Source organism: Coregonus lavaretus, assembly GCF_964263955.1.
Source record: "Coregonus lavaretus genome assembly, chromosome: 14".
NCBI classification, from domain to species: domain Eukaryota; kingdom Metazoa; phylum Chordata; class Actinopteri; order Salmoniformes; family Salmonidae; genus Coregonus; species Coregonus lavaretus.
Genome location: NC_140001.1, coordinates 24,887,061 through 24,959,149, shown reverse-complemented (window position 1 = coordinate 24,959,149; position 72,089 = coordinate 24,887,061). Strand labels below are relative to the sequence as shown.

At 42.7% G+C, this 72,089-nt stretch overlaps 1 protein-coding gene across 1 annotated transcript; it reads right to left on the bottom strand.

Annotated features, from left to right (window-relative positions):
• Positions 1-15,527: 15,527 nt before the first annotated feature.
• On the bottom strand, positions 15,528-59,593 carry LOC311141820 (fibroblast growth factor receptor 1-A-like; the record flags this gene model as incomplete). Its single annotated transcript, XM_084177296.1, has 18 exons — positions 58,979-59,593; positions 45,634-45,814; positions 29,789-30,040; positions 29,567-29,656; positions 28,752-28,924; positions 25,109-25,232; positions 23,877-24,067; positions 22,785-22,935; positions 19,836-20,026; positions 19,255-19,415; positions 19,000-19,121; positions 18,418-18,528; positions 17,216-17,442; positions 17,018-17,140; positions 16,824-16,894; positions 16,564-16,701; positions 15,917-16,022; positions 15,528-15,704 (listed from the first exon to the last, which is right to left on the bottom strand). Exons 2-18 carry the CDS (start codon positions 45,785-45,787, stop codon positions 15,528-15,530), a joined length of 2,562 nt encoding a protein of 853 aa, XP_084033422.1. The 5' UTR covers positions 45,788-45,814; positions 58,979-59,593.
• Positions 59,594-72,089: the final 12,496 nt, after the last annotated feature.

Sequence of the window (72,089 nt, the reverse complement as noted above, 5' to 3'; positions counted from 1 at the left end):
TATCTCTCACTGTTCAAATAAATCTACCATTAAAATTATAGACTGATCATGTCTATAATTGTGGTCCTCTGTAGCTCAGCTGGTAGAGCACGGTGCTTGTAACGCCAAGGTAGTGGGTTCGATCCCCGGGACCACCCATACACAAAAATGTATGCACGCATGACTGTAAGTCGCTTTGGATAAAAGCGTCTGCTAAATGGCTTATTATTATTATGTCTTTGTCAGTGGGCAAACGTACAAAATCAGCAGGGGATCACTTTTTACTTTTTTCCCTCACTGTAAGTGCCTTTGAACGAGGTATGATAGTAGGTGCCAGGCGCACCGGTTTGTGTCAACAACTGCAACACTGCTGGGTTTTTCACACTCAACAGTTCCCTGTGTGTATCAAGAGTGGTCCACCACCCAAAGGACATCCAGCCAACTTGACACAACTGTGGGAAGCATTGGCGTCAACATAGGCCAGCATCCCTGTGGAGCACTTTCGACACCTGGAGGGGGTGTAACACAGTTTATGCCTCCCGAGTGGCGCAGCAGTCTAAGGCACTGCATCGCAGTGCTAGAGGCGTCACTACAGATCCGGGTACGATCCCAGGTTGTGTTGCAGCCGACCGCGACTGGGAGACCCATGAGGCGGCACACAATTGTCCCAGCGTCGTCCGGGTTAGGGGAGGATTTGGCCGGCCGGGATGTCCTTGTCCCATCGCGCTCTAGCTTACTCCTGTGGCGGGCCGGGCTCATGCACGCTGACACGGTCGCCAGTTGTAAGGGGTTTCCTCCGACACATTGGTGCAGCTGGCTACTGGGTTAAGCGAGCAGTGTGGCTTGGCAGGGTCGAGTTTCAGAGGACGCATGGCTCTCGACCTTCGCCTCTGAGTCCGTACGGGAGTTGCAGCGATGGGACAAGACTGGAACTACCAATTGGCTATCACGAAATTGGGGAGAAAAATATAATACAAAATAAAATAACAGTTTATGCTGTCTAAAGCCCTGTTTATACCTGGTGCTAACATGCATCATTTGTCCTGATCTTGTCCACATTCTGATTGTGCCAACATTTTTAGACAGGTGTAGACGATTAAAAAATGCATTGTGATCTGATCTTCCTGACCACCTCAGGATGTAATCAGGTACACATTGTGTCTGGATATCTTAAGTGTAGACGGATGTGGACAGTAAAACCATTTCCATTATCATTTTCCTGCCTTCTAAAATCATTGACAGGTGGCAACATGGATTTAAGGCATCAAAATATGTGTACAAAAAATATACATTTTGAAATAATTTGTCAAATAATTTGCTTACAGGGAAATCTGGTCACAATGCAGACAGTGGATGGATAAAATACATTTTAATACCATGTGTAGACGCATGTCTGAAAAAGTGGCCACAATCAGAATGTAGACAAGATCAGGACAAAGGACCCATGTTAGCGCCAGGTATAAACGAAGCTTAAAAGAAATAACAATGAGAACATTCTAACATTTGAGTGTAAAGAGTGCAAAACTTTAGTGCAGAACAGGCTGCCTGCTATAGAGCACAGCAGCAGACATGAGGAGAAAACTTTGAGATTAGACGTGTTCCTACAAGCACAGCAGCTTTCTCTGTCCAGTCAGCACATCTCATACAGGTATAGCATAAACAGCTGTGCTTTTGGAGGGGACTTCAACATTTCGGCTTTCCTGCAATTGAGATCCAAATCTAAAAACTTTGGATTAGAAGCAGTTGACATTGTAAAGTCTGGCAAGTTTACAGTTCAGAAATACAGAGCCCTCTTTTCTCCTCTACCAGACTGTGCTCCTCCCCCCACCATTCCTCCACCTGTGTGGCACGTGTATTCTGAATTAAAGCTATTCACCACTCTGTTGAAGCCTTTTCAGTGACCTCATTGCCCCGGCCTGTTACCGGTGGGGATCGGACATGTTTGGATAACTGCTACTGTGCGTCACTGGCATGACTCAGTGTTTAACATTGACTTTTTAAAATTCATATTCTAACCCACATCCGGAGCCAGGGCCAAGCAGCCTGAAGAGGGCTCTCTGTCCTTGCTGCCATATGTCTGGCTTTCACTGCCTCCCTCTGGCTACATACGAAGTAAGATGCTTCCCGTTTCACCTCAGTTACTACTGTGCTCTTGGAAAATCCCATTTCCCCCAGGTAATGCATTTGCACAGGTGGTCTCACTCAGCTGTGTTCAGACTCCACTTAGACATATGCACACAGGTGTCACTAGCTATGCTATGGAGAAACTTCTCAAAGTAATACCAGCAACATAGTAATTCCAGTACAGTAAGTCTACTGTACGCCCAAATTAAACTAGTCTGGGTGGAAGCGGTGACCCGATCCTGCAGGTTCATGCTCTACAACATTCGCAGAGTACGACCCTACCTTACACAGAAAGCGACACAGGTCCTAATCCAGGCACTTGTCATCTCCCGTCTGGATTACTGCAACTCGCTGTTGGCTGGGCTCCCTGCCTGTGCCATTAAACCCCTACAACATATCCAGAACGCTGCAGCCCGTCTGGTGTTCAATCTATCCAAATTCTCTCATGTCACCCCACTCCTCCGCACACTCCTCTGTAGCTCAATTGGTAGAGCATGGCGCTTGTAACACCAGGGTAGTGGGTTCGATCCCCGGGACCACCCATACTAAGTCGCTTTGGATAAAAGCGTCTGCTAAATGGCATATTATATTATTATTATTATATTATACTCCACTGGCTTCCAGTTGAGGCTCACATCTACTACACAACCATGGTGCTTGCCTACGGAGCTGTGAGGGGAACGGCACCTCCTTACCTTCAGGCTCTGATCAGACCCTACACCCAAACGAGGGCACTACGTTCATCCACCTCTGGCCTGCTAGCTCCCCTACCTCTACGGAAGCAGTTCCCACTCAGCCCAGTCAAAGCTATTCGCTGCTCTGGCACCCCAATGGTGGAACAAGCTCCCCCACGACGTCAGGACAGCGAAGTCACTGACCACCTTCCGGAGACACTTGAAACCCTACCTCTTTAAGGAATACCTGGAATAGTATAAAGTAATCCTTCTTCCCCCACCCCCCATAAAAATAAAAATGGTGGTTGTCCCACTGGCTATCATAAGTTGAATGCACCAATTTGTAAGTCACTCTGGATAAGAGCGTCTGCTAAATGATGTAAATGTTTCCCAAAGTGGATATAAAAAGAGTGGTGCCAGCCAGCCACAAACCAACAGCCAGGGAGTTTATGTCTCCCAGCCATAAAATGAGTCCTTACCTTATAGTAACATGCTAATAGAGCCGAAAGAGACATCAAAGTCCTGAAGGAGCCTGCAGCATCCCCAATAAATCGGGTGCAAATGCATCCAACCACATTAAACCAGGTGACCAAGAACTCCAATAAGGTAAGTGTTTGTAACAGGTCCCGTTGGCATTGAAGAACATAATTGGTTAAGGAAAACTGTGATAAATAAAAAAGTATATCAGTTTCATTTAAGGACCAAAGGATTGACAGCTGTCCCATATAGATTGCAAAATAGTTGGGAAGAGATTTTTGACGTACCGATCCCATGGCATAGTGTTTATGAACTGATACGCAAAACGACACCGATTCAAAACTTAGAATCTTTCAATTTAAATTATATAAAATTCTTGCTACCAATATAATGTTATTTATATGGGGGATACAATCTTCCCAGCTCTGCAGATTTTGCTGCGAAGAGACAGAATCATTAGATCATTTGTTTTGGTACTGTCCATTTGTAGCTAGTTTTTGGACACAGGTCCAGGAATGGCTAAAGGGTTGCAATATTTACCTGGAGCTAACCTTGCAGATAGCATTACTGGGTGATCTGAAAAGTCAGTCAATCGATCAATAATATAATAATACTTTCAGCAAAAATGTTTATTTTCAATTCACAATCTGTAGAAACAATGAGAATAGAAAGGTTCAGAACTTTTTTAAGACATCACAGTACAGTTTAAATATATATGGCAAATAGCGTCGTCCAGGGTAGGGGAGGGAATGGCCGGCAGGGATGTAGCTCAGTTGATAGAGCATGGCGTTTGCAACGCCAGGGTTGTGTGTTCGATTCCCACGGGGGGCCAGTATAAAAAAAATATGTATTCACTAACTGTAAGTCGCTCTGGATAAGAGCGTCTGCTAAATGACTAAAATGTAAATGTAGAAATCCTATATGGATGGTGTTAAGAGATAGATGGGAGATGTTGAATGGAATTGAAGGATGGGACTAATAACAACTAACAACAAATAATAACTACACTGCTCAAAAAAATAAAGGGAACACTAAAAGAACACATCCTAGATCTGAATGAATGAAATAATCTTATTAAATACTTTTTTCTTTACATAGTTGAATGTGCTGACAACAAAATCACACAAAAATGATCAATGGAAATCAAATGTATCAACCCATGGAGGTCTGGATTTGGAGTCACCCTCAAAATTAAAGTGGAAAACCACACTACAGGCTGATCCAACTTTGATGTAATGTCCTTAAAACAAGTCAAAATGAGGCTCAGTAGTGTGTGTGGCCTCCACGTGCCTGTATGACCTCCCTACAACGCCGGGGCATGCTCCTGATGAGGTGGCGGATGGTCTCCTGGACAGTTTGTGGTGCAACGTGGCGTTGGTGGATGGAGCGAGACATGATGTCCCAGATGTGCTCAATTGGATTCAGGTCTGGGGAACGGGCGGGCCAATCCATAGCATCAATGCCTTCCTCTTGCAGGAACTGCTGACACACTCCAGCCACATGAGGTCTAGCATTGTCTTGCATTAGGAGGAACCCAGGGCCAACCGCACCAGCATATGGTCTCACAAGGGGTCTGAGGATATCATCTCGGTACCTAATGGCAGTCAGGCTACCTCTGGAGAGCACATGGAGGGCTGTGCGGCCCCCCAAAGAAATGCCACCCCACACCATGACTGACCCACCGCCAAACTGGTCATGCTGGAGGATGTTGCAGGCAGCAGAACGTTCTCCAAGGCGTCTCCAGACTCTGTCACGTCTGTCACATGTGCTCAGTGTGAACCTGCTTTCATCTGTGAAGAGCACAGGGCGCCAGTGGCGAATTTGCCAATCTTGGTGTTCTCTGGCAAATGCCAAACGTCCTGCACGGTGTTGGGCTGTAAGCACAACCCCCACCTGTGGACGTCGGGCCCTCATACCACCCTCATGGAGTCTGTTTCTGACCGTTTGAGCAGACACATGCACATTTGTGGCCTGCTGGAGGTCATTTTGCAGGGCTCTGGCAGTGCTCCTCCTGCTCCTCCTTGCACAAAGGCGGAGGTAGCAGTCCTGCTGCTGGGTTGTTGCCCTCCTACGGCCTCCTCCACGTCTCCTGGTAGCGCCTCCATGCTCTGGACACTACGCTGACAGACACAGCAAACCTTCTTGCCACAGCTCGCATAGATGTGCCATCCTGGATGAGCTGCACTACCTGAGCCACTTGTGTGGGTTGTAGACTCCGTCTCATGCTACCACTAGAGTGAAAGCACCGCCAGCATTCAAAAGTGACCAAAACATCAGCCAGGAGGCATAGGAACTGAGAAGTGGTCTGTGGTCACCACCTGCAAAACCAGTCCTTTATTGGGGGTGTCTTGCTAATTGCCTATAATTTCCACCTGTTGTCTATTCCATTTGCACAACAGCATGTGAAATGTATTGTCAATCAGTGTAGCTTCCTAGGTGGACAGTTTGATTTCACAGAAGTGTGATTGACTTGGAGTTACATTGTGTTGTTTAAGTGTTCCCTTTATTTTTTTGAGCAGTGTAATAATGTAAGCATACTGTGTCCATAATAAGTATATAGGTTGGAGGTTGGGAGCTTTTGTGAAAGAGCACAGTTAGAAAGATATGGCATATAGAAGCAAACCGGATGGACATCATTAAAATGATCAGAGAGGTTGAGTAGAAGAAGTTCAGGAGAAAAAAACAAACAAAATATAATTACTGTAAAATTGACTGTGTCCATAAAATGTAGATAGTAAGTATAAGCTGGAAGTAGAGGCCTAGGCGTTGTTGTTCACTAGTTTACTCCAAGTAGGAAAAGGGTGGCAGGGTTGGAAAGTAATAAAGGGGTATATATATTCTTTAAAGGATATGTATGTATATATAAAAAAACATGGGGGATTGGAAGTGATGCAGACAATTACATTGATGGAAGTTGCAATATTAAGCTGATCTCCCCCCCCCCCCCCCCCCAAAAAAAAAAAAAAAAAAAAAAAAAAAAACAGGTCCCATCTGACAAATCTGTCACTTTTGATGACTATGTTTCAGGCAATTCAAATGTCAAACATACCAATAAAGCTTCAGATTATTTCATATTAGGCAATAAAGGTGAAAACTGAGGATAAAACCTTGTCACCTGCTTGCTGCAGAGCAGAATACATTTTAGGGGTTGCAATGCTCATGCTCTGAAGAAAGGGGATATGACCCTTTGTTTTGTGACAGAAGTCCTATAAAATAGAAAACCACCATAACAAAAACCTTTTTCAAACAGTAGTCTAATACTGTATGTTGTCTTGTTGGGGCTCAGAGATACACATAGGAAGGCATTTCAGTCAGGCACTCTCATCCCAGACTCAATTCAATTAAAGAGCTTACAAAGACATATGGCTCAGGGCAGGCCAAGTGATCTGATTAGTTCTGAGCACAACGACCCTGCTGTGATTCATTCCCTTCCCAATCTCGTCACTCACTCTGACTAGCAGAGGGAACACGCAAAATGCTTGCTGCAGCCGGTCGGGAAATAGAACCAAGTTGAGAAAAGCGCCCTGGGGTAGGCTAGAGTGTGTCCAGGAAACATGTGACACTATCCACCCCAATCTGTTACACCATCAATAACTGGTGTGTCAAATCGCTCAAAGAAACTGGGTAGGATGGGAGGTAACGCAATGGGCATGTCTGCCAACCTTTTATTGACTAGATTTGTATCTTCGGTTTTCGTAGGATTCAGACAGTGTAACAGATGAAAGATGGTGATGTAGATGGTTACACTAGGATGAACAGAAACGTTCATGTAAAACAGAAGCACATAGTAAATAAAGGGCAAACACCCAACCTGAAATACTCCAAACACTACAGCGTTACACAATTAGCAAATATAGGTGCACTTATACGCACATCAATCAAACAATATAAATCTACATAACAATACGAAGTAAATACCTTCGCCGCCACACACCACATTCATGCAATACTCAGTCAATAACGCATCTCCAATGGTCGGATTGGTTTAAAAAGGACTAATGACTGCAGGTGGGGTATTTAAAGGGTAGCCACGGTTCTTTCAGGTGGACGTGATTGTTCTTAATGAGCTTTGATGGCGGTGTGTGGCGACCAATGAGGGGAGGGCTCCCCCCCAGGTAGGAGGGGTTTTGTACATGGTGTCTTCATCTTTTACTGTATACATTACTGGGAAAACAGATGACTTTTATCATATACCACTGAAGTTCTAAGTAGACAACTTTTATCAATCTTGTGTTGGTCCAGATATCAATTTCCACCCCTTTTCCAAGATAGTGGGATAGGGCATTTCTGTTGAGCAGCATTTTGATGTTGATATTTTGAGACTGAATTACCAGGGGAGCTCAGAAATCCTCCAACAACCAAACATCATGTTTGTATTATAGCTTGCTGTCATGCAGTATTATGCAGAGCAACCATCTCCCCCCTTGAGCTGAGACGTCATAAAAGATAGGTGATATGCCTCTTGAGAGTTGGATGTGTTGGAGGAATGCATGTGCAGGTATCCGCCTGCCCGTGGGGACAGAGGAGAAAGGCTTGGCACACCAGTTGATCCTGTTTGATAAAGGGCCTGACAAGCCCAGATTACATGTCTTAGCCTGGAGGAGGTGTCTGACTCATTCCAACGCAGAAGAAAGTTGATCCGGTGAGAAAGAAGAGGGGCCATGCCTGCAGGCATCACTTTTGTGAGGAGGAGGCCAACACGCCTTGTCAACCAGACCCAGCCATCTGCTGGTAGCTTTACACCCACCTACACAAAACCACTGTCCTCCATCTTCTCTTCCCCAACCACACCCATACTACCAGACTCCATAAATGCTTGAATCAAGTAGCTTCTTGCCACAGAGTCCCCTCCAGTCCTCCTCTTTCACAGTCATAATCACTAATTTATGGAATGAATGAGTCACCAAATGTTTTTACAAAACATAAACTTGTACAAACATTTTAAAGTTTCAGAGTGGCTATGTTTTCAGAGTGGCTATTAATAGTTCAGAGTGGCTATGAATGTGGCGGGACGTCACTGCTTGCATTAGTCCCGTTCTCTGTCTCTCTGTGATGTGTGAATGCCAAGTTTATTCTTTCACTTTGAGCACAAGACCGCTTCCATGATGAGCATGGAGGGAGGAGCAGGGCAGGAGCTGAGAGACAATACTGTGACGGCCAGTGAGGGACAACCTAACTGACAGTTGGGGTTAGCGTAGAGCAAGGCCTTTCCGGAACAGGCCATGCCCTACGCTAACCCCGATTGTCAGTTCTGTCCCAGGGCATTGGGGACCTGTCACAGACACAGCCATCCCACAGACAGGGGCCCAGTCGTCAACAGAGACCCCAGAATCAACAGCCAAAGAGCATGTATACTCCCTGCCAACAGCTGTCATATATACCTCAGTATGCTGTTAGAGATTCTACGCTATACTGTTGAGACTGCTGCTTTCTTTATCCTTTTCTTTTGAAACATGTACATCATCATAAAAATATTACATATAATGTTCCACTGCAAACTATGTTGCAAGAAGTGAACTACACCCAAAAACCACAATGGCCACAGTAGGATAAAAACACAGACGATCATCAACTCCTAACCCTCAATAAAGAGGCTGGAGAAACAACCCACCAGTGAAAGTAAAATATACTTTTTCTGACGTCATTTTAGGATTCAAAACATTACTGAGTAATGTCTGCATTGTTTGTGCTTCAAAATTGTTATTTTGAGTTGTCTGTGTTGGTTACAGCTCATTATAGGTGACATGGTCTTAGTGGCTGTTGAAGAGCTCTAACAGCTCTGACAGCACAGTGCCCCCACACTCTGGGCACTGCCACTTCACTATGGGCACTGCCACTTCACTATGGGCAGTGCCCCCCTCACTCTGTGGGCCCTGCATGTGTAGACACTCTGCCTCTAAGACAGGAGACAGGCCTCGGTCTCCTCCACAACACATAGCAGATGGAAGCTGGCCGAATTGATATTCATGAGCCCCTGTATTGTCCCGCTCCCTTTTGTCCCCTTCTACCCCTCGTGCAATGACAACCCCCTTTTCTCCTCCCTTGTTCCCATAAATAATTGTCTCAATTGCAATGAGACAGCCAGAGGCGCACAACAACAAGCTGATGTCACCACTCCTTTCTCTGGTGGAGGCTTTAATAAGCAAGTTCCCCCCGCCACCTTCCCAAGCCCCACTCTCAATTGAAGCTGAGTAATGATGTCTGATTGACAATGCGTCACCTCCGTGGGGAGTCTGCAAGGTGAAGGGCAGGTCATCTGTCAGTCCTGACAGGCCACAAAGTGTGGACAATAATGGAGGATTTGTGTAGCTTGAAAAACGAGGAGACAAGAATCCCAAACTTCAATAAATCAAGACAACTTAAGTAAACAAGAAAATAAATCAATTTGTCTGAGTTGTCATGGTCAGGGGCAGTGTTAAAACACCAATAACTAAACAAGCACTCTGTGGAATCATTACGCATCTTAAATCAGGCATTTTCTTGAGGCTAAAGCAGTTCTTAAAAAAGAAATCCCAGACTTTAAATGAAGACTCGTTATTGACTGTTATTTCTTCACACTCTTGCTTGTATTCTGCATAGACCAGCATATGCTGGTGACCAGCCTTCGCTGTGTTTTGGACACTGGTGACCAGCATATGCTGATTAACAGCATACCTATGCTGGTCACCAGTAAAACCAGCTCCCGAGTGGCGCAGTGGTCTGAGGCACTGCATTTCAGTCACTAGAGACCCTGGTTCGATTCCAGGCTGTATCACAATCTGGCTGTGATTGGGAGTCCCATAGGGCGGTGCACAGTTGGCCCAGTGTCTTCTGGGGTAGGCTGTCATTGTAAATAAGAATTTGTTCTAAACTGATTTGCCTAGGTAAATAAAAAGTGCTTCATTATTTAAGACAATAGATTACATATATCATAAGGCCTTACTTTGAGGGCTTAGTTTTTCCCTAATACAATGGCCACATTAGGCCTGCAAGTGCAAAATTATGTTTAATTCCTATTGGAATCCAGCAAGAGTGGGGATATCCAACAATACAAACTTTTATTCACCCACAATCTGCATTCAGAATGAATGCCAGGGTTAGAAAGACAAATAAAAGAGAATACCTAAACCATCTAAACTGGAACAATCATTTCAGTAACGGGGTGCAATAAATCCAACTAACAGATTGGATTAGTTTAGAAAGATTTATGTTATTTATCTTTGTGTAGCATAAGATTAATTCATTAATCAATCAACACGCAAAAAGACAGATATTGAAACAAACAATTCTAAAGATCTAACTACAATAGAGCATTCTGGGAAATATGATAATGATGGGCTGAGTTTTGCCAGCTAGACCATGCTGGTCAGCCAGCATAACCAGCTAGACAATGCTGGTCGGCCAGCATAACCAGCTAGACCATGCTGTTCAGCAGGGTTGGGTAGGTTACTTTCTTAATGTAATTCGTTAGTTACTAGTTACCTGTCCAACGTTGTAATAAGTAACACAACTTTTGGATTACCCAAACTCAGTAACGTAATCGTATTACTTTCAGTTACTTTTAGATGACTTTCCCCTTAAAGGGCAATTCCGCCATTTTTCAACATCATATTCATTATCTCCAGCACAATTCCAGTGTCTACATGTGAAAAAGACAAGAAGGTCCTAAAACATGCTTCTCTGTGACATCACTGGGTAGGATTAAAAGTAAGAAAAACTGTGATTTTCAAAACCTGCAATGAGTTTCTAGCCAGAGGGAGGGTATTTTCTTGCTCCCCAATCATTTGAATCTCATAGTGTTAGAAAATAACAGTTTTTAAAATGAGGTTGAAAAGTGGTCAGAAGAAGACACAAATGAATATTACCAATTGAACTACATCTATTGCAGGATAAATTAATGTTAGAGTTAGCTGGCCATAAATGGATGTTGCATTTTAGTTTATAGGTTGGTTATGTAGGCTTCTTCTAACCCATTACCTTCTACTACAGATAATAATACGATTAGGTTATATCTTTACATTAAAAACCAAAGCCTGTCAGATTTCCCGTCATTACAATTAATTGAATACCCCTTGATCTTCAAAAATATGCCTTGGAAATATGTAAATATAGATTAGCCAAATTGTTTTACCTAAGCGTAACCCATAAACTAAGGACTTAATAGCCTATAACCTACTCTGCTGTTGATGATTTTGTTGTCATGGATGATTGGGCTCATTGCTTGGAGTTGAAAAATAAATGCTGCTCTCATGGAATGGCATGCTTTGAGCACTACCGAAAAGTGCTATTTGCATGTGAAAAATTTATTCCAAATGCTGCATTTGGTATAGCCCTTGGTGTAGCCTACACAAAAGCCTATTCCTGTTATTTTCCCACAATCCATCAAGCACATTTGGTGTGTTAGTGGTCTCTGACTTGTGGTCAGACTTGCTCATGCGGAACAAACTTAAATGTACACCTTTTTTCGATATGGATTTGAATCATTGAGAAAACAGAAAGGTGTCAAAGACTGCTTTCGCAAATATCCTTTCTGAATTTAAAAGGAATCCTAGAAGTAATCTAGTTTTTCAAAAGTATCTGTAATCTGATTACAATATTTTTTGCTTGTGATGTAACGGATTACAGTTAGTTTTTTTGTAATCCATTACATGTAAGAGATTAATCCGTTACTCCCCAATCCAGTTTGACCAGCATCAGATCAGCACTGACCAGCTTAAAATGTAGGCTGGTCTATGCTGGCTTTTTCAGCAGGGTTAATAGCACATCCTAATAACAACGATGAACAATAAGAGATGCTTGAAGACATCATCCAGTCTAGCCTGTTCCCAAAATAAACAGATATTAAACACATTTATGTGCTCATAAATCAGATGCACCCCAAGCAGGTACAGAACTATTAGTAGAACCCTGATCATCTCACTGTTGCTATACTGAACACTCACTAATGACATTTGCCCCACCCAACTCTTCCTGGACCTTCTGTGAGAAGTGATAATTCCATCCACTTAATTGCACCTGCCTTCTTAGCGATGCACCATTAGCCGGCTATAAACCCAGGTTCCTGGGGTCCATTCTATTTCTATATGGTGCCCTGGATGGTCACAGCACACAGACGTCCCTTTTATTGGTACCCGTTCCCAGGGATTAATACAATTCCACCCAAAAACAACATTCAAGTGACATCATTGTTCTCCGAATCCAGGAAGGGAACAGAGGTGGCTTCTCATTTCCTGGTGAAGGACAGATGAGAGGCAATGGAAAGGCCTTTTCTGAAAATATGGCCATTTGAAACTTTCACTTAATCCTCTCTCCAGCAACTAGTCCTTAGTTTACTTTACATTCATATTTGAAGTACACAGGCCTGAAGGATAAAATAGCTCACACATAAACCCAACTCGTTCTTGCATCCTTCCATGTTTCCCTTCAGCAATGATATACAGTGGGTACTAAAGGCTAGATCCATTGACCCCAGCAGTAAAAGCTAGCTCTTAACAGGGAACAGGAATTGTCCCTGTATGGTTGGTTTAAGCCTGTTGCGTGGAAACAGCAATCCAGGTGATGCATCAGTCCATGGCAGGAAGCCAGAGGCAGACGTGGATATCAGGGTCTGTGGGGGCTGATGGATGGAGCTGGAGAGCCAGACAAACCAAGCCATTCACACTGCAATAAATTATGTTTACGGCTGCCCACGGCTCTCTGCACTAGCAGACATTTCTTCAGGTGTCAGCAGGACATTATCATATTTAATCGCCCCCAGCAACCTGCGCTAAATGGGTAGGAGATTGAAGTGGCCATCGTTCTCTCTCTGTAAACACGATTTACATCACAAACAACAAATCAAGATATTTACGGACCCCTTTATTAAGTTATTTCAAACTGAAAGCTTTAATTAAGAGTTTTTTCGAAAGCATTTTATTTGACGTAACTCTTTTACGATGACATGTGCTCTGCAAAACTTGATCAGAAGATCCCTGAAAACAAATGGGCCTCCTGTTAAAGCATGGAGAGGATCAGTTCATTACATGGCAGGCATGCACAATGAAAGTGCATTGTGTTTTCTGAAGCATATCATATTATTTTTTTTAAAGCATGGTTAACAACTAGAAATATTTACAGTTGTGATCATACTTAAAATAAACGACCGATCATCAATGAGAAGAGGTACATAAAAGACTGACAACCCTCACCCACATGCACCCTTGCGCGCGCACACACACACACACACACACACACACACACACTACTACAGCATGGATTTCAGTGAAGGAACATTGCTGGTTTCTCTAATCGACACCAACTGCAGACATTGAGCTAAGAATAATGCTGTATTGCAGGTTGTCATGAAAAACATTTGTACCTGAAAAGATTGATAGAAAATACATAGAATGTTTCCACTAATGGATAAGCAGCCAATTGATTAAAGGGAAAAAGCAAAGCTGACAAATAATTGAGAGACAGCTAAAACTGGCCAAGTAATATTCAATACAATTTAAAGGTAATTTCATGTAGTAAACTCCCCCTATGGATTATACTCAAATGGATCAAACATTAGCATCCTTGTACAAAAACAAAACAAATATGGTAATAAAAATAAAAGAGTACAAAATATATATATATATATATATATATATATATATATTTATTCATTTTTATGTCTAACTGTATTTACAAGGAGATTGTAGTTTGAATGAAATAACTGACCACTGCGCCAACATACACTACATGATCAAAAGTATGTGGACACCTGCTCATCGAACATCTCATTCCAAAATCATGGTCATTAATATGGAGTTGGTCCCCCCTTTGCTGCTATAACAGTCTCCACTCTTCCAGGAAGGCGTTCCACTAGACGTTGGAACATCGCTGCGAGGACTTGCGTCCATTCAGCCACAAGAGCATTAGTAAGGTCGGGCACTGATGTTGGGCGATTAGGCCTGGCTCGCAATCGGCGTTCCAATTCATCCCAAAAGTGTTAGATTGGGTTGAGGTCAGGGCTCTGTGCAGGTCAGTCAAGTTCTTCCACACCGATCTCCACAAACCATTTCTGTATGGACCTCGCTTTGTGCATGGGGGAATTGTCATTCTGAAAAAGGAAAGGGCCTTCCCCAAACTGTTGCCACAAAGTTGGAAGCACAGTCATTGTATGCTAAGGGACCAAGCCCAACCATGAAAAACATCCCCAGACCATTATTCCTCCTCCAAACTTTACAGTTGGCACTATGCATTGGGGCAGGTAGCGTTCTTCAGGCATCCGCCAAACCCAGATTTGTCTGTCGGACTGCCAGATGGTGAATCGTGATTCATCACTCCAGAGAACGCGTTTCCACTGCTCCAGAGTCCAATATGGGAACTAGCTTTACACCACTCCAGCCGACGCTTGGCATTGCGCATGGTGATCTTAGGCTTGTGTGCGGCTGCTCGGCCATGGAAACCCATTTCATGAAGCTCCCGACGAACAGTTATTGTGCTGACGTTGCTTTCAGAGGCAGTTTGGAACTCTGTAGTGAGTGTTGCAACCGAGGACAGACGGTTTTTACGCGCTTCAGTACTCAGTGGTCCCGTTCTGTGAGCTTGTATGGCCTACCACTTTATGACTGAGCCGTTGTTGCTTCTAGACATTTCCACTTCACCATAACAGCACGTAGAGTTGACTGGGGCAGCTCCAGCAGGCCATACATTTGACAAACTGACTTGTTGGAAAGGTGGCATCCTAAGATGGTGCCACGTTGAAAGTCAGTGCTTGATTTTATACACCTGTCAGCAACGGCTGTGGCTGAAATGGCCGAATCCACTAATTTGAAAGCGTGTCCACATACTTTTGTATATATAGTGTATACAAGGTATGAATGTCCCTTGGTAATATATTCTCTGGAATTGGTCTTAAAAGCAAAATGCACATTGGAAAAATACAACAGACATAATCCTAACTCCGATCCATCCAATTCATAATCCTTTCAATTCAGTCCAGTCTGTTTCTCATGTTCCGTGGAATGACCAGAGTAGAGAAATTAGTGAGTCTTTCCTTCTCCTGCACTGTTTGACACAAACCGAAAGAAAATCCCAGCAATACAAAGTGCCCTGAAAACATATCCACCTCAACCACGAGCCAGCGAACTGCCTTGAGTCCTTGATGCCCAACCAGTCGGTTTAAACGTTTCAGAAGTAAGCCCCTGTCACAATCTCCACCAGTGTGTTACCTAATCTCTGGGAGGGTGGGAAGTGTCCATACCAGGCCAGCGGTGCAGAGGGGAGGACAAGAAGAGGAATGTTAGGGTGTTTGAGGGGAGTGAGGTATCAGCGCTTCTTGAGGGCCACCCCGTTGGAGTGGGGAGGGAACTTTGGCAGGCAGGGCTCCTCAGCCCCAGCATCGTGGGAGAAGACAGAGTCCTCGCCTGAGGAGCAGGTGGAGCTGCGAGTGTCGGGGTAGCTGGGGGAATACTGGTCCAGAGGCACAGACAGCTCCAAGTACTCCTGCAAACACACACATATGGCATTTATGAGAGAGGATTAGACACACTGGCCAGAACAGTCATATCTGGCTTTGGATATCATTACTTTTACACCACATACAGACAAATGGCTTAAATATGAAGTTAACACAATATTAACATTTTGCATTTAGTCCTGACAGTAACATGTCTGTGTGTGTGAACTGCTGAGGTGTGCTCAATGTGGGGACTCACCTGGTTGGACGTCATGGCCAGGGTGCGGTCCAGGTCTTCCACCAGCTGTTTGAACGTGGGCCGGTGAGAGGGAACAGCATGCCAGCAGTCCCTCATCATCATGTATCTTTGGGAGGGTGGAGGAGAAATGGAGAGAATTTAGAGGGAGAGAAGGAGTGCGGGAAAGGGAGAGTCATAATTCCGCTGCTGGCTTGTGTCTATTATCAGAGAACAATATATTTACTGCTGCATCCCTGAGCTCTGGTATAATATCTTTACTGCTACATCCCTGAGCTCTGGGACAATATCTTTACTGCTACATCCCTGAGCTCTGGGACAATATCTTTACTGCTGCATCCCTGAGCTCTGGGACAATATCTTTACTGCTACATCCCTGAGCTCTGGGATAATATCTTTACTGCTACATCCCTGAGCTCTGGGATAATATCTTTACTGCTGCATCCCTGAGCTCTGGGATAATATCTTTACTGCTACATCCCTGAGCTCTGGGATAATATCTTTACTGCTGCATCCCTGAGCTCTGGGATAATATCTTTACTGCTACATCCCTGAGCTCTGGGATAATATCTTTACTGCTGCATCCCTGAGCTCTGGAATAATCACATAGTAACCATTCTAATGATAGAACACAGAGGAAGGCGGCTTACAGTTGGTGAGTGCAGGTGGAGGGCTTGTCCATGCGGTGGCCCTCCTTCAGCAGCTTGAACAGCTCCTCTACAGGAACCCCCGGGTACGGCGAGCCCCCCAGGGTGAAGATCTCCCACAGCAGCACCCCGAAAGACCATCTGCAGAGACAGAGGGACAAACCCGTCAGTCAACACACAGGTCATATCATACAAGCCACATGAATCTGGCCAACTTCTGCCCATTCCAACAAATGGTAAAGGTGTATCTATTCCACACTCACACATCACTTTGGTGCGTGTATATCCGGTCAAATAGAGCTTCTGGGGCCATCCACTTGACTGGTAAACGACCCTGTGGGTTAAATGCTAGTGTAAATTGGCTTATTTACACAGGAGATAGAATAAGGTAAGGGGAAGCAATTCTCACATTAATTGGCATGGCTGAGGTAGGTACTGTAATTAGTAGCATACTCACATTGGTGGTCTTCTTATAGTAATCAATATGGTGGATATCTCTGGCCAACCCAAAGTCTGCGATCTTCATCACGTTGTCCTCTGTCACCAGCACGTTGCGGGCAGCCAGATCTCTGTGGATACACTGTACACAGACACATAAGAACTAGGTCTAGCTGGCCCAGCACATTCACTGCATCTTTACTGTACTATACTCAACTGTGCTGATGTACGTAGAGTCGGATCCTGATGTTACCTTCTTAGAGGACAGGTACTCCATGCCGCGGGCCACCTGGTAGGCACAGGAAACCAGGTCTTTGATAGACATGTTCTCTATGGGCACCTGGTCAGGGTTGTAGCAGTACTCCATGCCTGGTGGACGCCGAGCTCTCAGGTACTCCCGGAGGTTTCCCTTGGAGGCATACTCCACAATAACATAGAGAGGACCTGGGGAGGGAGAGGAAGACAATGGTCACTCACTATTCAACACCACTGGATGATGTGGCATTTAGAATACCTTTATGTGACACCTAACACAATAAGACAGACTAATAGGAGCAGAACAGCATTTCAAGCGGTGAGGATGGATTTCATTGAGGGGTGGAGGGGTCATAGTGAGAGTTAAGCTCTGAATTATAACCAACAGCTGTATCTTTCTCCTAACATGCCAATGAGAGAGAGAGAGAGAGAGAGAGAGAGAGAGAGAGAGAGAAGACTAATGGTGTATTCTGGACAGCCATTTTGTGGTCAGGGAAAAACACCATTAACAAAATCATGGAATTAAGACTCTACAAGTTGTAAATAAAGGACAAGAAAAATAATTAAAATGTCTGTTAACACGTGTACTCAGTGTTTAAAAAAATAAAATAATCGACATCACTATCTATAGTAAATGCATTGACTTGAAAACAGTTTGCCAAAAATGAGAGTTTGTATGTCAAACCAGTCTGGGGAATAATACATGGAATGCTACCAGATTCCTACAGTAACTTCTACTGGAACTTCTCAAGGGACCAGGTGGAACAAAAACCAGCCTTGTGTTCTGCTACATGGTGTTTAGGACAGAAAGCTCTGCAATGTTCACAGCAGGGTCAGAGGAGGCTCATGTTCTTCCCCAGCAGAACACAGTGCATGGTGCCAGGGCTTGTCAGTGAAGATTTGAAAGATATGGCAACCCTGGCAGCAGCTGTGGTCATCTCAAACTGAGAGCTCGGAAGTTGGTGTCAGAATCCCTTACTCATACCATTATACACATTTCTGCATACTGATCTGAACATGCTGTTAAACAACTGAACAATGCAAGGGTCTCAAAACATTTTCTCAAAACACCAACTTTTTCCTCTAAAATTAAACATGTTTTCAGCCTTTCTGAATGAAAGATCTGAAGGAAAGAAGGGGGGTCTGTGCCAGTGTGAGACCTACCATCCTGGGTACAGGCTCCCAGCAGGTTAATTATGTTCTTGTGCTTCCCAATGATCTTCATCATCTCCATCTCGGAGATCAAATCTGACAGGTCTTTCTCTGTAGCATCAGCTGAGGGGAGGAAAGAAATACATTTTTTGTTTTGTTTTACTCATAAAATTCACTCAATCCTGAAACCTCTATGATTTGCAAATAATAAAGAATTCTCATGTACAGTAAACATCCCAGTTTTGTACAAAGCAAAGTAGATTATGCTACACAAAATGATTTCAAAGTTAATTTACATAACTACTTAAAAATGTTACAAAGGCACCAAGAGCAAAAGGCTACAGACAGCTAACCAATTTTTACTCTGTTCTCCCATTTGCACAGTGGCCAGGAGCCCGTGGCAGATGCCTCTTATGTCGGTGCATCATGGCTCTAAGTAGAACTCTCCTCCCATCCTGTAATTGCGGTTGTGGCTTTCTGCTACCTTCTGTGCTCCTTGTATTTTAAATAACTTCCCAACATGCAGTACGGGAGTCCCAGCCATGTGCCCAAATCACTGGTTTGATATGGTTTATGAGAAAAGAAACAACTTACATTTGAGCATCTTGACGGCCACTTTGGTGACCCTGTTTGGCTTCTCTTTGTCCATCCCTACAGCCTCTCCCATCACCACCTGGCCAAAGCAGCCTTCTCCCAGGGGCTTCCCCAGCACCAGTCTGAATGGGTCAAAGGGAGAGGAAGAAACAAACAAATGTGAGAGGATTGTGACAGACAGGCAATGTTCCCAATCAAAGCTGTGTGATGTTGTTATGTCTGTATTTGATAGGTGTGTTCCAGTCATCTGCGTACCTGTCCCTGGGCAGCTCCCAGCGTGGGTCCTGGGGCAGCTCGTACTCAGACACCCCAGACAGCATAGGAGAGCCACTGGACGAGAGGCGGGAGGGGCGCACCAACATCACCCCGGAGTGGAGGGAGGAGCTAGAGTCCACTGACACCTGGAATACAGAAGCCTGCTGTTACTCTCTCGTAGTGGAGCCAGGAAAGGAACAACAGACAGAAAGATGTCCAGTGTGGACAGAAAATAACGTACAATTTGTTAAACCCTCAAAATGTTACTGAAATAAGTCTGTAGACACAATGTCACAACTAAAACTAATTTGATCCCAGTGGAAGCAGAGAGAAGGATGAGACGAACACCTGCCTTCTACTCATACCCACCTGACTCACCACATGGGCTCTTTGGAGAACCAGAAGCTCAAGGAATTACGTTTTTTTTATTTTCACAATATAATGAAACCTTCCATTTGATAAGAATAAGTTAAACAAATTTGAAGACGGAAAAAAGATTACACTAAATGGGATGAGAATACTAAAAAGAGATAGCAGGAAAAGGTATAAAGATTTCAAACCCCCTATCTACTTTCTGTTACCTGTCTGCGCAGGGGGATGCTTTTAGCCAGCTTGTGGACAGCCAGCTGACTGCTGAAGTCACTCTTCTTGGACGAGCTGCGCATCTTGAAGATGATGGCCAAGGCCACCATGACAGCAATGAGGAAGAAGCCCACACAGTAGATCAGCACTTCCAGGTAGGTTTGGTTGGGTGGTGGAGAAGGGGGGACTGCTGGATGAGGGCAACGCGATAGGATAGGGGGCAGGAGGTCAGCCACACTGGGTCAAATCACAACTACAGAGGTCCATGCATTCTCAAATACCAATCACACTTTCACAACACAACACAGCACACACAGGCATGTAACAAATACACACACAGAGACCCCTCAACCACACACAACCACCCTGATACATTCACTAAGACCACTCAGCTGACATGTACAGAAAAACAGAGCCCTTGACACCACTGGCACAGAGCACGGAGCACAAACTCTTATTGTGGCACCATAATCACTTCTTTCAGGCATAGGGTTTCACTCCAAATTCTTTCCCAGTTTGACCAGTAGCCATATTCTCTAGTGGCAGAGAACAGCCAAGTTCTCTTGAGTTGGGACAAACCCAAACATATTACACAGAGCCTTTTGCAAACTCATGAGCATTAAAATGGATGTACATTAAATATACTAACTTTAATGCATTTATTTTTGTGTGCAAAGGCTCTGTTTTTAAGGAGAACATATGATATCACAGGCAAAAAAATATGCTATTGAACACCAATACAAATATTTTAAACATGTTCAATAGTAAGTTTAGTTAATTATTTGTCTAAAGTAAATGTCCCATTCTGACTTCCTTAGGGCACATAAAATGGTGGTTCTGCATAAAAGCCCAGTTTTAAATGGCTTGTGTGGTGGTTGTTGGTACACACAATTGTCATTATGATTTCCTTGTAATTACAACATTTGACATTGTCTCTCACGATAAGGAGCAAACCACCGAGGTACTGAAGTAGACTAGAAACAAAATATAAAATATGTTTAATCAAAATCTACTTATCTCCAATAACTCAAATTCAGATCAGTGTTGTAATATTTTGCAATATAGATTCAAATTATCATATTGGATGTTTCTTTTTTACCTCGCTTTCCGAAAAACACCAGAATGATACCAACACCAGCAACACAAGTGAGCTGCCCTTGTGTCTAGAGGCTGAATGACAAGAAGCTTGATAATTGGACAAATTCCAACCCTGAGGAATGAGCCGTCCACTACAGTGGGCCAATTATCAAAGCTAGCCTTAAGAGCAGGCTTTGTCCTCACAGCAGGAAATGACATCAGGGATATATGTCATTTGCAGTGCTTGTCAGAAAACATTAGCCTTACACAGAATCAAATGTAAACACCATATTGAAACCAGAATGGGAGAGACATAGGTTTGAGTGAAACACCAACAGTACTGCCAAACAACCCCTTCTCAATGTAAAACTTGTAAAGCAATAAAGTAGAAGTGCATTGTAAAGTTAACCATTTGAAACAATGTGGAAAAAGGACAAATCATTTATGAAATTGGCCAAATAATGTTAATTGTAATTTATTTTTATTCTACTTTCCAATTTTGAGGGTATAAACACTTGAAATTTCCTATTCAGGGGTTAAGTCGGTTGAGGTAAGTTGAGGTACTTTCTATGGGTCAGATAGGGTGTTTGGCATTCTGTTATTCCATAAAACAGAAGACAGAGGGGAAACATTTCTCAGCATGGACCATACTGTCCCATCCAGAAAGGTTGGATGGGACTGGAACCATGCTTACAGGGTGAGGGTGAAGGTTAGTAACACAATTTGGCCTGGCTTCCACACACATTAACATTGTTCACTGAAGTAGGGTCTACAGAGACCATATTCAGAGAAATGTGGGAAGTGGATGGCCAGGCCAAAGGGGAGAGGAGGGAGGGGAAGGAGGAAGTAGAGATCAGAGGAGAGAACCATTGATACCTTTAACAACGATCAACCATGCAGAGTGATGAGAGAACCCGATAGAATTGCCCGCCAAGCAGGTATACTCCCCAGCGTCATCAAAAGACACATTCCTCAGTTGGAGGATTTCCATTTCCTTGTCCGTGGTGTTAAGGCCAGCAGTCTAGAAAAGAACAATGGAAGCAGACCCGACAAGAGGCCCAGAGGAAAAAGGGAGGCATGAGTAAAAGATTCTGAAAGGGAAAGACTTCTGGTAGTGGAGGGGACAGGACAGAGGGTGGGTGGGGTGTTCATCCCCCCCTCTCAGTCCAACACCACCCCCCCCCCCACAAGAGTAAAAACCACACCGCCATTAGAGGGTGCTGCCAGTATCGGCCCTCCAGTCAGTCAGTGGAGGAGCTAGTTAGGTAGAGACCGCACCGCAGCACTGAACCCCTTCACTGTACCATCACCATTTGAGGAGAAGCAGGGACAGACATCCCATACCCTATAGACTCATCTCTACATGCAAGAGATGAGCTACATGGAAAACCCCTCAGCAGAGCACACGCTCACTCTCAAGACCACACACACACTTCACCATACAACAAATCCACCAGACAAACAGAAGGAGCACATTGAAAGATGGAAAGGCTGAGTAAAACAGCTGAAAAGCAGTGGGGGGGAACAAGGCAGTAATAAGAGCAGAAGACTTTGAAGGTCGAGGGAGTGAAAGTAATAGTAGTGGATGGCAGGAGATGCCCTTATTAGGATGGCACGGGAGAGGCATGGGGCAGGAGAGAGAAAGCAGTCCAACATAAACCAAGACTAAACACATTCAACCGCTCTGCTGGGAATTTTCCATAGAGTCATTTACAGTCAGGAGCACCGAGGCGGGATAGAGGGAGGGAGCGAGGGAGGAAAGAAACAGCTGAGGTTGTCCTTAAATAAGTCCCTAGGTCTCCAGGTGGCCATAACAGCCCCTGTTTGAGGCTCTCTGTGTGCTCTGAGCTGCTGCTGCGTGGGGCGGTTACCTTGGGCCTCATGCCTGACGACGGTCAGCCAGGCTGACTGATTGGCCTCGCCTATATAATTGGACACTTTACATATATACTCCCCGCTCTCCTCCTCAGTGACATTGTAGAGGGTCAACACCTGAGTGTCCGAGCTATTGACCCCAGAGTGCTGGAAACAAAAACAAGTCACGTGCAACAAGTCAAGATGAGGTTGTAACAAACATTTAAATAATCAGATTGAGAGGGCAAAAAGCTGTTGTCTCTGTTGAATGAGATCACAATCATTTGTTAGCGTCGACTTTCCTCTGTCAAGCATAGAGTTTTACTCAACAGGGCACAGGAAACTACTTCTTACATAGAGGGATCATATCCTAGGAGAGGGATACTATTTGCCCTCCTTTGCCAGACAGCATTGAACGGATAGAATAGAGAAGACACAATGAAAATGATAAACTAGATTTCATTGAAATCTAATACTGTTTGGCTGTATTCCCCAAGTATTACATGGGGTGCCATCTCTTACTTAGGGTGCGTTCCTAAATTCACTCTGGAGTGCGCTCTGGGCATTCGTAAATTCAGAGCGTTGGCAGATTGTCTGTTTGTAAATACAGAGCGTTTTGGTCTCGGAGCGTTCAGAGTGCACACTGGACGCTCTGGCCAAGGTGTAGGGTTCATCCGAGCGTTCTGATCTTACAACAGCAGTCAAGCACCCAAGCTAACTTGCTAAAATTGGCTAGCTTGCTAGCTACTTCCAGACACAAATGAGAGAACACCACACTCTGACCATTTTACTTGCCCTAGCAGAGCTGATTAGGCTGTTGTCATGTTATCTATAGCTGTTGGTGACTGTACCTGTGCTGCTTGCAGACATTTACTGACACCGGTCATATTCAACGGGTGTTGCGTGTTCATAAATTCATCAGCTATTCTGCGTTCTGGCACACTCAGACGAGAGTGCTTTGAAATCAGGAGTAGATAGCCAGAGTGAATTTACGAACGCACCCTTAAATGTAGGTTATCACCTTTTGTTCCAGACTGAAAATAATACTTGCAGCTATGTGGTGTGTACAGTCTGGTGGTGGACCCAGTCAGTGCACTGCGAGCCCATACCTTGAGGATACGGACGTAGGGTAAGCCATCAGGGCCTACGCGGCTTCCATTGACCTCGATGTGCTTCAGCCACTGGATGTGAGGCTGGGGGTCACTGAACACCTTACACTCAAACTCCACATCACTGCCCAACACCGCAGTGTTATTGGCTGGCAGTCCGGCCTGCAGGATGGGTCTGTGGGGGGAACGCTCTGCGACACATACACACAGACACACATCAATCACATTGAAAGACACATGTCAACCACATACGAAGACATAGTCGTGGAGAATCCTAGTGGTCATTGCAACAGAAAGACCTTGGGGAAAAAACAGCAAATGATTAGGCTACGTTTCTAGTTCATTCCAGTAATGAATAGGCATTGAGGCATTGCTAAATTAGGAGAGTAACAGACAACAGGAAGAGGACACCTCTATCAGTAGAGCCTGATCTAGGCCAGGTTACAAGGTTACCCTGATCTCATGTCATTTCACTACTTACATACGGTAATTTTTACAGCCAGGGAAATAACAGTTCCCCCTACTACTCTGTCGCCTGTATAATTGCTGCCATTTGGCCCAAATGACTGGAAACACAAGCTTGCAGACAAGTTTTAAGCCGCTGCCCTGAGAGAGAAATGTTCTCTGGGCGCCCTTTTGATGACTGATAACTCCCCCAACCGTACTAATGAGCCCAGCATCTGGCAAGGAAACAAATTGTCAGGCTTCAGTTGCTTTCCTGATACAGAGATCAGTGTGGCGCTTTGCACACATTTTGTAGAATTACACTCCGTCTCCAAAATGATCTCACAGCTGATCAAGGTTGGGGAGTGAAGTCACGCCAACCCCGGCCCCAGCCGCAAATATCCCAGGAGACACCACTGTCTGTGGAGGTGGAGCTTTGATTTATAGAACCAATGCAGCGTGAGTAAGTCACAGGGCAGGTCCAGGAGGGAATAATAATTTCACGCTTTTACCCAACTTCATCAACAGAGCCACAAATTAAACAAGGTTAATAAAATAAAATAAATGCCTCATTTGAAAGACCATGTGACTCTCTCCTTGGAAAAAGGGACACCATTACTTCGATTACTAGGGCCTAGTGTTGTAAACCATTAGCTATACTGAACCAACAACACACTTAAGCTACATGAATATCCAATTGATGATTAAACCAGGGGAATGGATTAGGCTTCGGGATGCTTAGCAAGAAATGTCACCGATATAATGACCCAGAGAAGAGAGAGACTTACCAACAACATCCAGCTGGTAAGTGTGGTTGATGCTTCCATGTTGGTTTTCTACTACACAGGTGTAGTTCCCCTTGTCGGATGGCACTACAGACTCCATGATGATGGTCCACATGTGTTCTCGAACCTACAAATTGGAGAAGAGAAAGGTTAAATATTTAGTCAGAGGAGGAAGTATGGAAGGCACTTGAAGATGACAGCTGGTCCAACCAAAGCCCCATACTTTCACAAGACATCCTATCAATACTATAAAACGCGAGAGACTTGTTTAGATTATAAAAACGGTGGTAAAGCCAGCCTGATTCATAAGTTCATTTCTAGAATGATTATTTTCTCTGACATTGGGATTTACATAACCGTTCAAGAGCACATTTCATTTGTCGTGCTGCTAGTTAATATTGCCCCATTTCGTACAAATAACTAATGAGTTCAATGATGTGTAATGAAATGCAGATCAAAAGATAATATTTTCTTTCTATTTTAACATCCATGAGAAGGATGAGGAACTTTCTATCAGGAGACTATTTCCCATGTTGTATAAAACTATTGTGGTCCATTGCTTGAGGAACAGTACATGAATGCACTCTTGGAAGCATATTGAGGCAGGGAAACTGTTTCTTGGTGGTTACATGATGTGTATGTCACAACCTGTTTCGGGAAAAACTATGGTTGACTACAGTCAGGTTACAGCCCATGTACATCTAAGGCTAAATCCTGTTCTCTATATTCCAAGTTATAATTGTTCTTCCATAAATCTGCCAAGACCGGCAGTGTGTGATTAAACTCAAACAAACCTCTCAGACAATGGCAACATCAAACGTGCGTACATGCAGACCCTCCATTACGCTTTCCCTCATTTAGCTAAAATGTACTGGGGTTCTACAGCTGCTTCTGGCCAGATGTGTTGTGCTTGGGTTAATGCATGTGGTCTGCATTATTTCCTCCTGCCGTCTCCATACATTAAGAATATACATTAAGCCCCGTTCATAGACGACCCCAGCCTCCCATCTAGACCTCTGCACCTTGACTGAAAAAACAGCAGCCAGATGGTAAAGCTGGGCCGGGGGAGAGAAGGCAGGCAGCTGATAGAAAACTCCTTAATGTGTCCCGGCTGGGGGGGGGCTGCCGAGGACAAGGCTGGACAACACCTTGATGGGAAGAGCAGATGAACAGGATCCTGGCCCCCTACAACATCCCAGCACATCCTAAACCACGTGAGGCTGTCGCAAGCCAACACACAACCATCCACACTGCAGTGTGGATATGGTCAACTTTAGAAGCCAAGCCCACAGTATACAGATGCTATCTGCATCAGGGAAAAGATAAGTAAACGGACTCATCACCACCACGCCCATTACTGTGAACTGTATACACAGTCTCACTTCCTCTGTGACAGTGAGCTGTCCTGTTCTGCTCCCCAACACAGAGATGGAAGGAAAACTGCCTAATGTCAATTGAATCAGTCATGTTGTCAAAGGGCATCAAATTGGAGAGAAAAAAGCCCTTAATTGATGTGAAATGGATTTAACTGAAATCTGCAGTATTTATCCTGTCTCCTCCATGAAAAACAAATGAAATTGAGTTTCCTTTTTGAGAAGTTGGTTTTGCTATACGCAGATATATCTTGACGGAAAACAAACACATTAAACAGCTGCTACCTAGATGCATTAAATGAGGTACAGTGCCTTGCAAAATAATTCATCCCCCTTGGCTATTTTTCCTATTTTGTTGCATTACAACCTGTAATTTAAATTAGTTTTTATTTGGATTTCTTGTAATGGACATACACAAAATAGTGGTGAAGTGAAAGGAAAAAAATAACTTGTTTCCAAAAAGTATAAAAAATAAATAACGGAAAAGTGGTGCGTGCATATGTATTCACCCCCTTCACTATGAAGCCCCTAAATAAGATCTGGTGCAACCAATTACCTTCAGAAGTCACATAATTAGTTAAATAAAGTCCACCTGTGTGCAATCTAAATGTCACATGATCTGTCACATGATCTCAGTATATATACACCTGTTCTGAAAGGCCCCAGAGTCTGCAACACCACTAAGCAAGGGGCACCACCAAACAAGCGGCACCATGAAGACCAAGGAGCTCTCCAAACAGGTCAGGGACAAAGTTGTGGAGAAGTACAGATCAGGGTTGGGTTATAAAAAATATCAGAAACTTTGAACATCCCACGGAGCACCATTAAATCCATTATTAAAAAAATTGAAAGAATATGGCACCACAACAAACCTGCCAAGAGAGGGTTGCCAACCAAAACTCACGGACCAGGCAAGGATGGCATTAATCAGAGAGGCAACAAAGTGACCAAAGATAACCCTGAAGGAGCTGTAAAGCTCCACAGCAGAGATTGGAGTATCTGCCCATAGGACCACTTTAAGCCGCACACTCCACAGAGCTGGGCTTTACAGAAGAGTGGCCAGAAAAAAGCCATTGCTTAAAGAAAAATTAAACAAACACGTTTGGTGTTCGCCAAAAGCCATGTGGGAGACTCCCCAAACATATGGAAGAAGTTACTCTGGTCAGATCAGACTAAAATTGAGCTTTTTGGCTATCATGGAAAACGCTATGTCTGGCGCAAACCCAACACCTCTCATCACCCAGAGAACACCATCCCCACAGTGAAGCATGGTGGTGGCAGCATCATGCTGTGGGTATGTTTTTCATCGGCAGGGACTGGGAAACTGGTCAGAATTGAAGGAATGATGGATGGCGCTAAATACAGGGAAATTCTTGAGGGAAACCTGTTTCAGTCTTCCAGAGATTTGAGACTGGGACGGAGGTTCACCTTCCAGCAGGACAATGTCCCTAAGCATACTGCTAAAGCAACACTCGAGTGGTTTAAGGGGAAACATTTAAATGTATTGGAATGGCCTAGTCAAAGCCCAGACCTCAATCCAATTGAGAATCTGTGGTATGACTTAAAGATTGCTGTACACCAGCGGAACCCATCCAACTTGAAGGAGCTGGAGCAGTTTTGCCTTGAAGAATGGGCAAAAATCCCAGTGGCTAGATGTGCCAAGCTTATAGAGACATACCCCCAAGAGACTTGCAGCTGTAATGGCTAAAAGGTGGCTCTACAAAGTATTGACTTTGGGGGGGGGTGAATAGTTATGCACGCTCAAGTTCTGTTTTTTTGTCTTATTTCTTGTTTGTTTCACAATAAAAAATGTTTTGCATCTTCAAAGTGGTAGGCATGTTGTGTAAATCAAATGATTCAAACCCCCCCAAAAAATCCATTTTAATTCGAGGTTGTAAAGGCAACAAAATAGGAAAAATGCTAAGGGGGGTGAATACTTTCGCAAGCCACAGTAAGCCAGGCGTATCCTGCCTCTTAAAGGAGGGCTAAAATTGCTATCCTCAAGGAATTCTTTTTGTGGCACAATCATCCCTTTGTGGCATTGGATTTCACCTTGCATTGTTCCCCAGTTAGGTGTGAACCTAGCTCCTGCTTTCCTCTAGCTAACAGGCCTCTAATGCTGGGGGGTGGGGGTTGGTGATCTAAAAGTGATGATATCACCATCACATCTGCACTCATGGTCAAGGAGTTTGGGGATATTGAATTAGGATCAATGTATAGTATGGTTTTTGGGCAGTCTAGTACCAAGGGGTGAATTCAGGGAGGGGGTTTACCTTGAAGCCCCCGATGCGCTGATCCCTCTTGAATTCCTTTCCGTTCTTGAACCACTTGAGTGTTGGGGTGGGGTTCCCACTGGCCTGGCAGCGGAACTTGACCGTCTTACTGGCTGGGACAGCATGCAACTTTTTCTCCATCTTCTCTGGCTGAGCCCACTGAGGGGCCATTGCTGAGGAACAAGGGAGAGAAAGACAGAAAAGTTAAACACCTCTTCTGACAAAAATTGACAAATTGTGTGTGCAGGTAGTTTCCACCAGGCTTAGGAGTATTTCATAAAACCACAAAAACAGTTCAAGTCAAGACAATTTTCTGTAAAAAACAAACAAAAAAAACATCAAAAAAACAATACAAAACTCCAGTATAGGATTGACTAGTCTCCTGGGGCCCAAGATCATCATCGGGGTGACCACCACACTAGCTGCTTACTTGTCCGTGGGCCCAAGGCAGTCACCAGATGCCAGCTGACCACGCCTGACTGGTTTTATAATGCCCCATAGACTCAAACACTAAATCAGGGGACGTCTGGAATGGACCGAGGTGAGTCACTAGTGTGACATTTCTTACTCAAGTGTAACCACCACTGTGGGCTGCTATTGTTCCTCAATCACAACTGTGGACAAATCACTCTTAGATGAACAGCAAACACGCCTAATAGGTGAATCACACATGAATTGTAGCTGAGACTGGAAATAACCAAATTAGTTAGGGCTTTGTTATGTTAAGCTTAAGAATCTGGTCCAAGCTCTGTTCTACCATTCCAAGGAAACAGCAATGGTGACAGGTGGTAGGACTAGGAGGATGAGACACTTACGCAAAAGCTTTTGACTGCTAGACAGCTTTGCCTCCTCTGAGGAAGACTCATCCTCCTCGTCTTCATCTTCAGAGGATGCCAGGATATCAACTGGTGAATAGGAAGAGAGGACAAATATGTCATAGGACTTGGGCTTCCCTGCATTGATATACCTTTAACTGTTTCTCTCTACGGGACCAGTGATTTGAGCACTCAGTGGTAGCTTTGTATATTTAACCTTACCTGTGACATTGACAGAGAAGTAAGAGCTGTGGTTGCCAAAGGTGACGCAGGTGTACAGGCCCGAGTCAGCCGGCTCCACCCCCTCGATCTCCAGTTGGCCGTCTCGTAAACGTGTGTGCTCCCCATCAACCACCACTGCATCGTCCTTGGTCCAGTTGACTGACTCCTTATTGTTACATTTCAGCTCCAGTCGGTCCCCAGGGTACAGGGTGTAAAGCTCCGCTTGGATTTTCACAGGTGGTGCAGGGACGACTAGGGGAAAAAACAGGGCATAGTGAGGGCTAAGTACCTTCCTGTACAGTAGTATACATGAAAAAAATGCAGGCACGCTCCTACTAACACAATGGCTTTAAAGGGATACTTCGGGATGTTGGCAATGAGGCCCTTTATCTACTTCCCCAGAGTCAGATGAATTTGTGGATACCATTTTTGTCTCCACGTGTTGCCAACTAGCGCTAGTGCAATTGCTAACTAGCGTTAGCGCAATGACGAAGTCTATGGGTACCTGCTAGCAGATACCCATAGACTGCCATTAATTATGCTAACGCTAGTTAGCAGTGGCTCGCGAAACTACCTCTAACTTCCTTCATACTGGACACAGAGGCATAAAAATGGTATCCATGATTTCATCTGAATTAGATAAATTATTGGGGAATTAGATAAAGACTCATTGCCAAAATTCCGAAGTATCCCTTTAATCACTGGGCAGATAGGAAAACTACAGACAGAATAAATGGTTAATATGATACTGGGAGATGCATATCAAAATGTATGCAACTGTATACAGCAGGAGACAGATTATATAATATCTACAACATAACCAGTCTTGAGAAAATGTATTGAGGAAAAAAGTACAAAAATCTAAATAGTGCATATAGCTCATATCTGACATTGGGTAAATGTACAGAAAATTCTCATACTGTGATGCAACCATCTATGTTCTAATCAAATTTACTGATAAAAAGGCATATGTCAGAGGTTTACACTTAATCTTGTGCCCAGATACAGTTGAAGTCAGAAGTTTACATACACCTTAGCCAAATACATTTAAACTCAGATTTTCACAATTCCTGACATTAATCCTAGTAAAAATTCCCTGTCTTAGGTCAGTTAGGATCACCACTTTATTTTAAGAATGTGAAATGTTAGAATAATAGTAGAGAGAATTATTTATGTCAGCTTTTATTTCTTTCATCACATTCCCAGTGGGTCAGAAGTTTACATACACTCAATTAGTATTTGGTAGCATTGCCTTTAAATTGTTTAACTTGGGTCAAACGTTTCGGGTAGCCTTCCACAAGCTTCCCACAATAAGTTGGGTGAATTTTGGCCCATTCCTCCTGACAGAGCTGGTGTACCTGAGTCAGGTTTGTAGGCCTCCTTGCTCGCAAACGCTTTTTCAGTTCTGACCACACATTTTCTATAGGATTGAGGTCTGGGCGTTGTGATGGCCACTCCAATACCTTGACTTTGTTGTCCTGAAGCCATTTTGCCACAACTTTGGAAGTATGCTTGGGGTCATTGTCCATTTGGAAGACCCATCTGCGACCAAGCTTGAACTTCCTGACTGATGTCTTGAGATGTTGCTTCAATATATCCACATGATGCCATCTATTTTGTGAAGTGCACCAGTCCCTCCTGCAGCAAAGCACCCCCACAGCATGATGCTGCCACCCCCGTGCTTCACGGTTGGGATGGTGTTTTTCGGTTTGCAAGCTCCCCCTTTTCCCTCCAAACATAACGATGGTCACTATGGCCAAACAGTTCTATTTTTGTTTCATCAGACCAGAGGACATTTCTCCAAAAAGTACAATCTTTGTCCCCATGTGCAGTTGCAAACCGTAGTCTGGCATTTTTATGGCGGTTTTGGAGTAGTGGCTTCTTCCTTGCTGAGCAGCCTTTCAGGTTATGTCGATATAGGACTCGTTTTACTGTGGATATAGATACTTTTGTACCCGTTTCCTCCAGCATCTTCACAAGGTCCTTTGCTGTTGTTCTGGGATTGATTTGCACTTTTCGCACCTAAGTACATTCATCTCTAGGAGACAGAACGCGTCTCCTTCCTGAGCGGTATGACGGCTGCGTGGTCCCATGGTGTTAATCCTTGCGTACTATTGTTTGTACAGATGAACGTGGTACCGTCAGGCATTTGGAAATTGCTCCCAAGGATGAACCAGACTTGTGGAGGTCTACAATTCTTTTTCTGAGGTCTTTTCTGATTTTGTTTGATTTTCCCATGATGTCAAGCAAAGAGACACTGAGTTTGAAGGTAGGCCTTGAAATACATCCACAGGTACACCTCCAATTGATTCAAATGATGTCAATTAGCCTATCAGAAGCTTCTAAAGCCATGACATCATTTTCTGGAATTTACCAAGCTGTTTAAAGGCACAGTCAACTTAGTGTATGTAAACTTCTGACCCACTGGAATTGTGATACAGTGAATTATAAGTGAAATAATCTGTCTGTAAACAATTGTTGGAAAAATTACTTGTGTCATGCACAAGGTAGATGTCCTAACCGACTTGCCAAAACTATAGTTTGTTAACAAGAGTGGTTGAAAAAACGAGTTTTAATGACTCCAACCTAAGTGTATGTAAACTTCCGACTTCAACTGTATATGAGAAAGGAATCACAAAGACAAGGGAGCAGCTCTTTCCTCGATGTCCCTGAAAGTACCATCATCCACATTCACACACGGTTTATTGAATCCAAGCCCTTGTTTGAGTTTGCAGAGCTGAAAATCGAGCTGCAGCCTCTTACCTTCTCCACCCAATCCCGGTCTATCCTCTCCATTAAATCTAATCGCACCCCAAATTAGTCAAGGGCCAATCGTCAGGCTGGCAAGGAGCTCCTTGGGAGAGGAAGGTGGAATTATACTAGAAGAATGGGGAGGAGGCGAGCTAGCCACAGAGCTAGACACCGGAGCCGCGTTTTCTATGACTACATAGACGACCAGGGGAAGGGGGTAAAACAATTATGTTGACATCTTGTCCATCAAGCTAAACTTGCCTGGGAGTCTATGGGGACATTTATCTGTTCCAGACGCTGGAAAAGCATTAGAGGACAACGTGGTCTATATCTTAGCTATAAGATAAGGACTGGGCTATACGGTGAAAAAGCCATCTTTGCCTTTTCCAAGTGGTAATGTCTGGCACAAACACTTGTCACAATACATTTTCTGCATCCTTTGCAGAAAGAAACGATTGTTACAAATTGCAATATTACTTTGGATGATATTATATTGATACTTGACTCCAAGTATCGATTTGCTATGTACACCTAGTGTTAGATAGCGCTAGTCATCTGTACCTAACCAGTCAGGCTTCAAGACGGGGTCAATCAACTGAGACTGCTCTTCTCTGTGTCATGGAAGCTCTCCGCACTGCCAAAGCTGACTCACTCTCCTCTGTTCTCATCCTCCTAGATCTATCCGCTGCCTTCGACACCATGAACCATCAGATCCTCCTCTCCACCCTCTCAGGGCTGGGCGTCTCAGGCTCTGTAGACTCTTGGATTGCATCCTACCTGGCAGGCCGTCCTACCAGGTGAAGTGGAGAGGATCTATGTCTGCACCACGTACTCGCACTACTGGTGTCCCCCAGGGCACCACCTCAAGCTCAAGACGGAACTGCTCTTCCTCCCGGGGAAGGCCTGCCCGCTCAAAGACCTCTCCATCACAGTTGACAACTCCACAGTGTCGCCTTCCCAGAGGGCAAAGAATCTTGGCGTGACCCTGGACAACACCCTGTCCTTCTCTGCAAACATCAAAGCAGTGACCCGCTCCTGCAGGTTCATGCTCAGCAAAATCCGTAGAGTACGACCCTATCTCACACAGGAAGCGATGCAGGTCCTAATCCAGCCACTTGTTCTCTCGCGTCTGGACTACTGCAACTCGCTGTTGGCTGGGCTTCCCGCTTGTGCCATCAAACCCCTGCAACTTATCCAGAACGCTGCAGCCATTCTGGTTTTCAACCTTCCCAAGTTCTCTCATGTCACCCCGCTCCTACGCACACTCCACTGGCTTCCAGTTGAAGCTCACATCCACTACAAGACCATGGTGCTTACTTACGGAACAGCAAGAGGAACTGCCCCTCCCTACCTTCAGGCTATGCTCAAACCCTACACCCCAACCCGAGCACTCCGTTCTCCCACCTCAGGTATCTTGGCCCTCCCACACCTAAGGGAGGGCAGCTCCCGCTCAGCCCAGTCCAAGCTCTCCTCTGTCCAGGCACCCCAATGGTGGAAACAGCTTCCCCCTGAAGCTAGGACAGCAGAGTCCCTGTCCATCTTCCGAAAAAAATCTGCAACCCTACCTCTTCAGACAGTATCTTAAATAATCCTCCTCCTCACCTCAACACCCCCTTCTATAACTTAACCAGCACCTGACGACCCCCTCCCCCCTCCCCTTCTAGCGCGGGCTCTACTGACAGCTACATTATTGAGGAATAATGTACTTTCTATGCCTGTGATACGTGGTTGTCCCACCTAGCTATCTTAAGATAAATGCACTAACTGTAAGTCGCTCTGGATGAGAGAGTCTGCTAAATTACTCAACTGTAAATGTACCTGCGCCAAAACTCTGGTATTTTTCATCCTATAGCTTGTTCTCCATCTTCTTCTTAAAGAAGTGAGCCAACATGTTTTCAGCACTTTTATTTCTATGACTGAGCAAAACAAATTCTCATGCTCTCGTCTCAATAGAGTACCACAGTATGAGTCATAATACCCATAAAACCTAGCGGTCAAACAGGGAAATGGTTCCATTAGTTTTTCCACCATACATTTTTCCCATAGGAGATTTTAGAAACACATAAAATAAGGGCTGTGTTTCGTGTAGGCTTACCCTTCCGCCACGTTTTGATAACCGCATAAATCTCTCGTACAAGGTGACTTTTTCCTATATACAGTACCAATCAAAAGTTTGGACACACCTACTCATTCAAGGTTTTTTCTTTCTTTTTACATTGTAGAATAATAGTGAAGAGATGAAAAATATGAAATAACACATATGGAATCATGTAGTAACCAAAAACAAATCAAACTATATTTTATATTTGAGATTCTTCAAAGTAGCCACCCTTTGCCTTGATGACAGCTTTGCACACGCTTGGCATTCTCTCAACCAGCTTCATGAGGAATGATTTTCCAACAGTCTTGAAGGAGTTCCCACATATGCTGAGCACTTGTTGGCTGCTTTTCCTTCACTCTGCGGTCCGACTCATCTCAAACCATCTCTATTGGGTTGAGGTTGTGTGATTGTGGAGGCCAGGTCCACTGATGCAGAACTCCATCACTCTCCTTGGTCAAATAGCCCTTACACAGCCTGGAGGTGTGTTTTGGGTCATTGTCCTGTTGAAAAACAAATGACAGTCCCACTAAGCGCAAACCAGATGGGATGGCGTATCTCTGCAGAATGCTGTGGTAGCCATGCTGGTTAAGTGTGCCTTGAATTCTAAATAAATCACAGACAGTGTCACCAGCAAAGCACCCCCACACATCACTCCTCCTCCATGCTTCACGGTGGGAACTACACATGCGGAGATCGTCCATTCACCCACACCACGTCTCACAAAGACAGAGCGGTTGGAACCAAAAATCTCCAATTTGGACTTCAGACCAAAGGACACCACTGGTCTAATGTCCATGCTTCACGGTGGGAACCACACATGCGGAGATCATCTGTTCACCTGCTCTGCGTCTCACAAAGACACGGCAGTTGGAACCAAAAATCTCAAATTTGGACTCATCAGATCAAATGACAGATTTCCACCAGTCTAATGTCCAATGCTCGTGTTTCTTGGCCCAAGCAAGTCTCTTCTTATTATTGGTGTCATTTAGTAGTGCTTTCTCACACAGTCTCCTCTGAACAGTTGATGTTGAGATGTCTGTTACTTGTACTCTGTGAAGCATTTATTTGTGCTGCAATCTGAGGTGCAGTTAACTCTAATGAATTTATCCTCTGCAGCAGAGGTAACTCTCGGTCTTCCATTCCTGTGGCGGTCCTCATGAGAGCCAGTTTCATCATAGCGCTTGATGGTTTTTGCGACTGCACTTGAAGAAACTTTCAAAGTAATTGACATTTTCAGTATTGACTGTCCTTCATGTCTTAAAGTAATGATGGACTATCGTTTCTCTTTGCTTATTTGAGCTGTTCTTGCCATAATATGGACTTGGTCTTTTACCAAATAGGGCCATCTTCTGTATACCCCCCCCCCCCCCCCCCCCCCCCCCTCCCTACCCTTGTCACAACACAACTGATTGGCTCAAACGCATTAAGGAAAATAATTCCACAAATTAACTTTTAACAAGGCACACCTGTTATTTGAAATGAATTCCAGGTGACTACCTCAGGAAGCTGGTTGAGAGAATGCCAAGTGTGTGCAAAGCTGTCATCAAGGCAAAGGGTGGCTATTTGAAGAATCTCAAATATAACATATATTTAGATTTGTTTAACACTTTTTTGGTTACTACATGATTCCGTATGTGTTATTTCATAGTTTTGATGTCTTCACTATTATTCTACAATGTAGAAAATAGTAAAAATAAAGAAAAACCCTTGAATGAGTTGGTGTGTCCACACTTTTGACTGGTAGTGTATATTCGGCTTATCATGACACCTCCACTGTGGGGCTCTATGTAGCAGAAATATAGTGAGCGGTGTGTTTAGAACATCTCATCGCAATACGTATAGAATCGCGACAATCACAATACATATTGTATCGACCCTTAAGTAGCATGATAATATCGTATTGTGAGTTCCCTGGCAATTGCTAGCCCTAATCCTTTGCCATTCTCATTACTCCTCTGTCACAACTACAGTATATGTGTATCTCACGTACCTAGATCCTTGTTGATCCTTGATGGATTATAATCCATACACTCCAAACCTTTTCAAATCTAATTTTATTAGTCACATATTTCGTAAACAACAGGTGCGGCCTAACAGTGATATGCTTACTTACGGGCCCTTCCCAACAATGCAGAGAGTAAAGAAAATAGAGAAATAATTGAAAAGTAAAACACGTAATAATAAAAGTAATAGATACACAATGAGTAACAATAACTTGGCTATACACAAGGGGTATGAGTACCGAGTCGATGTGCAGGCGTACGAGGTAATTGAGGTAGATATGTACATATAACTAGGAATAAAGTGACAAATAGTAAAGAGTAGCAGCATCGTGTGATGAGTCAAAAAAAGTTGCAAAAAGGGTAAATGTTTACAAGAACATGGAATCCCAAATTCTTCTAGACATAATCTGAAGATAGCCTACAGGTTGATGTTAGTAGCTATACATGGTTATAGCATATACAGGAAAGATCGAAATCAAATCAAACGTTATTTGTCACATTCGCCGAACACAACAGGTGTAGACCTTACAGTGAAATGATTACTTACAAGACCTAAACAAAAATGCAGTTTTAAGAGAAAGAAGTGTTATGTAAACAATAGATAATAAAAAAATAAAAGCAGTAAAATAACAGTAAATAACAGTAAACATGCAGATGGCTGAGGTGTTGCTATATACACAGTGTACAAAACATTAAAAACTTTCCAGGTGAAAGCCATGATCCCTTATTCATGTCACTTGTTAAATCCACTTAAATCAGTGTAGATGAAGGGGAGGAAACAGGTTAAAGAAGGATTTTTAAGCCTTGAGAAAAGTGAGACATGGATTGTGTGTGTGCCATTCAGAGGGTAAAAGGGCAAGACAAAATATTTAAGTGCCTTTGAACAGGGTATTGTAGTAGGTGCCAGGCGCACCGGTTTGTGTTGAGAACTGCAACACTACTGGGTTTTTTACGCTCAACAGTTTCCTGTGTGTGTCAAGAATGGTCCACCACCCAAAGGACATCCAGCCAACTTGACAACTGTGTGAAGCATTGGAGTCAACATTCGACACCTTACAGAGTCCATGCCCCAATGAAGTAAGGCTGTTCTGAGGACAAAAGGGGGATGCAACTCAATATTAGGAAGGTGCTCTTAATGTTTTGTACACTCTGTGCATGTTCAGAGTATTCCTATTAGGCTGAGAGAGGATCTCATGTCAGATGATATGGAAGTAATATGGCTAGAGGTTCATCTGCCTCACCTAAAGCCCATTCTCGTAGGAAGTTGCTATAGACCACGGAGTGCTAAAAGTTTGTATTTCGACTATGTGTGTGAAATGGTCAATAATAATATCAACAGAGGTATATTTTCTGGGTGACCTAAATATTGACTGGTTGTCATCAAGCTGTCCACTCAAAAAGAAGCTTCAAGCTATAACTGATGCCTGCAATCTGGTTCACGCTATCAGTCAACCTACCAGGGTATTTACAAACAGAACAGGAACTAAATCATCCGTGTATTGACCACATCTTTACTAATGCGGCAGAAATCTGCTCTAAAGCAGTATCCACACCCATCGGATGTAGTGATCATAATATAATAGCTGTATATAGAAAAAACAAAGTTACAAAGACTGGACCTAAAATTGTGTATAAGCGATCATACAAGAGGTTTTCAAGAGGTTTTTCAATGATTTCTATGTCAAAGATGTGAAAAATATTTGTTGGTCTGATGTGTGTAATGAGGAACAACCTGATGCCACACTTGAAGTATTTATGAAATCATGTTTGACCAAATACAATGTTATTTTACAGAAAACTCATTAACAGACTTTCAGCATGCTTATAAGGAAGGGCACTCAACATGCTCAGCACTGACACAAATGACTAATGACTGGCTGAAAGAAATTGATAAGAAGATTATGGGAGCTGTTTTGTTAGATTTCAGTGCAGCTTTTGATATCATTGATCATAACCTATTGCTGAAAAAACGTAGGTGTTATGGACTTACATCCTCTGCCTTACTATGGATTGAGAGTTACCCATCTAATAGAACAGAGGGTTTTCTTTAATTGAAGCCTCTCTAATGCAAATTAGGTTGAGTGTGTTGTACCGCAGGGCAGCCGGCTTGGGCCAATATTGTTTTTTGTTTTTACTAATGACCTTCCACTGACCTTGAATAAAACCTGTGTGTCTATGTACGCTGAGGACTCAACTTTATACACATCAGCTACAACAGTAAAATAAATAACTGACACCCTTAACATAGAGCTCCAGTCAGTTTTAGAATGGGTAACTAGCAATAGGCTGTTGCTAAATATCTCAAACTAAAAGCATTGTTTTTGGGACAAATCACTCACTCCACCCTAAACCTCATTTAGATATATTACTGAATAATGTTGCAACTAAGCAAGTTGAGGAGACTAAACTGCTGGGTGTAACCCTGTCATGGTCAAAACGTATAGACTCAATGGGAAGTGGTCCGTCCACGATAAGGCGTTGCTCTGCTTTCGTGACATCTAAAATCAACCAGGCATGTCCTACAGGCCCCAATTTTGTCGCACCTGGACTACTGCCCAGTTGTACTGTCATGTGCAACAAAGAAGGACATAGGAAAATTGCAGTTGGTCCAGAACAGAGCAGCACGTACTGCACTTACAGTGCCTTCAGAAAGTGGTCACACCCCTCGACTTTTTCCACATTTTGTTATGTGTTACAGCCTGAATTTAAATTGATTGAATTTAGATTTTTTGTCACTACACACAATACCCCATAACGTCAAAATGGAATTATGTTTTTTCGAATTTTTTACAAATTAATATTTTTTTTTTAGCTGAAATGTCTTGAGCCCATAAATATTCAACCCCTTTGTTATGGCAAGCATGAATAAGTTCAGCAGTAAAAATGTGCTTAACAACAAGTCACATAATAAGTTGGACTCACTCTGTGTGCAATAATCGTTTTTAACAAATGACATTGAATATCACTTTGAGCATGGTGAAGTTATTAATTAAACTTTAGATGGTGTATCAATACACCAAGTCACTACAAAGATACAGGCGTCCTTCCTAACTCAGTTGCCAGAGAGGAAGGAAACCGCTCAAGATTTCAGCAACAGGCCAATAGTGACTTTAAAACAGTTACAGAATGTAATGGCTGTGATAGGAGAAGACTGAGGATGGATCAACATTGAAGTTACTCCACAATACTAACCTAATTGAAAAGAAGGAAGCCTGTACAGAACAAACATTCTAAAACATGTATCCTGTTTGCAACAAGGCACTAAAGTAACACTGCAAAAAATGTGGCAAAGCAATACACTTTTTGTCCCGAATACAAAGTGTTATATTTGGAGCAAATCCAATTCAACACATTACTGAGTACCACTCTCCATATTTTCAAGCATAGTGGTGGCTGAATCATGTTATGGGTATGCTTGTAATCGTTAAGGACTGGGGTGTTTTTCAGGATAAAAATAAAATGGAATGGAGCTAAGCACAGGCAAAATCCTAGAGGAAAACCTGGTTCAGTCTGCTTTCCACCAGACACTGGGAGATTAATTCACCTTTCAGCAAGACAATAACCTAAAACACAAGGCCAAATCTACACTGGAGTTGCTTACCAAGAAGATAGTGAATGTTCCTGAGTGGCCAAGTTACAGTTTTGACTTAAATCTCCTTGAAAATGTACAGCAAGACTTGAAAATGATTGTCTAGCAGTGATCAACAACCAATTTGACAGAGCTTGAATAATTTTGAAAGGAAACATTGGCAAATATTGTACAATTCAGGTGAGCAAAGCTCTTAGAGACTTACCCAGAAAGACTCACAGCTGTAAATGCTGCCAAAAGGTTACTCTAACATGTATTGACTCAGGTGTAAATTAGATATTTCTGTATTTCATTTTCAAGAAATATGAAAACATTTCTAAAAACATGTTTTCACTTTGTCATTATGGGGTATTGTGTGTAAAATCTATTTAATCCATTTTGAATTCAGGCTGTAACAACAAAATGTGGAATAAGTCAATACTTTGAAGGCACTGTAGGTGTACACGGAGGGCGAATGTCAGTGGTATGCATGTCAATATCTCCTGGCTCAAAGTTGAGGAGAGATTGACTGCATCACTATTGGTCTTTGTGCAAGGTGTTGATGGGTTAAAGGTACCGAACTGTCTGTTCAAGCAATTGGTACACAGTTCGGACACTCATCGGTACCACACAAGACATGCAGCCAGAGGTCTCTTCCCAGTCCCCAGGTCCAAAACAGAGGTTGGGAAACACACAGTAATTAAATATAGCCATGACTACATGGAACTCTGCCACCCCAGGTAACTCAAGCTAACAATAAAACCAGATAGAAAATGACTGGGACTGTGAAGAGACAGATATTTTTTATATATTTTGTATTGTACTTTGTATTGTGCATTGTTTATGCAGTGTTATGTATATTATTTGTTGTGTTTTGTTTCCTGTTTGGACCTCAGGAAGAGTAGCTGCTGCCTTGGCAGCGGCTAATTGGGGATACCAATAAAATACTAAATACTAATACTATGTTAAGAAACGTTTCAGTGTTGTTGAATCTACTCTCTTCCCGGGTCCAAAGAAGTCCGCTTCTTGGTACATTCATAATGAAGTGAAGACTGAACATACAGTGCATTCGGAAAGTATTCAGACCCCTTGACTTTTTCCACATTTTGTTATGTTACAGCCTTATTCTAAAATTGATTAAATCATTTTTTCCCCTCAATCAATCTACACACAATACCTCATAATGACAAAGCAAAAACAGGTTTTTAGAAATTTAGAAATAAAAAATTGAATACACATTTACATAAGTATTCAGATCCTTTACTCAGTACTTTGGTGAAGCACCTTTGGCAGCGATTTCTAAAAACCTGTTTTCACTTTGTCATTATAGGGTATTGTGTGTAGATTGATGAGGGAAAATGTGTATTTAATCAATTTTAGAATAAGGCTGTAACGTAACAAAATGTAGAAAAAGTACAGTACAATGTAACATATACTAGGCTCTTCTCCAACCAGGGAGCACACCCATACTGTATACCATACCCTCAGGACAACATTAGCAATCCTGATCACAGTAAGCCCTCCCTCCATCTCAACACAGGCTCTAAACAATAAGGGGGAGAGAGAGTACGAGAGCGAGAGAGCAAGAGCTTGTACACAAGAGAAAGGTAGAGAGAGAAAGTGAGGGCCTGCAGCAGCAGGTTCTAGTGCATGTTGCCATGGTGACCCTAGTTGGGCCTAGTAAAGGTTTTTCCTGGATCACATATGTCTGACATGCCCTTAATCCCAGCAGTAAAAAGGGGCCAGAGGGTAGGATCAACTTTCTCCTCAAAAACGGGAAGAAGCAGCAGCATTTAGGGATGGGCCACAACTATCTAATTGAGACAGGCTAAAACATAAAAGGGGTCCACCACACTCTGTGTGGGGCCATGATCATGCTTGGGTTTTTTCCCTCCTTGCCCTCTAAAGTCTATCAAGCTGATAAGGCTATGTCAACATTCCAGCTATTAGTCTAGCTGCAGACGGCCCATAAATATCCCATTGACTTGTCGATGTTGTGGAGCAAAGTCAATCCAGTCTTATGATTACAATTGGGATCACAAACAGCAACAAGTTACAGCATTGCCATCGCTATTGAGGAGCGATGGCAAATTGGAGAATCAAGTAGGAAGTGAAGATGCTCTAAGAACATTGAGTCAATGTCTAATTGAGGCCAACGTCTAGTTTATGTATTTACATTTACATTTTACAGTTAGTGAGTGCATACATTATTTATTTTTTATTATTATTTTTTAAACTGGCCCCCTGTGGGAATCGAACCCACAACCCTGGCGTTGCAAACGCCATGCTCTACCAACTGAGCTACATCCCTGCCGGCCATTCCCTCCCCTACCCTGGACGACGCTGGGCCAATTGTGCGCCGGCTACGACAGAGCTTGGATTCGAACCAGGATCTCTAGTGGCACAGCTAGCACTGCAATGCAGTGCCTTAGACCACTGCGCCACTCGGGAGCAAGAGTCATCTAAATGTATACTCTGTCACAGTGGGACCTAAATTAACATTGTTTACAGTCATTCCATCATTATTTCCATTCATTAAGGGATATCTGTGTGTAACTAAAAATAGAGGTGACTAGATAGTCAGTCAAACCAAAGTAGTAAGCTTTCCATGAGGAAGTTGTAGTTTAGTTAATCCTTCTGCTTCCATGATTGGATTAAGATGGATTAGGGACCATATTTTCAGAAAGCAACCCAGCTGGAATAGTCCTGCTGGCATGCTTTCTTCCAACCATTTGGAAAAATGTATTGACAACCCTGAAAATCAACTTAATTACACAAAATCATGAAAGGGATTTTGTCCGAGAAGTAAGCATGCAACACAGGGATAAAAAAAAAAAAAGCGCATGAGTCTATGAGCGCAGGACTGCCTATAAAAACGGAACACATTGGCTCCAGTCTATAGAACCTGCGCTGGCTTCCAGATAGGAAGCAATATGCCGTGTGAATGACTGTTGGGATTTCCTGCTCTCGCGGAGTGATGGTTGAGTGCAGCACAGAGATCCCAGTAAAAGCAGGGAGATGGCGTAAGCAGAAATACCACTCTCTCGGTGGCCATTCTCCCCCCACTGATTTGGGGCCCCTCATGTCTAGTTCATTAGCTTCATCACATCCCTGATGTTCAGCCTGTATAATGCCTCTAACCCCCCTCTCTGTATAGTGCCTCTAACCCCCCTCTCTCTAAAGTGCCTCTAAACCCCTCTCTGTAAAGTGCCTCTAAATCCATTTACATTTACATTTTAGTCATTTAGCAGACGCTCTTATCCAGAGCGACTTACAGTTAGTGAATGCATACATGTTGTTTTTTTTCATACTGGCCCCCCGTGGGAAACAAACCCACATCCCTGCCGGCCAAACCCTCCCCTACCTTGGACGACGCTGGACCAATTGTGCGCCGCCCATGGGTCTCCCGGTCGCGGCCGGCTGCGACAGAGCCTGGACTCGAACCAGGATCTCTAGTGGCACAGCTAGCACTGCGATGCAGTGCCTTAGACCACTGCGCCACTCTCTGTAAAGTGCCTCTAAACACCTCTCTGTAAAGTGCCTCTAAACCCCTCTCTGTAAAGTACCTCTAAACCCCTCTCTGTAAAGTGCCTCTAAACCCCTCTCTGTAAAGTGCCTCTAAACCCCTCTCTGTAAAGTGCCTCTAAACCCCTCTCTGTAAAGTGCCTCTAAACCCCTCTCTGTAAAGTACCTCTAAACCCCTCTCTGTAAAGTGCCTCTAAACCCCTCTCTGTAAAGTGCCTCTAAACCCCTCTCTGTAAAGTGCCTCTAAACCCCTCTCTGTCTGAGGAGAGTCCGAATTAGGGCGGCCTTGGCAGCTCGGGGTTTTGAGTCCTCTACTGAAGTGTCAGTGTATTTTCTGCTTTGACTGACAGTGCCACAGACCTCAGGACAGGAAGCAGATCTCACAGTCAAAGGAATTCCCTGGGAAACAGTTTTCCTACGCGGCCCCACCTGTCAATGACTTGCCTCCTTTAGAGATTTATCTCCTTCTGAGGAGGGCCTTTTCAATCCAATCCTCCTCACAGAGAAACAAACCACAAACAAATACTCAAGAGTAAGCTAAAATAACACTTATTTAAAAAAACGAACTAAGCAACATACATAATAACATGACCATTTCCACTTAATAAGCAATTTTGTTTCCCACCCATGACAAAAAGGATGTGAACAAATACTTCTGCTGTGATTGTTTGTGAACAGCTGAAGTGGATCAGTCACCCAGCGGGGGAGCATGGGGAAAGTGATGCACTCCCAAGTACTGTGGAGAGGGGGGCTGGAAGAACAGCAGAGGGGGTTCTAAATAATACCTGGCCATTTGGTGATTGAAAACTGGGTAGAGAGAGACCCACCCCACCGGCAATATATCCCCCAGTCTTTCTCATTCTAGCTGTAAGAATATACACTGTTTTCTCAGAAACCCTATCTCTTCGGTTTAGGAAGGGCTCCAAGTGGACTCATGGGTGTTTCTCTTTCTTTTTTTAACAGCTTATTTATAGTTTCCTGGCAGTTAACTCGTCCCTCTGTGACAAAAAAATACCTTTTCATTACGAAGGAGAAGGAGAGGAGCAGGGACTGCTAGCTAGGTAGTGAAGCTGCCTGGGCCTGAGGCTATAGATGGGAGGCATTTACTCCCTCCCCTCGCTGTATTGGGATAAACACAGCTCTGCCTAGTTTATCTGAAAGCTTACAGCACAAGAGAGACCCTCTTTCATAATTACTCTAATTATAATGCTGGGCTTTATTATATTCCTTTTGCAGCACTCTACTTCCGACTCCTGAGTGTAAGCATCCAGAACTATCCACCCACAAGTCCAGGCAGCCATTACACTATTGGAATTCATCCAAAATACATTTTTCAGGATTCTGTTTCAGTGACCCTTTTCCTTTTTTTCAGCCGAGCTTGTGCAACTATTATGTTGCCTTTTCGTAGGCAACCTATAACATAGCTATTTCAGTTCTACAACAATATAAAATAGTAGATACTTAAAGCCATGTCAAATTAGATCCAGTTAGGCTCATTACATATACATCATATACAGGGAATTGGGTGGGGGCTGCACTGAGACTAAATAGAGAAAAACTTAAAACACTGGAAAAGTCTCTAGATTATTGTACAACTACAGAGACCAGAGGAATAAAACCATTACAGATGGAGTGCTTGTAAAATAAAATTCCAAATGTAGAGCATTGTTTATGTTGGTAACTACATCTTCTCTAAATCCATCTACTGATGTAAATGAACAATAAAAAAGGATATCATATGGCCCAATTCAAAAGGGTCTGGGATAAGAGCCAGTCAAATATATTGTGGTTCATTTTGACCACAAAAACATGATCAGGAGAAATGTGACACACAAGAAGACATACAATTTAGGTGATGGACTGACGCCATATTTATGTCCAGGCAGGGGAGCCTTACCTTCATCTGGGATGGCAGGCCGGGCCTGGGCTGGTAAAATCTGGGCAAGCAAGGCCAGAACCACCAGCATACTCTGCACCGCCAACATCCTGTGGGGTGCGCTATAGCTGTTGACTGCTCTGTGAATAGAACTCCATCTGGACCACTGGGGCATCAGCACTGAGCCATTCACTGTGCCAAACTGGAGGAACAAAAACAAGAAGATGAAACTGTGCTCACATGTGACATGTGAAACACAAATGCAAAGTTATGATTTGAGAGCCTCGCATGAAAACCCACGAGACCTAAGCTGAGAGTTAAGCTTACCGCATGCTTCCCAGTTGAAACAGATTGCGCATATATTATGACGAAATTGTGACATTTTATTTGTTTTGGTGTTTTTTTTCCAGCTGTTCGAACACATTTTTTCTTTAGGCAAGCCAAACTCTACACCCCTTCATTGGTGATTGGGTAACAGTAGGGATTCTTCAATGAAGTGTTTGTTTTTATTAAACGACAGATGACTAGTTTTCATGCAAAAAATTTCACTTGAGAAATACTGCAAACATCTTAGTTTGATGTAAAAATGCGCGACTAAGACCTCCTCGGCAAAAACGTCAAAATTAATGACAGATTTCTTGGTTAACCTTAGATTGATACTGACTATTGAGGAACTGTTACTATATGTTGTTGCATACGGCATCTCAAGAGGGACAAACCGCAATATTGCAATTTTTCTCTCATTTTTCAAGCGAAGGTATTTTAAGGGATTATGCAAATAAAAACAAATAAAGAGAGTCGCACACTCTACGTAAGAAACCACCAACGTTTCGGCAACACTGTGCCTTTTACAGGGCATCACAGTGCTGCCAAAACGTTGGTGGTTTCTTACGTAGAGTGTGCGACTCTCTTTATTTGTTTTTATAGCTTACAGTTTATTCTCCGTTAGTCAGCACCTCTACACTAAGTGATGTTCTCTGGGTGTGCGCCAGCTCATGCTTTTTATAAGGGATTATGCGAAAACAGACGTTCACGTCGCCTAGTTGAGTTCTGCTAGGAGCAAACTGAACCTATGTATGCGGACGCCTTTAGCATGCGGAGGAAGAGTTTGAGCTTTGCTAAAAACTGAAACACTCAGCTTGATTTCTAACAAGGTCTCTGTTGCATTTAATGCAAAACGAACTTGTTATTCATGTAAAACAAACACCTAGAAAGACTAACACTGCACAATAGAGAATTATACTGAACAAAAATATAAAACGCAACATGCAACAATTTCAAAGATTTCACTGAGTTACAGTCAATTGAAATAAATTAGGCCCTAATCTATGGATTTCACAACTGGGAATACAGATAATCTCTTGATCACAGATGCCCTTTTTTTTTTTAGGTCTCACAATGGGCCTCAGGATCTCGTCACGGTATTTCTGTGCATTCAAATTGCCGTCGATAAAATGCAATTGTGTTCGTTGTCCGTAGCTTATGCCTGCCTATACCATAACCCCAATGCCACCATGGGGCATTCCGTTCACAACGTTGACATTAGCAAACTGCTCACCCACACAACGCCATACACGGTTGTGAGGCCGGTTGGACGTACTAACAAATTCTCTAAAACGACATCGGCTTATGGCAGAGAAATTAACATTCAATTCTCTGGCAACAGTGCTGGTGGACATTCCTGCAGTCAGGATGCCAATTGACGCCTCCTCAAAATTTGAGACACCTATGGCATTGTGTTGTGTGACAAAACTGCACATTTTAGAGTAGCCTTTTAATGTACACAGCACAAGGGGCACCTGTGTAATGATCATGCTGTTTAATCAGCTTTTTGATATGCCAAATCTGTCGGATGGATTATCTTGACAAAGGAGAAATGCTCACTAACAGGGATGTAAACACATTTGTGCACAACATTTGAGAGAAATAAGCTTTTTGTATGTATGGATTTTTTTTGCATGTGCAGATACTCCCTTTTTGATAAGAAAATACAAAGCATGTATCAGATTGTTCAGGTTTTACAAAACAAACAAGTAGTCAAATTGTATTAGCTAGTTCTAAAGAGAACGTTTTGTTTTCAGAACAATTAATAAACAAAGATGTACAAATTGGCATGATTTATTATCATTTTCTGTCCGTAAGTGTCACTACAGACAAACCCTAGGAGGCAAGATCCAATGATTCATTGTAAAACTTCAACAGTCGCTAATTACAGATTTAAAAAGTTCTCATACTGTTACAAAAAGTATTTCTATGCAAGAGTAGCTAAAACACCTTTCTTTACAAGCAGTAACTTTAAATAAGCTTATTCTAAAAAAGGCAACAATGAGTGCTATAAAGTCATCTTTGTTGCCATGATACAACAAGGTGGATACAATTAAGAAAAATTAAGAGAGGATACAAAAGGTGAATTCCTATAGGGATTTATGAAAGACAAGAGATAACTGGGCAGGCAGAGCTCCTGTCACATACTTACTCCCCCATGGCTGTTGATGGCAAATTGAAGCTGGGGACGTGTGTTGTATGTGGGCTCACTGCTGTGGGTGACCCTCACATGCATATCTGCTCGCCCCTACACCCTGCAGCATCTGGCCAAAGAGATTAACACTTAGCCCTCACCCCCATAATCCACCCTGAGGAATTTGTTAAGGACCCCAAAACTCAGGGCTGCTATGTGACACCCCTGTAGAGGCAGCCAAGCCATAATTTTTACACTCACAGATCTATCACCCAACAGTTGGTTTTGGCCCCAACCCCAACGCGAGCCCCAACCCCCATTTGTTCTCATCCCTGTCAAGTTGTGTGAAACAAATTATTGTTGTAGGGCGCCGGATTCTGAGAACTTGCCTAATCGTTGCATGAAAACATTAATGAAGTCTACATAATGAATACAAATGTGTCTAAAGTATCAAGCATTAAAGGACAAATATGGAAATATTAATAATCTCTGGAATTAAATCAGCAATATACGGGAGGAGAGACAGGACGCAAATGTGAACAACAGTCTACATAGTTCACTGATGTAAAAGCAGGTAGGAGTGATCCAGAATCTATAGATCCAAGCAACAACAACAAAATCTATGGGAAACACCCAGCGGAGGTCAAGTCATCCCTATGAGTTAACAGACTGGCTGTCTAACAGCCAATAATGATTGGCAAAATCTGAATGGTCTTCATGAGTCTTCTCCACTTCAACATGTTCCTTGTACTGTCGTTGAAATAAATTCAATTTCCAAGAATGGCCCAGTGTTCCGGCAACTGAGTTGGATCAGATGGTCCTGGGGATAAAGGAGCTTGGTCATCACAGACCTGTAAGCAGTGAGTCAGTGCCTGGTCAGGCTCCAAGAATCCACTTCAGCTGCCAGACAGAAGGAAGTCCGCACAGCACACGGCCAATCACGTTCCCGGAGCGCTCATCACTACACAACCATTTAGACAACGTTCCATGATGAGGGAACCAATCGTGTCTTTGGAGTGTGAAATCTCATGCAACGCCCATTTTCAAGTTTGTCATGTGCAACCTGTTTTTTTTTACTGTAGGCCTATGCTAAAAACATACCGCACAAGACACACTAACGGTTAATGAATGTTTTCGGAATATTATATAATCAGAAAAACCTATCCCAAAAAAGGGATTATTGACATGAATAAACAGTATTTATCTTGTGATCCACTAGTCTCGTCAGGGACATTTTGAGAAAAGCACACAAAATGGACAAGACGTTCAGTTAATTTATTCTCACCATCTCCTACAACTACGGAGAATACTAGATACTGACTCACTTACATATCATGCATGTGCATCTGCAGCACCGCTTGACTCGTGTAAAATATCCTCATCTCATGGATGTTGTGCAACATTAGGGTTTGGAAATAAATACAGTCAAAAGAGATGTGGTCTCTGGCAGTTGAAATGAGGCCTTAAGGCTGCTAGAATACAATAACACTAATAGTAAGTAGACACTCATCCAAGTAAACAAAAACATTTTCTCTCAAACAATACATGTGGGGTCCCTGCTCATCGTGTCACATAGCCCAAATAGCCTCTACTGAACATACAATCACACTGAAACCACACTGAGTCACACTAGAGACGGTGATGAGCTGCTGGATCAACGTGTAATGCAGGTCACACAAGAGTTGTGAGTTTTGATAGAGAAATCTGAAAATTGTAAATGTTTTAGCAATCAGAATGCGAAGAGATCTGCCTTCACAAAGCATGACTAAGTCGCTTTGGAGAAAAGGGTATGCTAAATGGCATATATTATTATATTATAAAGTTGCATTTATTTTCCTTCCCTTCTAAACATGCAGAGAGACAGACAGGGTATAAGCCCAAGCATGGCCCCATAATTACTGTTCACTGTATCCATCCATGCATAAAATTCCTTAACTCTGTTTGATTCTGTAGTCCGACCCCACTCATTTCTCCCCTCCCAGAGCCAGTCTACTGTGCAGAGACACCAAGCTCCTCTCCATGGGGGTTCATTTTAGAGGACTTACTCAGTTTGCCCATTCCACCCAGTTAAGCTGCTCTTCACAAGGCAGCAGCAGTCAGATGTGTTTCGTCTGCTTTTCACCATTATGTATGCTATTGCCCCGACTGTTGATCTGGCTGTGTTAAAATTACAAGACAGATTTTATAGCTATTTAAAACTTGTGCTTAATACGGGCTAAACGAAATACATGTTGTTTTAAACTCTCGTAAGAATGTTTCAGATGAACTACATGTTCACTCAAATGGTTCTCCAATTGAACGTTGGATTGATTTGGATTTGACGTAAAAAACATATACAGTGGGGAGCAGGGGCGGTGTGTTCATTAGGGCGATATGGGCGACGCACTGCCAAACAGGAAAAGGAAGGGATTTTTTTTCTAATCAATTATATCACGGCAACAGTAGTTTTCAGTGTTCTAATCTAGACGTCTGATCTGCCACTAAATGTCCAATCAGGCTAAAGTCGTGCTTCAAATGGCCCCGCCAGTTTTGGGGCGATTTCAGTCAGGTTGAAAATCGCCCCAGAAGTCTCTCAGACTCTCATGTAAAATCTTTTTTTTTTCAAATATCAGAGCTTTCAATACAATCTCTATGGGTTCCGGGAGGGCTTGCACTTACGCGCTTTCGTCATACGTAACATAACCATGAACATAACTAAGAAAAGAGCGGGTAGCAGCGTCAATCAATTCACGTACAACTGTCAAGATGGCTAGCGTTCAGTGCAACTCGATTGTCTCTTTGAAAGAAGTTCATTTTTGTCGGCGAACAAATCAAGATAAATTGGCAACGAAACAATTAGGACCTCCCAGACCAAATTTAATAATTCAACAGGTTTCTACTAAAGGGGGAAAGTCCTACACCCGAGGATTTTCCAAAAATTGGTACGAACGAAAAACCTGGCTAGCAGGCTGCGATGTAGCTAATGCAGTCTTCTGCTACCCCTGCTTACTCTTTCACCCTGAAGGCGGCACGGCAGACAGCACCGCTTGGACAGCGACTGGTGTAACGGACATGCACCATCTTTCAGAAAAGATTAAGAAACATGAGCTGTCAAAGACCCACATGGATAGCTGTTTGAGATTGTCTGCTTTGGGGAGAGTGAACATTGCCACTCAACTGGATGAGGGATACAGGCTAGCTGTCCGCCGCCACAACGATGAGGTTAGCAAGAACCGCCACATCCTCAGCCGGCTAATCCAGTGTGTGAAGTTTTGCGGAGTGTTTGAGTTAGCTTTGCGAGGCAAAGATGAAACTGAGGGCTCCACCAACCCTGGTATTTTTCTTGGACTTGTCAACTTTGTGGCACAATTAGATGAGGTGTTTGATGACCATCTTAAAAATGCTAAAGTTTTCAAGGGCACATCAAAGACCATTCAAAACGAGCTACTGGAGTGTATGCTAGCGGTCATGAGGGAACATATTGTGGAGGAGGTGAAGTCGGTGAACTTCGTAGCTATCCAAGCTGACGAGACCACGGACGTTTCTACACAGACACAGCTGGTGCTTGTGCTGAGGTACATAGATAGCAAGAAGATTGTATTTTTTTCCTGGGGCTTTTTCACAAAATCATGCCCCACGTCGACATTCTGTACCAGAAGCTACAGAAGAAGGACATCGATGCTGTCTTCATCAAACGTGCCCTCGACAGCTTCACAAGCAGTGTGCAGGCCATAAGGTAAGATTAAACAATATCATTCGATCTTTCTCAAAGCAGAGCTTTATTTGAAAATGTATGCATGAAAGGAGACATCATCATATTTACAAATCTATACAATTGGCCAGAATATGGTTGTTCATTTTTACAAAGCCATACAGATAGCTGTGTTTACCTTTTCTAGAAATTATTTTCAAATTCTGTTTTCAGGCAAAATGTCTATCACTGTTCATTTTCACAAATCTATACAAGAGGGCAGAATATGGAAGTCTATAAAAATGTCTTATTACCAATAACTTGCATCAATGTTTTCAGTAGCCTCTATCAAAAGCTCCTGCTTGCTTGTTGTGAATTATGCTCAGGTGCACATATTTCCAATTCAACCATGAGGCCTTTTTGAAGCAAGTAATGTGTATATCAGTATTGACTTATATGCTGCCGCTGTCTTCATGTTGTTGCTGGACATATCTTTTTTTAAATGTGTGTAGGTCACCTAAATCATCAGAAAAATTGCCCCCCCCTGAGAATTTTTTCAGGAGCCGCCACTGATGGGGAGAACAAGTATTTGATACACTGCCGATTTTGCAGGTTTTCCTACTTACAAAGCATGTAGAGGTCTGTAATTTTTATCATAGGTACACTTCAACTGAGAGACGGAATCTAAAACAAAAATCCAGAAAATCACATTGTATGATTTTTAAGTAATTCATTTGCATTTTATTGCATGACATAAGTATTTGATCACCTACCAACCAGTAAGAATTCCGGCTCTCACAGACCTGTTAGTTTTTCTTTAAGAAGCCCTCCTGTTCTCCACTCATTACCTGTATTAACTGCACCTGTTTGAACTCATTACCTGTATAAAAGACACCTGTCCACACACTCAAACAGACTCCAACCTCTCCACAATGGCCAAGACCAGAGAGCTGTGTAAGGACATCAGGGATAAAATTGTAGACCTGCACAAGGCTGGGATGGGCTATAGGACAATAGGCAAGCAGCTTGGTGAGAAGGCAACAACTGTTGGCGCAATTATTAGAAAATGGAAGAAGTTCAAGATGACGGTCAATCACCCTCGGTCTGGGGCTCCATGCAAGAACTCACCTCGTGGGGCATCAATGATCATGAGGAAGGTGAGGGATCAGCCCAGAACTACACGGCAGGACCTGGTCAATGACCTGAAGAGAGCTGGGACCACAGTCTCAAAGAAAACTATTAGTTACACATTACGCCGTCATGGATTAAAATCCTGCAGTGCACGCAAGCTCCCCCTGCTCAAGCCAGCGCATGTCCAGGCCTGTCTGAAGTTTGCCAATGACCATCTGGATGATCCAGAGGAGGAATGGGAGAAGGTCATGTGGGGAGAACAAGTATTTGATACACTGCCGATTTTGCAGGTTTTCCTACTTACAAAGCATGTAGAGGTCTGTAATTTTTATCATAGGTACACTTCAACTGTGAAAGACGGAATCTAAAACAAAAATCCAGAAAATCATATTGTATGATTTTTAAGTAATTAATTTGCATTTTATTGCATGACATAAGTATTTGATACATCAGAAAAGCAGAACTTAATATTTGGTACAGAAACCTTTGTTTGCAATTACAGAGATCATATGTTTCCTGTAGGTCTTGACCAGGTTTGCACACAATGCAGCAGGGATTTTGGCCCACTCCTCCATACAGACCTTCTCCAGATCCTTCAGGTTTCGGGGCTGTCGCTGGGCAATACAGACTTTCAACTCCCTCCAAAGATTTTCTATTGGGTTCAGGTCTGCAGACTGGCTAGGCCACTCCAGGACCATGAGATGCTTCTTACGGAGCCACTCCTTAGTTGCCCTAGCTGTGTGTTTCGTGTCGTTGTCATGTTGGAAGACCCAGCCACGACCCATCTTCAATGCTCTTACTGAGGGAAGGAGGTTGTTGGCCAAGATCTCGCGATACATGGCCCCATCCATCCTCCCCTCAATACGGTGCAGTCGTCCTATCCCCTTTGCAGAAAAGCATACCCAAACAATGATGTTTCCACCTCCTTGCTTCACGGTTGGGATGGTGTTCTTGGGGTTGTACTCATCCTTCTTCTTCCTCCAAACACGGCGAGTGGAGTTTAGACCAAAAGCTCTATTTTTGTCTCATCAGACCACATGACCTTCTCCCATTCCTCCTCTGGATCATCCAGATGGTCATTGGCAAACTTCAGACGGGCCTGGACATGCGCTGGCTTGAGCAGGGGGACCTTGCGTGCACTGCAGGATTTTAATCCATGACGGCGTAGTGTGTTACTAATGGTTTTCTTTGAGACTGTGGTCCCAGCTCTCTTCAGGTCATTGACCAGGTCCTGCCGTGTAGTTCTGGGCTGATCCCTCACCTTCCTCATGATCATTGATGCCCCACGAGGTGAGATCTTGCATGGAGCCCCAGACCGAGGGTGATTGACCGTCATCTTGAACTTCTTCCATTTTCTAATAATTGCATCAACAGTTGGTGCCTTCTCACCAAGCTGCTTGCCTATTGTCCTGTAGCCCATCCCAGCTTTGTGCAGGTCTACAATTATATCCCTGATGTCCTTACACAGCTCTCTGGTCTTGGTCATTGTGGAGAGGTTGGAGTCTGTTTGATTGAGTGTGTGGACAGGTGTCTTTTATACAGGTAACGAGTTCAAACAGGTGCAGTTAATACAGGTAATGAGTGGAGAACAGGAGGGCTTCTTAAAGAAAAACTAACAGGTCTGTGAGAGCCGGAATTGTTACTGGTTGGTAGGTGATCAAATACTTATGTCATGCAATAAAATGCAAATGAATTACTTAAAAATCATACAATAAGATTTTCTGGATTTTTGTTTTAGATTCCGTCTCTCACAGTTGAAGTGTACCTATGATAAAAATTACAGACCTCTACATGCTTCATAAGTAGGAAAACCTGCAAAATCAGCAGTGTATAAAATACTTGTTCTCCCCACTGTGTGTATATGTATATACAGGCTTTCCTTTTCTTTTTCAAGTTATATACAGTACCAGTCAAAAGTTTGGACACACCTACTCATTCAAGGGTTTTTCTTAATTTTTTACAATTTTCTACATTGTAGAATAATAGTGAAGACATCAAAACTATGAAATAACATATATTGAATCATGTAGTAACCAAAACAAGTGCTACATATTTTTATATTTGAGATTCTTCAAATAGCCACCCTTTGCCTTGATGACAGCTTTGCACACTCTTGGCATTCTCTCAACCAGCTTCACCTGGGATGCTTTTCCAACAGTCTTGAAGGAGTTCCCACATATGCTGAGCACTTGTTAGCTGCTTTTCCTTCACTCTGCGGTCCGACTCATCTCAAACCATCTCAATTTGGTTGAGGTCGGGGGATTGTGGAGGCCAGATCATCTGATGCAGCACTCCATCACTCTCCTTCTTGGTAAAATAGCCCTTGCACAGCCTGGAGGTGTGTTGGGTCATTGTCCTGTTGAAAAACAAATGATAGTCCCACTAAGCCCAAACCAGATGGGATGGCATATCACTGCAGAATGCTGTGGTAGCCATACTGGTTAAATAAATCACAGACAGTGTCACCAGCGAAGCACCCCCACAACATAACACCTCCTCCATGACTACCTCATGAAGCTGGTTGAGAGAATGCCAAGAGTGTGCAAAGCTGTCATCAAGGCAAAGGGTGGCTATTTGAAGAATCTCAAATATAAACTATATTTTGATTTGTTTAACACTTTTTTGGTTTCTACATGAGTCCATATGTGTTATTTCATAGTTTTGATGTCTTCACTATTATTCTACAATGTAGAAAATAGTAAAAATAAAGAAAAACCCTTGAATGAGTAGGTGTTCTAAAACTTTTTACCAGTAGTGTGTGAGTAATATATATATTTGTTTTGTATTGTCGGGGCACATTTGAAAAAAAGACCTAGGTCTCAATATGTCTTCCCTGGTAAAATAAATAAGAATAAAGGACTGAATTCTCCCAAGTTTCTAAATATATTGTTTAGTTACTATGCACGTGCATCAAGTATTGTAACAAGGTGATCTCCATTTCAAAAGATGCATAACTTACTTCAGCCTATTTTTCATATAAATTATATATAACAAGATATTCTCCAATGTATGCTAAGTTATTCAATGCCACATTTCACCACAAACTATTATTAAACCACTGAAGCAACTTTCCACAGAAACAGTAAGCTACAATAACTCTGTGCCAAACCAGCAGCCTAGTAAATTAGAGGGCAGGACAATTCCTCACTTCCTTTCCTACAGCTCAACAGAACAACTTTTTTCCTGGTGAACTCCCTAAGGGAATGCCGCTTTGCTCAACAATCCATCTCCTCACTCTCATTTCAAACCAACTTGGAAGTAACATTTAAGGCTCATTGACACTATCCATTCTAAACCTGCTTCAATAGAAAGGCAGCATTAGCAACACTAAATTGGCAAAGCAGGCTTTAGGGGTGGACACATGATTTAATGTATATTAAACAAATAAATGCAAAACATGCAACAATTTCAAATATAAGGAAAGCAGTCAATTGAAATAAATAAATGAGGCTGTAATCTTTGGATTTCACATGACTGGGAATATAGAAACACATCTGTTGGACACATATATCTTATTTTTTTTAAAGGTAGGGGCGAGGATCAGAAAACCAGTCAGTATCTGGTGTGACCACCATTTGCCTTATTAAGCGCGACCATCTCCTTCGCATAGAGTTGATCAGGCTGTTGATTGTGGCCTGTGGAATGTTGTCCCACTCCTCTTCAATGGCTGGATATTAGCGGGAACTGGAACACACTGTAGTACACGTCAATCCAGAGCATCCCAAACATGCTCAATGGGTGACATGTCTGGTGAGTATGCAGGCCATGCAAGAAATGGGACATTTTCAGCTTCCAGGAATTGTGTACAGAATCTTGCGACATGGGGCCGTGCATTATCATGCTGAGACATGAGGTGATGGCGGCAGATGAATGGCACGACCATAGGCCTCAGGATCTCGTCACGGTATCTCTGTGCATTCAAATTGCCGTCAATAAAATGAAATTGTGTTCGTTGTTCATACCATAACCCCACCTTGGGGCATTCTGTTCACAACATTGACATCAACAAAACGCTCACCCACACGACACCATACATGTGGTTTGCGGTTATGAGGCCGGTTGGACGTACTGCCAAATTCTCTAAAATGACATTGGAGGCGGCTTATGGTAGAGAAATGAACGTTCAATTCTCTGGCAACAGCTCTGGTGGACATTCCTGCAGTCACCAATTGCACACTCCCTCAAAACTTGAGACATCTCTGGCATTGTGCTGTGTGACAACACTGCACATTTTAGAGTGGCCTTTTATTGTCCCCAGCACAAGGTGCACCTGTGTAATGATCATGCTGTTTGATCAGCTTCTTGATATGCCACACCTGTCAGGTGGATTGATTACCTTGACAAAGGAGAAATGCTCACTAACAGGGATGTAAACTAATTTGTGCACAAACAATTTTTTGTGCGTATGGAAAATGTTTGGGATCTTTTATTTCAGCTCATGAAACATGGGACCAACACTTTACATGTTGAGTTTATATTTCTGCTCAGTGTAGTTTCACAGAGGTGTGTACTATAAAAAGTGATGGGGAAATCTACTTTCCTCACACCACCTAGATAGTAAATCTCAGTTAGTTGTTTTCAAGAAGAGGAGCCACAAGCAATAATTAAACTGCAAGCAGAACAGCCACCTGTTTGCATGGTACAGTATGTACTATTGTCCCAGTAAGTATGCTTACTACTTGGGGTAAACAGAGGGCCTGAAATCAAAACCCTGTAACTGATACTTCTAAGCAGTATTCTTGCACAGCAAGAAAGCATCTTTCAATCAATATACTGTGCAGCTTATTTTTGTTTCACACTGTAAACACTTTAAATTGTGAACATTCAACATGTGCATTCTTGGAAGTCAATGTAGTTGACTAAGCTTATTCCCAGAAACCTGTTTGTAGTTTGCTTGTTTGTGTTTCACATAACAACTCTCGAGTACTGAAGCATCTTTCCTTAAAAACTATCCAAAGAGACTGAATCTGAAGGAGAGGGCCTATGAGGGTGTAGGGATTTGCCTGGTGTAAATCAGGATCCTTCCCTCTTGAAAAGTTTGGGAATGTTAGGATGGGTAGACCCTACTGATGACCACTGGAAATGTTGGAGAGAAAAGATAGAATACTATAGGCTATATAGAGAGCAGGGGGTGGTGATCCCTAAAAAGTATATATATTCTAAAGCAAAAGGTGACCCATCTACCTTGACACACACTTATTTTAAAGGGCACCTAATTCCAATCTCTGCGGTAAATAAATCATGCTAAGAAAACTAAAAAAAAGTGTTCTTCAGATGTTAATTTCACATTATGGGCTATTTTGAAGACACACTCAAGCAAAATCTTGTGCAAACGTGTTATGTCAAAACAAGCACGGACTTGCATCTTTTAAAATAGCCAGGAACACAGGTGAGGGAGGTAAAGGCAATATAATATCTCTAATAAAGGTTGGGAATGACAAACAATGATCAAAATAAACATTACAAAGACAGTAAAATACATTGCATAGCCACCACGCCCTAATATTTCTTGATTTAAAATGCAAACTGATACAAAACCCTATGCCAGAGGTGTAACATTTTGCATGTCACACTGAGGAAGGGGAATTTAAATGTAGGCCTATGTTAGGGCTAATTGAAGAGAGCAAGCGGGAAAGCCACAAAATAAATTACAACAAATACTGACAACTTTAATTTTCTCTCCCAAAGTTTCAAGTGTTTGAAGAGGTGACTGAGCGTCCAGATGGTTATTGCCCCCCACTACTCCAAATGCTCTTCCCAACCAATTTAGTACATGACATATACAGGCAATTTTCTAAAATGTGTAAAATAAAAATGTGAAAGGGAAAAGAAAAGTCCAGTCACATCATTAGTGCATGGTTTGTTTCCAAACCAGAAACATATGCCCAGACTCCATTCAGGAGGGGAGCTAGTGCTACAGGCTATAACTAAAAATAAATAAATAAAAAATGTCCTTTCTGAGAGTCATCTGTCAAAATGTGGATAGCTGATACTGATCTAAATAATGCTAGATAGGCCTACCTCGCCAAAGATAATTCTAGGGGCACGCTCTGTGCCGAACATGTAAATAAAAATGATCCCAATTCCCACCTTTAAAAAAAACCTACCTTTTTGACAAAACCCTTGAGGTGCGACGAAACAAACAGCGTAGAAAAATGTCTGACTCCGAGATTTGATGTTAAAAAATTTACAAAAGCTTGAATATCCAACGTAGTTTATTTTAACCCGTAAATATGCGGTCTTAAACGAGGAAACTTTTACAAGATGTTATACTTTCCCCACATTTACCCAACTTGCCCAAAAGAAAAGAATGGACAAAGCATCAAAAGAAAGCTTCCTCCGGAGAAAAGTGTGCCCCAATCCCAGACCATAGAACTCCAAATGTAGAAGGTGAAAACGTAAAAATAAGAAAAAATGTAGGATAGGAATACATCGGCTACTATCAAATGTGATTAAGTCTAGTTATACCTTTCGGCACGAAAAGGTGTTCAATATTCCCCCACTTCAATTCTAAGAGATTTTACAAGCGATAGAATATCCGTTCGTCGTTTTCATAAATCCATTAGCTCACGAAGAAAAAGTCAAACCGACTCCAAAACGATAACCAAAAGTTCCTTTGCTTTTACTGGCCGAAAGACTCAAAATTAAGTTGATTTATTGTTTTAATTGTGCGCTCATGTCTATTTAACTTCTCTCAACTCAGGCTGCTCTCGACCACCCCCGGCCAAATGACTGCATACAGACAACGAGATTCCGGATTCGTGGACGCCTTCCCCCCTACCACCGCAGCAAATGCCTATTCGCATCTCTCGGTTTGAACAAACCTGGCTCCCCCTGCCATCCACACCACCTCTGTACCCACATTTTTCAGTGCGCTCTTTGCATTATGGGATTGTAGTTCTATACGCGCGCTCTTTGCAATCACACACTCAACACATTTCTGATTTTTTTTTTTACAAAAAAACTATGTCCACTAAACATTTAATTCCTGGGAGAGAGGAAATTATCCTAATTTCTATTACTGTATGTATGCTAATGTTCCATTGAATGCTCAGCATTGATCCCGGAACAGATTTATTATAAAAGACACACACACACACATCATTCTATTTATCACAGTAGCTGCTTGGCATTTAGGCTTACCTGTGTAGAACACAACATGTGTTGGCAATTATTTTTGTATATTTTGGGTGAAAGAAATGCCACAACATCTTTTAAAGGATTAGAAATCCCTTCCACTTTGAACTTGATAGAGCAGCCTGGTCTCAGAGACTAGACATAACATAATAAATGTGCATCCGGAACACTCAAATTAGTATGATATGCTACGTTTGGTATTGTTACATAAGACAGAAGGTTACATAAGGCAAAACAAAAGTAGGTTGGTTGGTCGGGGTAGATGTGTAGCCGTATAACGCGAACGTTTAGCAACCCAAAGGATGCGTGTTTGCGTGTTTGAATCTCATCACGGACAACTTTAGAATTTTAGCTAATTAGCAACTTTGCAACTACTTACTACTTTTTAGCTACTTTGCAACTACTTAGCATGTTAGCTAACCCTTCCCCTAACCCTAACCTTAACCCTTTAACCTAACTCCTAACCTTAACCCTAACCTTAACCCTAACCCCTAGCCTAGCTAACGTTAGCCATATAGCTAACGTTAGCGTTACCCACCGAGCCACCTAGCTAACAAATTGGAATTCATAACATACCATACATTTTAGAAATTCATAACATATTGTACAAATTGCAATTCATAACATATTGTACAAATTGCAATTTGTAACATATCATACGAATTGTAATTCATAAAATATCAAACTAAATGGATTATGGAAATCCACAAATTAATACATACCATACAAAACGTAACATATCATACTAATTGGAGTGTCCCGGATTTACGTTTACTATGTTACGTCTACCCCTGAGTCCAGGTTGGATAGAGATGCTACAGATTCTGCTACTGAAAGACAAATACCTCATCTCAGGCTGGGCCCCAAGTATAGCTGTTTAGAACAGGAAGAAGTTACTGAAGCTTGTTACAGAAAATGCCAGAAAGAATGTATCTACCTAGTTGACCATTACCCCGTCTTATTCGTTTTGAGAGCACTAATGCAGATCTGAAAGGCCCCCATTTACCTACTAAAGGGAGCTTATCACCAACTATAGCAATTAATGGAGGTGTGAACCAGACCAACAGAGACTAATGAGGAGCATACTCATGGTGCAGACTTTTGTGATTCCACCTCCACGGCCAGGCTCCTGGGACTCACTGGGCCATGGCCTCAGTGGACCTGAACTGACTTGGGGCATCATTTGCATAACAATAAGCAAACTGTGAACATGGGTTTACACCTTCGATGGTTAACACCTTTTCACAAAGCAACTGTTTTGATTCTTCTCTTCACAAGTCCTCACTGTCAGCCCTAGCTATGGAAACACAATTTCCCTAGTAAAACATCAGGGTGTATACACAAATGTAACAACTGGTGTTACAGTTGAAAACCAGCCTCAGAGAGAGAGAGAGAGAGAGAGAGAGAGAGAGAGAGAGAGAGAGAGAGAGAGAGAGAGAGAGAGAGAGAGAGAGAGAGAGAGAGAGAATGCTCAGCAGGCTCTTCTCACACTTACTGGCCTGAGGCCAAACCACACGACCAACAACATTAGACACTTTATGGAACACAAAGCCTTCACTATCTCATCCTGGAATATCCCAGGCCTGAGGTCATCTGCCTTTGGCCTAAAGAGCAGGAACCTGGACTTCACCAAAGAAATCAGAAATACAGACATTGTCATCCTACAAGAAAAATGGTATAGAGGAGACGGACCCACTGGTTGCTCTCTAGGTTACAGAGAGCTGGTAGTCCCATCCACCAAACTACCACGTGTGAAACAGGGAAGGGACTCACGGGGTATGCTAATTTGGTATAAGGCAGACCTAACTCACTCTATTAAATTAATCAAAACAGGAACATTTTACATTTGGCTAGAAATTCAAAAGTAAATTATCTCAACAGAGAAAAATGTCCTCCTGTGTGCTACGTATATCCCCCCACTAGAATCCCCATACTTTAATGAAGACAGCTTCTCCATCCTGGAGGGGAAATCAATCATTTCCAGACCCAGGGACATGTACTAGTCTGTGGCGACCTAAATGCCAGAACTGGGCAAGAACCTGACACCCTCAGCACACAGGGGGACAAACACCTACCTGGAGGTGACAGCATTCTCTCCCCCATATGCCCCCCTAGGCACAACTACGACAACATAACCAACAAAAACGGGTCACAACTCCTGCAGCTTTGTCGCACGCTGAGTATGTACATAGTCAATGGTAGGCTTCGAGGGGACTCCTATGGTAGGTACACCTATAGCTCATCTCTTGGCATTAGTACTGATTAGACTACTTTATCACTGACCTCAACCCAGAGTCTCTCAGAGCATTCACAGTCAGCCCACTGACACCCCTATCAGACCACAGTAAAATAAATAATAATAAGCCATTTAGCAGACGCTTTTATCCAAAGCGACTTACAGTCATGCGTGCATACATTTTTGTGAATGGGTGGTCCCGGGGATCGAACCCACTACCTTGGCGTTACAAGCGCCGTGCTCTACCAGCTGAGCTACAGAGGACCACAATCACAGTCTACTTAAACAGAACAATACTCAATCATGAGGCATCAAAGCCAACACTTTAACATCATCTTTAGCTCTGGCATCTTCCCCAAAATTTGGAACCAAGGACTGATCACCCCAATCCACAAAAGTGGAGACAAATTTGACCCCAATAACTACCTTGGGATATGCATCAACAGCAACCTTTGGAAAATCCTCTGCATTATCATTAACAGCAGACTAGTTCATTTCCTCAGTGAAAACAATGTACTGAGCAAAGTCTTCTCATGCTTTGTTGATTTCAAAAAAGCTTTTGACTCAATTTGGCATGAGGGTCTGCTATACAAATTGATGGAAAGTGTTGTTTGGGGAAAGACATACGACATTATAAAATCCAGGTACACAAACAACAAGTGTGCGGTTAAAATTGGCAAAAAACACACACATTTCTTTACACAGGGCTGTGGGGTGAGACAGGGATGCAGTTTAAGCCCCACCCTCTTCAACATATATATTTACAATAACATTTAAGTCATTTATCAGACGCTCTTATCCAGAGCGACTTACAAATTGGTGCATTCAACTTCGGATAGCCAGTGGGACAACCACATCTTGATCACAGTAAGTACACTTCTTCAAACAAGCAGCTGTGAGCAAAGTCAGTGCAATCAGGGACAACTACATCTCGATCACAATAAGTACATGTCTTTAAACAAGTCAGTGCTAGCAGGTGAAATAAGTCAGGTGTTAGTTTAGACAAAAGACAGTGGTAGTAAAGGGGGGTAGAAGGATTACTATTATACTATTCCAGGTATTCCTTAAAGAGGTAGGGTTTCAAGTGTCTCCGGAAGGTGGTCAGTGACTCCACTGTCCTGGCGTCGTGGGGGAGCTTGTTCCACGAATTGGCGAGGGCACTAGAACAGTCTGCAGCACCCGGCCTCACCCTACTACAATCTGAAGTCAAATGTCTACTGTTTGCTGTTTGCTGTTTGCTGATGATCTGGTGCTTCTGTCACCAACCAAGGAGGGCCTACAGCAGCACCTAGATCTTCTGCACAGATTCTGTCAGACCTGAACCCTGACAGTAAATCTCAGTAAGACAAAAATAATGGTGTTCCAAAAAAGGTCCAGTTGCCAGGACCACAAATACAAATTCCATCTAGACATCGTTGCCCTAGAGCACACAAAAAACTACACATACCTCGGCCTAAACATCAGCACCACAGGTAACTTCCACAAAGCTGTGAAAGATCTGAGAGACAAGGCAAGAAGGGCCTTCTATGCCATCAAAAGGAACATAAAATTTGACATACCAATTAGGATCTGGCTAAAAATACTTGAATCAGTTAAAGAACCCATATCCCTTTATGGTTGTGAGGTCTGGGGTCCGCTCACCAACCAGGAATTCACAAAATGGGGCAAACACCAAATTGAGACTCTGCATGCAGAATTCTGCAAAAATATCCTCTGTGTACAACGAAAAACATCAAATAATGCATGCAGAGCAGAATTAGGCCGATACCCGCTAATTATCAAAATCCAGAAAAGAGCCGTTAAATTCTATAACCACTTAAAAGGAAGCGATTCCCAAACCTTCCATAACAAAGCCATCACCTACAGAGAGATGAACTTGGAGAAGAGTCCCCTAAGCAAGCTGGTCCTGGGACTCTGTTCACAAACACAAACAGACCCCACAGAGCCCCAGGACAACAACACAATTAGACCCAACCAAATCATGAGAAAACAAAAAGAGAATTACTTGACACATTGGAAAGAATTAACAAAAAAACTGAGCAAACTAGAATGCTATTTGGCCCTAAACAGAGAGTACACTAGTGGCAGAATACCTGCCCACTGTTACTGACCCAAACTTAAGGAAAGCTTTGACTATGTACAGACTCAGTGAGTATAGCCTTGCTATTGAGAAAGGCCGCCGTAGGCAGACCTGGCTCTAAAGAGAAGACAGTCTATATGCACACTGCCCACAAAATGAGGTGCAAACTGAGCTGCACTTCCTAACCTCCTGTCAAATGTATGACCATATTAGAGACACATATTTCCCTCAGATTACACAGATCCACAAAGAATTAGAAAACAAACCCAATTTTGATAAACTCCCTTATCTACTGGGTGAAATACCACGGTGTGCCATCACAGCTGCAAGATTTGTGACCTGTTGCCACAAGAAAAGGGCAACCAGTGAAGAACAAACACCATTGTAAATACAACCCATATTTATGTTGATTTATTTTCCCATTTTTACTTTAACTATTTGCACATTGTTACAACACTGTATATATACATAATGTGACATTTGAAATGTCTTTATTCTTTACTGTTAATTTCTATTGTTTATTTCACTTTTGTTTACTATCTACTTCACTTGCTTTGGCAATGTTAACATATGTTTCCCGTGCCAATAAAGCCCTTAAAATTGAATTGAGAGAGAGGGGGAAGGGAGAGAGAGGGGGAAGGTGTAAGAAGAGAGAGGCGGAGAGAGAGAGAGAGAGAGAGAGAGAGAGAGAGAGAGAGAGAGAGAGAGAGAGAGAGAGAGAGAGAGAGAGAGAGAGAGAGAGGGGAGAGGGATAAGTAAGAAAATAAACTAGAAGAAAGGAAAACATGAAAAAAGAATGCAGGGTCAGTAGAAAACACTGATGCCAGTTTGAAGAATGTAAATAAGCACCCTAAAGATGTATCTATGCAACAGTAATAATAATGATACTACATAACAGACCTAAGATTTTGTGGTGAAGATTAACTATACGTTTTTTCATATTTCTCTGCCTGAGACATACACTTCAAACCCATGCTTGATGGCAATAGCAAGCTAAAACTGTGTGTCACATCTAAAACCACTTGATAGTAACTGGATAGAGAACCATATGGGGACACCAACACTATTTTAAATAGCAGCAGTATGAGCGCATCTGGTAACTTAGTCACTGCAAAACATAAAAGCCACTGCTCTCTGACTCCGATCAATCACATCTTTTATATTTAGGGACTTCATATGGTCTCTGTCTTTGATGCCATGTCACCCCTGCCCTGTCTCATTTGATTTGCAACACATGCCTAATAAATGAAGTTCTCCTAATCTCATTTGCATTGACACATGCATCCCAGTTTGGTTGTCTCCCACACAGGGAGTAAAATTAACAGCAGAGTTGGAAGGGGAGGCCGAATGTATTCTTCTATAGTAATAATAAATATATTATTACTACTTTAGTGTCTTTATATTAATACACAAAAACACGGTTTATTTAGTATGTATGACACAGTATGGTTATGCTTGTATTATTATGCAATGCAAGGACCAACTGCATGGCTTAACACAAAACTCTGTCTTTGACACTCAGGATAAAGGCTGCTGTGGAGATTAACTGGTAATTAACCCCCAGCAATCTCACAAGTCTCAAATAATGGCAGTGTGCTCCTTTGGTATAGGTGTACCATTACTCTCCAATGAGAGAGTGAACAAACATAATATTTCTGCTGCAGCATTGGTTACAGCTCCAGGGAAGTAGTGCAGAGTTTTTACTAGGTAGGTTCATTTACTCACAACCCCAATATCTTACTATCTGTTCCTCATCACAAACATAAAGGGAAGCACTATACTAGGGCTGGGAGGGTAAAGGTGGCCTTGCATTTGTATGTATTATGGATCCCCATTAGCTGCTGCCAAGGCAGAAGCTACTCTTCCTGGGGTCCAACAAAATCAAGGCAGTTATACAATTTATAAAACATTACAATACATTCACAACATATTTCACAACACATTAAGTGTGTGCACTCAGGCCACTACTCTACTACCACATATCTACAACACAAAATCCATGTCTACGTGTGTGTATAGTGCGTATCTTATCGTGTGTATACATGTGTCTGTGCCTGTGTTTGTGTCTCTTCACAGTCCCCGCTGTTCCATAAGGTGTATTTGTATGTTTTTAAAATCTAATTTTACAGTTACATGATGTGGAATAGAGTTCCATGTAGTCATGGCTCTATGTTGTACTGCACACCTCCCATAGTCTGTTCTGCACTTGGTGACTGTGAAGAGACCTCTGGTGGCATGTCTTCTGGGGTATGCATGGGTGTCCGAGCTGTGTGCTAGTAGTTCAAACAGACAGCTCGGTGCATTCAACATGTCAATACCTCTCACAAATACAAGTAGTGATGAAGTCAATCTCTCCTCCACGTTGAGCCAGGAGAGGTTGACATGCATATTATTAATGTTAGCTCTCTGTGTACATCCAAGGGCCAGCCGTGCTGCCCTGTTCTGAGCCAATTGCAATTTTCCTAAGTCCCTCTTTGTGGCACCTGACCACACGACTGAACAGTAATCCAGGTGTGACAAAACTAGGGCCTGTAGGACCTGCCTTGTTGATAGTGCTGTTAAGAAGGCAGAGCAGCACTTTATTATGGACTTCTCCCCATCTTAGCTACTGTTGTATCAATATGTTTTGACCATGACAGTTTACAATCCAGGGTTACTCCAAGCAGTTTAGTCACCTCAACTTGCTCAATTTCCACATTATTCATTACAATAGTTTGTTGAGGTTTAGAGTTTAGTGAATGATTTGTCCCACATACAATGCTTTTAGTTTTTTAAATATTTAGGACTAATTTATTCCTTGCCACCCATTCTGAAACGATCTGCAGCTCTTTGTTAAGTGTTGCAGTCATTTCCGTCGCTGTAGTAGCTGACTTGTATAGTGTTTAGTCATCCGCATACATAGACACACTGGCTTTACTCAAAGCCAGTGGCATGTCATTAGTAAAGATTTAAAAAGGTAAGGGGCCCAGACAGTTGCCATGGAGAATTCCTGATTCTACCTGGATTATGTTGGAGAGGCTTCCATCAAAGAACACCCTCTGTGTTCTGTTAGACAGGTAACTCTTTATCCACAAAGCCATAACACATACGTTTTTCCAGCAGCAGACTATGATCGATAATGTCGCACTGAAGTCTAACAAAACAGCCCCCATGGGCCTCCCGAGTGGCGCAGCGGTCTAAGGCACTGCATCACAGTGTTTGAGGCGTCACTACAGACCCGAGTTCGATCCCAGGCTGTGTCGTAGCCGGCCGTGACCGGGAGACCTATGAGGCGGCGCCCAATTGGACCAACTTCGTCTGGGTTAGGGGAGGGTTTGGCCGGCCAGGATGTCCTTGTCCCATTGCTCTCTAGCGACTCCTTGTGGTGGGCCGGGCGCCTGCACGCTGACTTCAGTCGCCAGTTGTACAGTGTTTCCTCTGACACATTAGTGCAGTGCAGTGCAGCTTGGCAGGGTTGTGTTTCGGAGGACGCATGGCTCTCGACCTTTGCCTCTCCCGAGTCCGTACGGGAGTTGCAGCGATGGGACAAGACTGTAACTACCAACTGAGGTAAAAAGTACCAAAAAAATAATAAATAAATAAAAAAACAGCCCCCAAAATCTTTTTATCACCAATTTCTCTCAGCCAATCATCAGTCATTTGTGTAAGTGCTGTGCTTGTTGAATGTCCCTCCCTATAAGCGTGCTGAAAGTCTGTTGTCAATTTGTTTACTGTAAAATAGTATTGTATCTGATCAAACACAATTTTTTCCAAAAGTTTACTAAGGGTTGGTAACAGGCTGATTGGTCGGCTATTTGAGGCAGCAAAGGGGCTTTACTATTCTTAGGTAGCGGAATGACTTTTGCTTCTCTCCAGGCCTGAGGGCACACACTTTCTAGTAGGCTTAAATTGAAGATATGGCCAATAGGAGTGGCAATATCATCTGCTATGATCCTCAGTAATTTTCCATCCAAGTTGTCAGACCCCAGTGGCTTGTCATTGTTGATTGACAACAATAATTTTTTCACCTTTTCCACACTCGCTTTATGGAATTCAAAATTACAATGCTTTCATAATTTGGTCAGATATACTTGGATGTGTAGTGTCAGCATTTGTTGCTGGCATGTCATGCTTAAGTTAGCTAATCTTGCCAATGAAAAAATCATTAAAGTAGTTGGCAATATCTGTGGGTTTTGTGATAAATTAGCCATCTGATTCAATGAATGATGGAGCTGAGTTAGCGTTTTTTCCACAAATTTCATTGAAGTGTAGTTTCTTCTTCTTTTTATTCAGATTAGTCAAATGATTTCTCAATTTACAGTACGTTTGCCAATCGGTTGTGCAGCCAGAATTATTTGCCATTCCTTTTGCCTCATCCCTCTCAACCATACCATTTTTAAATTCCTCATCAATCCACTGGGATTTAACAGTTTTCACAGTCATTTTCTTAATGGTTGCATGCTTATTAGTAACTGGGATAAGCAATTTCATAAATGTGTCAAGTGCAACATATGTTTGCTCCTCATTACACACCACAGACCAACAAATATTTTTTACATCAACAACATAGGAATCACTACAAAACGTATTATATGACCTCTTATACACTATATTAGGCCCAGCCTTTGGAACTTTGGTTTTCCTAGATATGGCTACTATAGTATGATCCAGTGGCAATTTTAGCATGTAAATCTTGGAGGGGCAAAAAAGCCACTACACAACAACACTAAACAACACATTAATTGCACTATAACGGTGACAAACGGTGCCCTCAAACTGTTAGGGTCTACATAAAGCTGTCCCAACAGCGGATAAGAGGCAATCCATAGTTTCGATTAAGACATTAATGAGCGAGCTAGGACGGACGTAGTCAATATAACTATTTGTTCAGCACTTTTGAAATGTACAGCGACAGACTTCAGAACATTCTTAAAGTATTCTCCCTGTACACCAAGTCAGAACCGTAGGATAAATATAGGGGCATATAAGCAGACAATGAAAGTTCTTACAATATTCGATGATTACATTTCTCTAAAACAGGTTGTAGGCTACATGTGCACCACCAAGTCAGAACAGTAGGCGAAATTATGAGGGGAAAAGTGACCAAACTATTAGGGTGAGGCACATGGGCTACTAACAGCTAACTACACAACATACACTTAGTATTACTTTCTTAGCTACAGTATACATATCTCCCTGGCATATTCAGAGGTGGTCCTCTGTAGCTCAATTGGTAGAGCATGGCGCTTGTAACGCCAGGGTAGTGGGTTCGATCCCCGGGACCACCCATACGTAACAATGTATGCACACATGACTGTATGTCAGGTTTGACGTGTATGCAGAAAACGAAGTCAAGCGCAGGACACCGAGTGACTGGCAGACGTACTTTACTAAACACAGTAAAGAAAGTACAAAACAACAAAAACCTCCAAACAGGGAGGAACAACACTAGCATACAACAGCACTGCCGACCTAACGGAGAACAATCACACACAACAAACAAATGAGAGACAGGGGGTTTAAAGGGAATACAATCAACACTAATGGGACACAGGTGTACACAATACAGACCAATCTAGACAAACACCGAAACATAGATCGGTAGCAGCTAGTACTCCGGGGACGATGAACGCCGAAGCCTGCCCGAGCAAGGAGGAGGAGCAGCCTCGGCTGAATCCGTGACACTGTAAGTCGCTTTGGATAAAAGCGTCTGCTAAATGGCATATTATATTATTATTATTATGCAGCAGCATACAAGACATTTCTGGACTCATCTTGTTGTGCTGTGCCCACTTGGACAGGAAGGTGGCGCTGCGGTCTTTCGTGGGCAAATTTTGTCATCAAACTTTGGCATCAAAGTCTGGAATTAGCTGGATTTAGGGTGCTTTCAAGACACCTGGGAACTCGGAAAAAACAAGGTTGAGCCTTGACTTCAGTGATTTTCAGAAAGAGGTCCGAGTTCCCGACTTGCAATTTCCGAGATGGATGACCGTTCAAAATGAGTTCCCAGTTGTCTTGAACTCACTGAAGTCAGATTTCCCAGTTCCGAGGTTCCAGTTGTTTTGTGCACAGCAGAAGTCATTATGGATTGACAGCATGGCCAATGTTGAATGTTTATCCTTTTAAGCTAGGAAAAGAGACCCTTAAACCCAAACTTGGGACCACACACCCACTCCACTGAATATCAGGCTAGTGCTTGCTTTGCAATGCTTGCAGTTAGCCACTGATTCCTTCCAAACCACTCATTGTTGAATTTGCGATTTCCAACTTGTTGGGTAATGTTTATTTCCAATGGCCGATGAGCACCGATAGGTTTTATCTATAATTTCTCTTCATTATTTCTCTTTGTATGACAAGGATTGAAAAGGATTTGCCAGTAGATTGTCGACTTGATTCATGATGATGACTACTAGCTTGCTAGCTAAGATTTTGAAAGTATGATGTTGACATGATCAGTCCAATCAAAGCTACTGTATATATAATGTGATTTGATGTCATTTTATCTGTGGCCAATGACCTTGAGCCTTCTTGGATGGGCACTTCTAATGTAACTCTATGGCAGCACCCAAGGGGCTTGAATATTCAAGCTCTACCCACAGATTTTGTGGTGACCTAGTGTCCCCATGAGTGACAGAACACTGAGCCAATCACGGCTCAAATAGAGAACATTACCAACCCCTACACTCCGCATTTTCTACTGGCTGCCCCACCACCACAGAAAGCACTGACCTAGGCTGAAACACTTGCATTTTGGAGCTGACTTACTCAAGAAAGCAAAAAAGAGACCATGTTTGTATGCAGCTTTCATTAACATTTTCATATTTTTTTTACATTGTTTGCAAACTGATATGTGACACGTATTAATGCCAAAATAACATGCAAAACAGGCGGGGCTCTGCCTCACCTGCCCCGAATGAAGGGTCGCCACTGTTGTGATCACTACATTCGATGGATTTGGATACTGCTTTAAAGCACATTTCTGCAGCATTAGTAAAGATGTGATCAATACATGTTGATGATTTCATTCCTGTGCTGTTTGTAACTACCCTGGTAGGTTGACTGATAACCTGAACCAGGTTGCAGGCACTAGTTACAGTTTGAAGCTTTCTCTTGAGTGGGCAGCCTGATGAAAGCCAGTCAATATTTAAATCACCCAGAAAATAAACCTCTCTCTTGATATCACATACATTATCAAGCATTTCACACGTTATCCAGATACTGACTGTTAGCACTTGGTGGTCTATAGCAGCTTCCCACCAGAATGGGCTTTAGGTGAGGCAGATTAACCTGTAGCCATATTACTTCAACAGTATTTAACATGAGATCCTCTCTAAGCTTTACAGTGAAGTGGTTCTGAATATAAACGGCAACAGCTCCACCTTTGGCATTTCTGTCTTTTCTGTAGATGTTATAACCATGTATTGCTACCACTGTATCATCAAAGGTATTATCTAAGTGAGTTTCAGAGATTGTCAGAATATGAATGTCATCTGTTACTAACAAATGATTGATTTCGTGAACCTTGTTTCTTAAGCATATGTTAAGCTACATATCGCTATGAAGGCGCCGGAGGGGATGGCTGCCGTTTTATGGACTCTTAACCAACCGTGCATTGTTTGTAACTTATTTTGTACATAATGTTGCTGCTACCGTCTCTTATGGCCGAAAGAGCTTCTGGACATCAGAACAGCGATTACTCACCTTGAACTGGATGAATAATTTTTATTTTATGAGTCGGACACCCGACAGGGCCCTCATCCCTGTCATTCGCAAGAGAAAGAAAAAG